At 41.8% G+C, this 72089-nt stretch overlaps 1 protein-coding gene across 1 annotated transcript; it reads right to left on the reverse strand.

Moving 5' to 3' along the window:
- Positions 1-30472: 30472 nt before the first annotated feature.
- Positions 30473-55033, reverse strand: LOC124612488 (putative uncharacterized protein DDB_G0287191). Its single transcript, XM_047140723.1, has 4 exons — positions 55001-55033; positions 43732-43799; positions 39356-39539; positions 30473-30495 (listed from the first exon to the last, which is right to left on the reverse strand). Exons 1-3 carry the CDS (start codon positions 55019-55021, stop codon positions 39368-39370), a joined length of 261 nt encoding a protein of 86 aa, XP_046996679.1. The 5' UTR covers positions 55022-55033; the 3' UTR covers positions 30473-30495; positions 39356-39367.
- Positions 55034-72089: the final 17056 nt, after the last annotated feature.

A 72089-nucleotide genomic window follows, 5' to 3' on the forward strand; every position in this document is an offset into this window, starting at 1 on the left:
ATCTCCGGCACTGCGTCTTACTCTCTTGAATTCTGGGAGGCTCTACAAGACATAGCGAAGGCTGCAGAAGAATAAATATTTAACTGCTAAAAGCAGTCGAATCGTAATGTTATCGTCAAAAAGTTGGTTCTTCTATGGTTAATATGGATTAGGTATTCAGATCTGTTTGAGACAGTGTAAAGTCGCTATTTAGATTACATTCGACTGGGAGAGACAAATGATCGGTGATCTGGCTGAGATGGTGAGAGCTAATTTGTTGGAAAAATCGTAGATGAGCTGGTTTGATTTGAGAAATTAAGATGATGTTGGGGATTTTGATCATTTAGTCGGTGTGATCGGTTACTGAATACGAGTTCTGCATTGTGCCTGCCTATAATAGATTTCGTTCTGTAAAAGAGAATTAGGGTGCGTTGAGGGCAGTCAGTATTAAATTTTCTGGTCGTAAATCTTTGAAAAGTTGAGGTACCACGTTGTATATGGTAGATGTGATAGTTGCCGCTATAAAGACGTGAATATTAATAGTTAGTGGTCACGGAAGCAATAAGTTACGGGCTATCTTGCTCAGCAAAAGTTGACACACGAGTTGTAGAAGCTTTGTTATATATTCCAAAAAGCTAAATGTTTAGAGGAGCTGTAGTCTGTCACAGAACTGGACTGTTAGTTACGATTCGTAGTTAACCTGGCGCGCGCAAGACATCATTTGCACGAAAAATTGCAACTATATGGAACGAGTCATTCTACATTGACATCTATTTTTTTGTAAATACGCCTTCATGCTGATGACTTATTTTAGTCAGTAATTCCTACCCATCACCATTTACACATTACAGTAATAGATAATCGTCTGCGGAATAGGAGGAGTTATCAAAGAGAAAAGTTTTCAGTTTCAAATTTTAGTTTTCTGTGCGTGAGGCATTTTATATCAGTGAGTGAGTGATCAAAACCTTTAATTGCAGCATTGTGAACCCCTGTTTGTGCTACACATTTCCTTAATGTTGCTCAATGAATGTCATTTTTTTTCCTTCTGGTATGGTAATTATGTACATCATGGGTCTTGTTGAAGTGCAGTTGACTATTTACAACATACTTCACGCAGGAGTAACTATACTTTGAAATGTATGGATAATTACTCACACGCCGAGCACAACGCAGGCACGACGAAAAGTGTGTTCTCATAAATTTTCAGCAAAAGCCTTCTTTAGATGGGAAGCAAAGCACGCATACACATTCATACAATCATATCCACAAAACTCACGCACACGAGACCTCTGTGACCGGCCTTTCTAGCCATTTTTTTTTTAAATGGGCAGGAAATGTGAACAATGAACAATAAACATCGGCGAGAGGAATGTAGGGCATCAGATACTGCCCCTACAGTCAGCGCGGACGAGACTGTAGATACAGCGCGACTCGGATGTCGGAGCGTTTGCGACTTGGAAGGCAATGAAGATCACAGGAAAGAAGAGGAAGAACGGACACAGTGTAACGTAAGGCAAATTTAAAGTCAAATGACAATGATAAAGCCATTACAATAAACGGAAACAGCGCACCCATAATTCATGTACACAAAAGAAAATATTGCTTGAATGGCCCCATTTAAGAATGAAATGTGGCTCCTCTAAACCTTTGACTACGATCAGATTGATTACGTATACAGCGGCAAACAACACCCACTCTGGATTCAAAACAAAATACATCGTAAGTCTTTAGCGTCATCTCGCTTCTTTTTTATCCTCCATGGTTATCTGTCGTAATTATATTCCATTTTCAAAAAAAGTCAGTTTAATAGTGGAGAAGGTTTTAATACGAATTTCAATTGAGCGATATCAAAAATTGATAACTTCTTATTTCAAAGGTTTAAAGACAAAGTTATAAAAATATAAAAGAGATCAGAGGTGAGAGGAGTAAATATTATCTCAGAGGTAGCGACGCTCTATTGTTGGTCCATAGTAAAATTATAATTCTGACTGCATCGATAGGAATTCACTTCCTAATACAAAAGTTTTGGAACTGAAATTATTTAAACAGAAACAACCGTAAGTAAAATTAGCAGCAACTACGATCAATATTTATTCTGTTAATATGTATCGAATTCTGAAGTAATTTGACACGCTCCGTTGTAGAGTATCACAACGATCGATTGAAATTATTTGTGACAAAAGACTAGTCCTAGCCGAAGTTATCTCTCACAGTGAAGTTAAGAAATATCTTAACGTATTGGAAATTTCATTTGTCATATTTGGTAGCCCATAGTTTGCATAATATTGCGTGAAAACAATGCCATTACGATTTTTTGATATGACGATTACCATAGCAACATTATCTATAAACAAATTAAGAATTCCTGGTTGACACTCATTTAACAGGTGCCAGCGGCACAAGGTGTATTTAAGTCATAATTGTTATCAGAGAATATACTAGTTCCGACTCGTAATACCTGTTTACAACTTCAAACGTGCCTTAATTTTACTAAGAGGAACAGTTAATTGAGTTCATATCTGTGGTGTGCATACTGTAAGACCTTCGGTACACACACCATCAGATTGTTTGACATGTCGCTCTAACGAAGTAGACGAGTGTCAGCAATATGTCTCGTGGTCTTATCGTGACGAGTTTATGTTCTGCCGTTAGGTCAGACGATAGAAATGCCACTTGCACCCTTAGAGTAGCAGATTGATGGTGACCAAATTTAAATAGAACTTCATTAATTTTCACACGCATTTATTAAAATAATAAAAAGCATAGACATTACTTAACTTGATTCTGGATGCTGTTTACAATTGACAATCTGAAGTTCCTTTGGTCTTGGTACGTTAATCTTATTCTCACATATCTCTGATGCTGTACATTTCTCTTCATGGCTATGTATAGGAATATGATAATCTTATTAGGCGCAGACTGAAACTTGACTATAGACTGGTACAGACTAATCTAGACTGGTACAGACTGGTGCAGACAAATGCAGACTGAGTAATCGAAGGTCCGTATACTCGTTATAATACCTCGTGCATTCAGGTATCACTGCGCGAGTGTGATCCGCAAGGAGAAAAGGTTCTACGTTAGCAGCAATCTCATTGGCTGCATTACATATTAATACGCGGATTGGTGAAAGCAGAATTTGGTCCGTCTCTAAGGCAGCGCCATCTCGTAGTGCGGAGACGGACGAGCGCTGTTGTGCTTAGTGGGGCGCGCTCTAGTGGGAAAGTTGTGTATGCGCTGACTATGCGGAACTATGTACACAACAATATCTGTTTGACGTTTTGTGCACGTAATAGTGGCTCACGCTCGTGCACTTTTTTTTTTCTACTGCTACAGCAGCTGTGTTAACTAAGATCAGCCACGAGGATGTAAATGTAATAAACAATCCTGGAGCTAACCTCCTATACGTACCGGGGACAAGATTTTGGTAGGACTGGAGTCTTGTTGACAAGACACAGTACAATTCCCACAGATTTTCGGTCGAAAACGACAGCTCCTTATGCGATGTGCAATGGAATGACATTCTCAACAATCTTTGGCACTGCTGACACTACCCAAGCGATTCTACTGTTGCGCGATCACAATTTTTGCTGTTATACAAGGTGGAACTTCTAGGGACTGTTCAAGACCATTCTACGAAACCTGGATGTGATCCGAAGCAGCAACTGATGCTTACGCCTGTTTAGCTCCTCTGTTTCCCGTCCTCCTGTGGCGTAATCACAGAGCAGTGGGTGACGGGAGAGGGTGCGACATTGAACTGTGTGTGAATACAACGACAAAGGGTCACTCTGAGACGCCCCATTTCAGCAGCATCCTCGGTGCTAGTACAGGTGGACCTTTGTTGAATAGTGTAGAAGTGTACTTCTACCGAGACAGAGAGTCACTTTTCACTATGTGCTGGCATGACAGGCATCCCTTACGACACTCCTTAGATTTCACATGCTGCCAGCAGGTACTACTTCAGCGACATAGTGCCACTCATCTCAGCGGTGTAGCAATGGTGCCAGTCACTCCGGCACTTAGTAATCACTCACTGGCTGTCTGTGGACAGGGTCATTTCTAGTGAGTTCAACGTAGGTGCGAAGTGTCATCAAGCGTGTGCTGAACTCAGAGGCACCATTTGCCGTTTTATTCGCGCGTGTGTCGCAACCCTTCTGCCTTCCTCCCCCCTTCCCCTAGATCACGCCATAGGAGGGCGCGAACCGGGAGGGTTGAAAAATCAAAAAGCATAAACACGCTTTACTCCGTCATTCAACTTTCGTCGAACGATTTTGAAGGATCGCTGGTGTCTTCACCCTGTGTACTAGAGAGAAATCTGTTTTTGCATTATATACAATAGGGAGCGATCACGTTGTTTTAACAACACACAGAATAGGATATAAGAGCACATAACTAGTAATATTTCGTAAATATACAACTTGCGAAATGTCGTAGCTAAACAAATTTCTTATTTGGCTCAGGGCACCTGCAGTATCAAATTTTCTGTCGATGTTATAGCAATGTACCGACTCGTGGTTACAAATGTGTGTTATGCTAAGTGCAGATGAGTGAAAACCTGAAACGTGTATTGCCTTAAATAAAAAATAAAAATTTGGTGGTTGCTGTATTTCCTAAACTAACATCTGTGGGATTATCAACAGACGGGAGATTAATCTCATTGCCTGCGCTGCGATCGTCGGAAGGTGATAGATCAATAATCAGCAAAAAAACTATGAGCAAAGTTCATCACAAGGGCCGTTGATAATAGCAGTTAAGTCGAAAGTGGTATAGCCACATATTTATTTAGCGAACTGATAATCTACAATATGCTGAACAGTAAAAAAACATAAAAATTCAGGAAGAAAAGAAAGATTTTGTACCACGTAAAACAGTGAAAGGTGGTCATGTCATTTTCATTTTTGTGTGTTATCGATGTGCACGTCAGCAAAAGAGCAAGTTACGTTACTGTTAAACCGTCTTTGGTCTTGTCGTGACACAATCATTGCCTCTGATCAGTCGGATACATCCTTAGCTGAAGTGTGGTAGGTGATGGACGTAAGTAGTAGTGCTATCGACAGTACACAAATACACTGAAAACAGAAGTCTAAAGAACTCAAGCGCCTTAATAGAAAAAATGAGAAATGAAAACATACCAAACACAGCAACACTGATTTTATTTGATATGATTTCCATCTACACACACATCCCAACAGACGAAACCATCAACATCATAGAAAGAAACCTCCAACCACAAGGAAAAATACTGGCAACAAACATACAAGAAAGATCAACCATCCTTAGGCTCACCACAGAGCAAAACTACTTCCCACTCAGCAACAGATTTTACTCTCAACAAGGTGGACTACCTATGGGATCCCGTTAGTGGCCTCCTAGCTGACATTTTCCTCAATCAGATAGAAAAACAAATCATTGACAAAATAGCAATATCAAAACAGTACAAAATAATATATTTGTACAGATATGTAGATGACATAATTTGCTTAATAGATGAACCACAGCCTTGCATAAAGAACTTCATGACAACATACCTTCCATCCACCCACAAATACAGTTCACCATTGAAACACAAACACATGAAAAAATTTCTTAGATCTCACCATAAACAAAAGAAACAACAAACATGAATTCACAATCTACAGAAAACCCACAACCAGCAGCACCATTATTTATAACCAGTCCAATCACCCCATAACTCACAAAGAATCCAGCTTCAGATATTTACTACACAGACTGAACAAAAGACCTATGAACAAACACAATTATACACAAGGACTGTACACCATAAAACAAATTGCACAGGAGAATGGATATGGTACAAAGAGAGTAGACAAAATAAACCACAAAATACTAAAACAAACAACACATAACCATGAAACACACACACAAACATAACACAACACACAACAAATCAGCAGACAGTAAGCAACAAATAACACATAATGACTTACAGCAACAAAGTCACACACAGGGTGGGTAATATACTAAAGAAACAAGCACTCAACAAAGCATACAGAATCAACAACACAATAAACGCAGACTTGGAAGAAATACCACCAACACTGACAAATACAGGCAGTCCAGTATATATCAACTTACTTGTAACTGTTATCCATCTGTATATGTGGGCCAAAGGGCCAAACATGCAGAAATTTCAGAACCTGGTACACAGATCACCTCAGACCATTGAAAAACCATAGCCCACACTCAACATTTGCAGACGACCTGATAGCACACAGTCACCACATAACAAACATTGAAACTGAATTATACAGTAGCAGCTTATACCAAAAATTAACTGTAGAAGAAAACTATCACATCCAAAAATCAATAGCCCAAGGAAAGAAAGTACTCAATGAATACACATCACTGTGCAGTAAAACCCTCTTCGCCACAATAGAAGATCTATACAAATACCACCCACACGAAAACTACTGATGAGAAAAAAAATTCTTCCTCTCTCCCACTCTCTCTCTCCCTCTCTCTCTCTCTCTCTCTCTCTCTCTCTCTCTCTCTCTCTACTTCAGTCCTGAACACACATACAAACACACACACATACACAAACACGCGAGCACACACTCAAACAAACCAAAACAAACACCACAGATACCAAATACACTTTAAACTCGCACGCTTCACCCATCAAAACGCACTACGAAACAAATGAATACTACACAGCCACAACAACGCGTAATGACGGCGAAATCTCTGCCTGTGTTTTGAAAGTCGGAGAAAGTGAAGTGCCAAGCAACTATAGGTCACGAATCGGCCTATTTTCTTCGGCAACAACATATGAGAAAGCACCACAAGATCAAAACCGTAAGTTACACACGAAAGACGGGATATATACTCATTTCCGTCTGTAAATGCATAATAAACAGAAAAATAAAAATTATGTTTTGCTGTTTGCAGATGAGAAGTTGCAGATTATGTAGCAGAATAGCTACCAAAATAAATATCCAATAGTATCATGTAAGATATGTAAACTAATGCATACATCTACCCCTATTGCCAATTAGCTATAAATAGAACTTTGACATGTGTGAACTGTGAACAAATGATGTATAATATTTCACAACAATTATTCAGTCATTGTAAATATTATGAATCAAAAGTTTCGCAAAAAGTTTATATGTAATAACAATTTTACATTTAGAAAATAAAAAATAACCTACTGAAGATACCACAGAAGTGCTGAAACAATATCTGGGAGAAACAAAACAGAAAAAAAGATGTCTTGCATGAGGTGGATGTCCTCTTCTCATTTTGTAGCAGTCACAGACATAACAAGAAGACCTGCAACACAACAAGATGATTGAAATGACATATGTCAGACCAGTTATGGAATGACGCCTCTAATCACACCCAACACTCAACAAAAATTTGTGCAGGTGTGGTTACACTAAAGGCTTATGTTGTAACACCAGCAATCCAATTCTGTTCTTTTTTTTTTTTTTTTTTTGTATGGCAGGTAGGAACACAATATCACTTGAAGGGGTAAGGTTGTCAGTGACACGGGAAGAAATGTTACTTTCCCTACATTTGAACAAAAAATTCATTCCACTGTAGTTACCAAAACCAGAAAACTCATTCATTGCTGGTGTAGATGCTGGAGGCTTTTATTAAAAGTGTTATTTATAATTGACACAAGTAAAATTCTTTTTAAGGAACATATCCAGTTCATAAATCCTACTCATTCTAAAATCATAATCTTTTTTTACAAATATCATTAGGTTTAATCCAATTCATTTTCTTATGTATTTAAATTTCTTTTATATATCTTTCTGACTCACTCACCCACTCATTTGGTCTACTGATGGTTCCCCAGATCTACTCACTCACTACACACATCAATAATTAACAGAGAAACACTCTCATTCTTAGTTAATACTAATTCTGATCAATTATTTCTGGCAAACATAAACTTTTGTAGTCCTCTCAGTCTATCCACGTTCATTCTCTCTTACCACAAAAAGTACAAGTTATTTTAGCAACACTTTAGTGATAAACACACAAAAATTAATGTATACATAATATAATTAATTATTAAGAATAATTGCAATAAAACATGGCTGTCAATGTGTAATAGGGTGACATATGAAAAATATTACTTGATATTAATTTTTGTACTTAATACATACAATAACATAAAAAGTTATTAAGTTTTACTTCTAATTATAGAATGAAATACGTAGGTCTACACTTCATTTATGTCAATTTATTATTACAAAAGTGTCTCATCACTGCATGGCAATCGTTCATGAATTCAGATGTACACACACATAGTCCACATCACATTTTACCGAACAAAATAAATGAAAGATAGTGTTTCTGAAAGAATGCAACCTAAGCGTCTATAACACAAAAGGATGAATGAAATTTACATGAACAGAAAAAGTAACATACGGAATTACTTGAACGTCTTGTCCTTTGTGGAGAGATCAGCTGAAAACAGAACAAAATATACAATAAACATTGACATCGAATCTTCCACTTTTACCTATCGTTGTGCCAACATAAGAGAAACTGTCTCACGACGAAATTGCACTAACAAGAGATCAAGAGATATACACATGCACTGGCCACACGAATGGAAGAACGACGTAGATCTGTTCAACGACGGAGAAAGATTGACCATTGTCGTCAGCTACTGGCACTTACACGTAGCATATCAGGCGAGCAGGTCTCCTTCGTTCATATGAAACGTTGTTCAGGCAAGCCTAACATAGCGACCACTTGATTAGGTCTGAAAGTAAGAATTAACTTGGAGGCAAGAAAAAGCATGAGCTGCCAACATCATGTGGATCACCACTGTTTCGTTGCTACTCAGTAAGGGAAGAAAAATTTGTTTGTACCGGCTCGACTTGGTGTGATAGACCGCACACAGAGAGATGCTAGTGTTACTCACAGAGTGCAATGGAAGGAATAGTTTCCAGAATAACACCGTCAGACATAGCACTGCCATCTGCAGGTATTCGTTAACTCTGGATTGCTTTTCACACCCGTTGGGTCGGGGCTGATAGCTTAAGGGTTTCTCAAGAAGAGAAAGAAAACGAATAATGCATGGCAAACTGGACAATATCGTCATCATCATAAAAGCAATGCATTGAGCTCTGACACTACACTGTTTACCTCGCCAACTGTCACGAGATGCTTTTAAAGCCTATTCTCTATTGTTGAAGAACCAGACGGAAACCAAATTTAATGCCACTGTAAAATCTCTGAGTACACAGTGTCGCCACAACAGGAATGACCCTTCTATATACTGTCTTGACACCTGTTAGCACAGCTGAGGTACTGTCATGTTCTCCCCTCCAGCAGAGAGGCATGTTACCAGCCTTACCTCGAGGTCTATAGGGTAAGCCGCTTAACAGAAGTGAAAGGGAAAGGGGCTTAGCTCTCACGGTGGTCCTTGATCGGTCTTGTCTGCCTGTCTTGTACCGCCTCAGCATGTCTGCTTGTCGCTCACAGCTGACCTACCTGGAATGGCATCTTGTTCCGCAGTGGTGCCACTCTTCCTTCCCACAGCCATCCAACCGGTGTCTGTTACTATCATTCGCGTCATATCTGCAGAGTACCCAAATGGTAAAATTGCTTTCTTGCCCTAAGTTATTGTTTAAATGTTATTTATAAAACATAAAGGAAAATTACTCCATCAAGATCTCTGTCTACTGGATCACACATTTACAATTATGTTAACTCTTCCAGAAAATTACTCTTCATTGATTACTGATTTATCCATGATATTTAATTCACTTATTGTACCGCTTCTCTTTCGTCGATATCTCATTTTCTTTTTATTATTTCCAAACAGAAATAAAGCTCTCGTCATGCCATCAAAATGTTATAATCAAAAGATAAGCTTAACTCCCGTGAGAGACACTGTTAGATTAATCAGAAGGTCTAGTTATATAAACACTGCTACACTCAGCTAATTGGTCGACCTTCTCTCCAACTCTCCTACGGTTCCGTTCATTTCTTTTTTCGCCCCCTCATCGTCTCTCACCCTCTTTAGTTATAACTCATTTTCTCCCATCATTTCTCATGTTTTTTTCATTCCGTGGGCGGTCATTACTGTCATGTGGCTAGGCACTTACTTCTAATTACCCAAGAGAACGAAGCAGACAACACACTTTTGACCAATAAGTTGTAAAAATTAGAGAAGTCGTAGCACAACATCCGCCTCCATCGATACATGGGACCATAGTACAAAGAACAACAAACCTTCATATAATTAATCATTTACTTATTGTTTCTATTATGCGTATGCCTGTGTGGTAGCGTCAATAGAAATCTTTTTTGTCATATTTTATCCTTGTCAGTTACTTCCATCCGATTATAGTATTTCCTCCTGAACGTGTTCGTGGTGTTCTCGTGATTCTCTTCCTTCCTTGTGTCATTCCAGTCACCACTGGTTTCTATTTCAATTACTTAAAGAGAGTAAACAATTGTTATCATATTTGCTCTCACGTCATTTAACGTCTCTACTAAAGCTCATTTGTAGATTGTTGTATATTTCTAGCTTTGCGTAACGCATTATCGCTGCTCCTCATCCCTTCTAATCTGCATAATGCGAGTAACTTGCTTACAAAAAATATGCTATTCTCGCACAACCTGCGCTCCAAAACAAAAATTAAAAATAAAAAGTGTTCCCAACTATCTACAACATGAGGTCACAAATACACCAGTAACTCTATCAGTTTCTCTTCTTTCTTCCCTCTCAACGTGGTCCAGATGGTCATTCGACGTTGACAGTAACACTCACGATCTCACCACCCAACTCTTCCTTCCAAATAAGGACAATTAAAAATTAAGGATACTTAGAGACCCGACTCTATGTTGAATACAGAAAACGTTCCTCGCTTTTCCAATACCACTATCAAAAAAGTGTATCCTATTTTCCCACCTAACTCTTGATTTACAACAATCATTTTTGGACTGTCAATATTATTATGAACACCACCTGATAACTACACATTGGCACTCATTTTGCCACAACAACATCACACACATTTTTTCTTATTTCGGTCGTCTCTTTTCTCTCTACACCCTTACATTATCTTCACAAAATATCACAGGAGAACACACTTCACTAAGATCTCAGTATTGAACAGGGGATAGGCAAAATAATGTGAACAGTGGCAGTAATGGGGTGGTTGTGTTTGACGGTCAACAACGCAGGTAAGGCACGTGTTGGGCTGGACTGTGTGTGTTCAGTACGGAGAAGGCACCAATGCAGGTTGTTTCCGAGTAGTGCACACGTCGTATTTGCATTCAGAGGCTGAGGTCAACGTGCAATGAAAGACCTAACAGGGTTCCAAAGGGGGCATATTGTGGGGGCCCGATTAGCTGGAGCATCGGTAACCAAGACAGCCAACTTACTGAATGTTTTAAGATCAACTGTTTCAAAAGTCATGACAGCCTACATAAAACATAGAAAGACATTATCGTGTAAATGTAATACTGGGGACAAATCAACACTAAATGACAGAGATGGTGGTACGCTAACACAAATTGTGTCAAAACAACACAATAGTAAGGAGGCTAAAGTGACTGCCAAGTCAACAGCCATCTTCAAGACCTTGTATCTATCGACACCGTCTGCCGAGAGCTCCATGAAGCGAATATTCATGGACGAGCTGATATACCGAAACCATTAGTGACGACAACCAAAGCCAAGAAGGTTAAAACATGATGTCAGGAGCATAAAACCTGGACGACTGATCCGTGAAAACACATCAAGGGTCCGGTGAGTCAACGTTCTCGTTATTTCCAACATCGGGCCTGGTTTACATCTGGAGAACTCCAAAAGAAACCTGCAGTCCTGACTGTTTGATTCCAACGGTTAAGCATGGAGGTGGAAGTGTGATTGTGTGGACAGCCATATCATGGTATTCTGCTGGTCTCTAATGCACCCATTCACACAGCCATGACAGTACAATCGTGGTATGAGGAGCATGCAACTGAACTGCAGTGTTTTCCCTTGCCAGCACAGTCTCCGGACTTGAACATTGCCGAACCCTTGTGGGCGGTATTGGAATGCAGACTCCGGAGCAGATTTCCGCCTCGCTCGTCACTGCAAGAGTTGGGTTCTGATTGAAGAGTGACATAACATTCCAGTGGAGACTACACGATCATTATATGCCAGTATTCCAAGAAGAATCGCAGCTGTATTACAAGCAAATTGGGGACCAACCCCTTATTAATAAACCATTCCACACTAAGTATAGGTGTTCGCATTGTTTTGCCTATCCCCTGTAAATCTATCAAGAATCCTACCTGTATTTCTTCTTATCTACTACTAGTAAACAGAACCCAAACTCTCCCTCCTGGCATCTATGCGAAAGAAGGTTACAACATATGAGTATCAGAGTAGACAAGTATCTTCCCAGGAATAGCGAATAACAAAAAACGTAGAAAAGTCATGGTCATGACAAACACAGAAAAAAAGAAATACAATTAGACAACATCCACAGAGAACTATCTGTATCAATGAACGTAAAAAATTCCCAAGATCTCGAATACAGCTATAATAGCGTATTGCCCTTTAGATTTCTTGTACAATACTACGTACAACGTTTCACCTCACAGTAGGACATACACAGGATTTCACTCTTTATATCCTTCATTACTCATATTCGTCTCATCGTTTTCCATTTGTTTCTCATCATCATGGAGACACCACTTTCATTTTTCCCCTGCAGACATCCGAGACATTTCCTCTACGTCTAGTTTCTCATCCCTGGTATATAGACAGTCGACCGCAGCCACACCTCCAATGTCGTCATTAAGCCATACTGACAGAAAGATAGTGTTATCCTTGTGATCACCCCCTCCTTCTCGTTTGTGACTCGAGTGCCATAGTTTATGCAGCAACTCCCGAAATTCCTGCAGCTCCTCGTTACCGCGAGCAGCGAGACCTAATTTATAGCTGGTGGGTAAATTCTGATAACATGTTCTTATGATCTAAGAACGTCTAAACGGAGCGTAAAGATACTGATTTTTATGTGTATCTCTTCCAAAATCTTTATCGGGTTACCATTGTGATCTTCCTCAAAACTATCGCTGAGCAACATCTCTTGTTTAGTCCTTCCTTGTTTCTCTCGGCACCAATAACTAGCCAAAAGCTCTCCCTTAACTCGTTATGTGATTTAGAAAGTAACATCACCATCGTCATTTTCATTGCTGCAGCACGGCAAGGTAGTCACACAATTATATCCAACTTTGTCTCAGTGATCAAGGTGAAGCCAATTATGTGAAGTGCCAACAAAGGTATGAACGGGACCCTTGTGGCTGCTATAAGGATCTGTATCACCTGGGCTGCTCAGTGGCAGATCGCTCCCCAATGAAATGGCTCTGAACACTATGGGACTTAACACCTGTGGTCATGAGTCCCCTACAACTTAGAACTACTTAAACCTAACTAACCCAAGGACATCACACACATCCATGCCCGAGGCAGGATTCGAACCTGCGACCCGTAGCAATCGCGCGGCTCCGGACTGAGCGCCTAGAACCGCGAGACCACCGCGGCCGGCACTCCCCAATGAACTCAGATACTTCATTTAGAACTGTCAGCAAATGATTTCACGATATTAAATTTGCGTAGATCTGTAGTTAAGCTGACTAGGTCGTATAGAAAGCCATACATCAGGTGAAGAACAACATTATTGGTCGCAAAGTATGCATAACGCGTTTCTGAGTTGAAATTTATGTACATAACATGAGATCTTGGCAAAGTTTACGGTAATGGATTTGAGGTTCAGAAATGATTATCATTCTAACAAGATAATCACATGACACATAGCCACGAGTAAACATACGTTTCTTGTAGGATCATGGCAATTGGAGAAGAGAAAACAACATGCAGCTACCCGTGTTTGCTTGGTCAGGGAGGAGTCAGCAAGACATTATGTTCCCAAAACGCCTAACTTCGCTCCGTCCTAACCATCCAATGCCGTCACATAATCTCGCCACAATCGTTGTGGAGGAATGCAAACTGCGTGCAATGGAGCTGGCTGCCATTGACACTCGTCAGGCGACGTCCAGCCCACCTCTCCGTACAGAGGTTCCGTTCTCTATCGTCGCCGAGGTCTGAGGCCTTTGGTCTTAACCCTGGTGGGTGCATTGCCTCACGTCTCCTACCAGAGTCTCTCTTTCCTTCGCTTTCCTGTCCATGCTGTGAGCAGAGGCAGCGCCATAGAAATAATCCTCCAATGAAAAACGGTTTGCCGAACTCTGGCCAATGAGGAAGTTGTTATGACACTGTCTGTTAGCCCACCAAAGAACCAGCGTGCATAGTTCACCTGTCAGCTACCTACTCGCCAACGGTGTTTCTAGAACACTGTATGTCACTCTAGTCCAACGATTCATGGTCTTCCTAATTACAAAATTTTGAGAACGTTCCGCGTAGTATTTGTTTAAGAAAATCCATTGAGAACAACTCCCATCTTTTGGTGGAAGAATTCCTCAGGACACCGGAGCTGGCACAACATTAAACCAACGCACTTTCACCGGTAGGCAGAAAACTCAGTAGACAAAGCTGAATACCGTCGCTCCCTTCGGTTGTGCAAGAGATAGGCGTGATTTGACCGAATTGGATATGGTTGTATAATGACCATTTATGTACTCTGGTGAGTCTCTGCCACGACTGATTATTCTTAACGTCTTTACTGTACCTGAGCTGCATGCACTACCCGCCTAAGACTTCTGTCCCCTACCCCTCCCTGTAATTGCTGATTCAAATTATTTAAATTCTGTCTCTGTCGACTTTCAGGACACAGACTTCGTCCTTCGTAACAGCACACTGGACAGGCACGGTGGAAAGTTCTGAAATGTTGATTGATAAAAATAGTTGGAATTTAGCTGGTAAAATTCTACTTAGTTAGTTTTCGTGGTTCACGTCAAGGTGTCTTCTTGCTAGCTTTCCTGTAGAATATCGACAAAGTATTTGGATTTGCAGAAGTTAACGGTCTTGATCGTGTTGTGTCAGTTCTAATCAAAACAATGAACACGTTTCAGTTTTCACTTTGTTGATATATTCTGGAAATCATTCCACAAAATGTAAATAACACTCTTTCTTTGAGGTTCACAATTATAAAAAGGCCCTTTTCAGTATTGTCATTTAGACATTATGGGAAACAATCACCCGACTTCGACCACATGTGCCCATACGCAACTTTTCTCGGGAAACTAACTTACTTTATCCGCTGATAGTCCATAGGTTGTTAAATGCAAAGAAAACAACACATTGGTCAAAGATTATTACATTTCTCCATGATTACATATATCCCTGACATTTACATTCATTAAAATGATCTAGACCATTTTTTATAAGAACTATTTACAAAATTTCTGACAATCAAAAGAAAGGTATCGCAAAATTCACGAGAAAACGTCTTGTGTCGGAAATCACACTTGGGACATAGAACAGGATGTACTCACACCAGTTTCATTACAGGCTCCTGGTAAAATTGTGCTGGGTCACCAGAACAACGCCCATCAGGACAGTGATAGTTTGGTGGTCAGAGCCACTACCTCTTCTCCTTCCGGCAGCTTACGGAGGAGTCAGCCCCTGTCCTTCAAAAAGTCTCTCAGCAGGGATCTCGGCCCACAGCACCAGCTGTGACATGCACTGGCTGCCCAGACGGAGGCTCACAAGCGAAGTTAACTAACCCACATGCAAAAATTCCCAATCAGAATAGAGACGGTTAATATATAGGAGCCGGCCGCTGTTGGCGAGCCGTTCATCGCGCTTCAGGATGACTAAAGCCGGCCGTGGTGGCCGAGTGGCTCTAGGCGCTTCAGTCCGGAACCGCTCGACTGCTACGGTGGCAGGTTCGAATACTGCCTTGGGCATGGATGTGTGTGATGTCCTTAGGTTAGTTAGGTTTAAGCAGTTCTAAGTCTAGGTGACTTTAAAATTTATTTACGAGACAGAGCAGCAAAATGTCACATATGATTACTTGGTTCGATCGCTAAAGGATCATCATCTGATCTGATTAGTCACCAGTTGTGGAAAGTCAAAAATTTTAAATATCTTTCTTTCTTTCTCATTTCTATTCTTCTTTCTATTCCCTCTCTCTCACAATTTATTGTTAGCAGTTCTTAGTAGTTATTATTAGTTTTTTCTGTAATGTTTGCTGGAGAGTAATTTCAAAGAGTAGTTCTAATGGATAAATTATGAATGGCAACCTTATAGACGAAACAAGTCCAGAGCAACACACTGCCACAATGGACGTCCTCTGGCAAGCAATGAAGTAACTAGTATTTATAGTATTAAGTACCCTAAGAAACAAGAACAATTTATGTGTGTTTTTTTTTAAACCTGATTTAAAACATAATGTGTAAGAAACGGCTGCCTTGGTTAACTAGGTGACTGAGCATCTATAAAGGTTGATGTTGTTGTTGTCTTTAGTCCTGAGACTGGTTTGATGCAGCTATCCATGCTACTCTATCCTGTGCAAGCTTCTTCATCTCCCAGTACTTACTGCAACCTACATCCTTCTGAATCTGCTTAGTGTATTCATCTCTTGGTCTCCCGCTACGATTTTTACCCTCCACGCTGCCCTCCAATGCTAAATTTGTGATCCCTTGATGCCTCAGAACATGTCCTACCAACCGGTCCCTACTTCTTGTCAAGTTGTGCCACAAACTCCTCTTCTCCCCAATTCTATTCAGTACCTCCTCATTAGTTAAGTGATCTACCCATCTAATCTTCAGCATTCTTCTGTAGCACCACATTTCAAAAGATTCTATTCTCTTCTTGTCTAAACTATTTATCGTCCATGTTTAACTTCAATACATGGCTACACTCCATACAAATACTTTCAGAATCGACTTCCTGACACTTAAATCTATACTCGGTGTTAACAAATTTCTCTTCTTCAGAAACGCTTTCCTTGCCATTGCCAGTCTACGTTTTATATCCTTTCTACTTCGACCATCATCAGTTATTTTGCTCCCCAAATAGCAAAACTCCTTTACTACTTTAAGTACGTAAATGTAATGTACGGAAAACTACAAATTTCTCCCGGAAAATAGGGGTAATTTAACGAAAAACCACTCTGTGAAAAAACCGTTGCTTTATTCACATGATACATTGGAAATACACCGACGAAAACGGACAGCGCTACACCATGAATTAGCAGTCCAATATTATCCAACTTTTGTGTAGATGTTTATCACACAACAAGGGTATTAAGTGATTCAACTTTTAAGGCCGTCTACTTTGGCGTGAAACACCTTTCACTCACGGTAGTTACTTGTCTGCCTCAAAGACCTGAAGTAAGCCATTTGTCTGCCAAAGCAGTACACATCTGGGTGGAAACAGTAGGGTTTGTCTTGACATGTCATGCAATCTTTGACTGGTGCCGTTCGACAGATTTGCGAGGTGGCAAAATTTGTTTTTGGGAGAGTCTTGGTCGCTCACAAAGGTAGTCTGCTCTCCTTCTAACTGCCGTGTTGACAGGACATGCCGAAATGCCTCGTTGTTAGATACTTCGTTCTAGTAATAGTGAAATAGGTACACTCATCCAAATTCGTCCTCGGTTAGGGTCAGATTCTTGCTGGCTTTGGGACTTTGCACTGTATTTAGTTGCTTGTAAATTATGTGACTTCTCATATCAGGGAGAATTAGATTTCTCTCTGTGATAAATCTTGCAGTTCTGTTTAACATGGGAATATTAGGTCTTTGCTTGCGCCTTCTCCTTCTTTGGAACAAGTGCAGATCAATAACTTTTCACTCAGTCATCCGAGGTCGGACGTGACTTATCTCCACGTTCTCCCAATCGTAAAGCAATATTCAGAAATGACTCATAATAAACTGTGATTTCGTTTTGGGTGTAGTATCCAATGGCATGTAAAAGCAAATTGTCTATTGCGTTGTATTTATGTAAGGGTCGGTCAAATTTAAAACGGGACGGATTGAAGAAATGTAAGTAAACTGTTTATTTCAAAAGTAATCGGCAAAACTGTTAATATATTTATGTCACTTTGAGACAAGACTGCCAGTTCCTTCATGGAAAAATGTTTGCGGTTCCTGCGGAACCATGATTATACCCAGGTGTGCTCCTCTCCTTCCGAAGAAAATCGACGGCCACGAATGTATTTCGTCAGTTCTACAAAAATACGGAAATCACGTCGGGAGAGATCGGTACAGTATTGGTAAGGGTTTTCCAGCGAAACATCTCCGATTTTGTTTGCTTCTGTGGAGTGTGCGTTCCTGCCCATTGCACCTGACACCAGGCTGCAGGACAGTGCAGGCAACCCTTGCCCTGCGCGTTACAGCAGAAACCGTGACGCCGTTACTATTCTTTAAAGTCTAATATTTCAGGCTGTATTAGGTTTAGAACAATGCAGCCAAGTCTGCCATCACTAATTCTACCTCTAGTTTTTATTATCGTAGGAAAACACGTATATGTATCATTAAAGAAACTAATTTTGTGTTTAAAACGGTGTTCGTTGATATTTAAGGATTATGCTTTCCTGCCCAATGTATAAGCGCCTGACATAGGTGCATCCATTGTCAACTGCATTTTTCAGTTTTGTTTCATTTCGGAAATACATGAAATAGGAGAGTTAGGTAGGACACCCTGTATACAGGTAGTTCTTTATATTATTACTTAGCAAATGCTTGAGGTTTAAGGTGAGGATGGGAATTTCAGTCTAGCCTCTGTTGACTTTGATTACTCCCCCCCCCCCCCTCCTTTTTTCTTATCCTATTGCGCTTTTCGAAAGTACTTGCTTCTTTGAAACTTCAATAATTTCTAAGAGATTGCGTTTGTTTACGTACGGTTCAGACGTGATGCAAAGGTTTAACACCTCAAGCTATACTCTCTCATAAGCCTCAGGTCAAAGTAAAAGGAGTACAGAATTTAAATTGTGTTTCTTTTGCAGTTGTTGTCCATCAGTAACATTAGCATCAAGTATGATCCCAACATTCACAAATTAACTCTACTATTCTTCGTGGTATGGAAGCAGACTGCATCGGAATGTCACTTTTAGACACTTTCGCCCATTTCTAAAACACATGCGGTGTCAGTTGATGAAGATTGCTCGCTGGAGGTGTTGTATGAAAGTACTGTGTATCGCATCGTAGACATACTCTGTGACTGACAGATCAGAGGACTGGGCAGGCCAATCAAGGACCCGTACATTACTCAAGGCGTTTTTGATGCGAAATTCAGTGTGTGATTTTTCTTTATTCTACGGAAACATGTCATTTGGAAGCTTTGTCATCAAGGGTACGATAACAGCGTTTATCTTGCTTGCCACATACTGGCAAGCATTCAACTTCCGTTCAGTAATTGTAAAATCAGTACTGTTGCCACACCCAACAGCTCTACACAGACCATGAATGTAGTTGGAGGACTGTGAGTCTCGAAAATCCCTGCTACTTGTGACCTTCCAGCACTTCGTCCACAGACAGGAGCGAGACTTTTCATCTAACACCGCAAAATGCCACTCAGTGTCCCATTTGGCTAGGGACTACACCATGCCAGTCTCTCTTGTTTGCACCCAACGTCCATTAAACTGTTCCTTATAGCTAGTGACGACAGTCTGCTTGTAGCCTCTGCCGGAATCCGAGCTGTTGTCAAGTTTCTTTTCGTTAGGTCCAATCGAAAAATCATAAGATCTACTCTGGGTGTAGTCTATTTGAAGAATCTGGCCTGCTCTCCTTGTCATCCTTTTAGTACCGAGTCCTCCTTGCGACCACTTGTTCTGCAACCATTTCACTACTGCCAGCTGTCTACGCTATCTTTCGGTATGATGCTCCTACGTCCTTCATGTCACTGGTTGTATTTTTCTCAAAGTTCGAAAGGAGGTGATAAACTGCACTGGCACGTTCTATGAGCATGATGAGTAACGATATCTACCTTAGTAACGTTAGAGATACCCCAGTAGTCACCATGTATACCCAACAATCTTCATCCATAGGAATGTTTTTTTTTCTCTTTAACGAAAATAATGAAAATAAGCTCACATGGACGAAGAAATTTTAATAAACATATTGCACATGGACTAAAATACTGGAATATGAGTTTGATAGTGTTCAATAAAAGTGTTCATGGTGTAACATTATTCATTTCCATCGGTGCAGTACATGTCGATGACCAGCTAGATTCCAAGTTCGTTGACTGTGGAAAGGAGCTCGACACTGTACGTGACTGTTGATTAATAAGCAAGATATGATTGTATGGAGAATCTTTCAGATGTGTGGTTGGTTCGCAGAAAGTTTGAGTAGCATAACCGAGTACTTCATAACGGTTGGTAAAAGTTCAACAGAAAAGAATATACCATACGGAGTGACCCATGGATGAGTATAAGAGCGGCAACGTTCTAAACATACATTACCAATTTAACAGAGTATTAGTTAACAATGCAGTTATCTACGAAAAGTATCATCGTTGTACATCCATAAGGATGTAGATAGTGATGGACAGAAATTCCAACTGATGTCGTGTATAGCAGTACTCTTGAAATGTGAATAGACGCAAGTTAAGGCCCATAATAATGAGAAAGAATCAGACGTGCTTCGTTACAAGATCAATGGTAATTTCTGGAGCTTGTAACTCTTTAGCTATTTAGGAGTAATAGTAAGATGCGATAGCAATGTGAAATTGGAAAACATAAAATCAATTACAAGGAAGGTGAACGAAAGATTTACACTCGTTGGAAAAGGCCAGTGTACCTACAAAGGAAATTGTACACAAGGCTAGTACGATCAGTTACAGAGAGATACTGCAACGTTTGGTATCCTTATCGCGTGTACTCAGCAACAGGCAGCGAAAGAATTTAGAGACTCGCTGCTGTGATAATTATAGATCTGTACATCCCGCACAAAAGATCAGCTGAGACCCAGAGAATAGGGGCCGCTTATCTCGTCAAACCCTGGTGGGTAAATATAGATGTCACAGGTCTGCCGCCTCTGTGATGTGACTTGCGTAAGGGATATGTGGATAAAGGAGAGAGAGCCTCTTCATCTCAGAATAACTACCGCAACCTATGGCCTTCTAAATCTACTTGTTTGGTGCAATGTACAGCAGCTCTCCTGAAATGTGGATAAACGCAAGATAAGGCCAATAATAATGCCCCCTCTACGATTTCCCCCCCCCCCCCCCACACACACACACACAAATACACAGTTCCCACCAATACTGATCTATGCATCTAATCTTCGGCATTCTTCTGTAGCACCATATTTCAAACGCTTCTATTCTCTTCTTGTCTAAACTGTTCTTCGTCCACGTTTCCCTTCAATATGGCTACACTCCATACAAATACTTCCATAAAACCTAACACTTAAATCTATAGTCGATGTTATGAAATTTCTTTTTTTTTCAGAAAGGTCTACATTTTATATCCTCTCTGCTTCGACCATCCTCAGTTATTTCGTTGCCCAGATAGCAAAAATCACCAACTACATGAAGGGTTTCGTTTCCTAAGCTGATTCCTTCAGCATCGCCTGATTTAATTCGACTACAGTCAGTTATACTTTTTTTATGTTCATATTATATCCTTCTCTCACGACACTGACCATTCTGATCAGCTGCTCTTCCAAATCCTTTGCTGTCTCTGACAGTGTTACTATGTCATCTCCCTCAACTTTAGTTAGTACTCAAAATTTTTGTTTTGTTTCCTTTACTGCTTGCTCAATGTACAGATTGAATAATATCTGGGATGAAATATAGAACCCTGTTTCACTACCTTCTCTGTCACTGCTTTCCTCTCACGCCCCTTGACACTTGTAACTGCCGTCTGGTTTCTTGGCAAGTTGTAAATAGCCTTTCAGTCCTTGTATTTTACACCCGTTTCCTTTAGAATTTCCAAGAGAGTGTTCCAGTCAACATTGTCACAAGCTTTCTCTAAGCTTACAAACGCAATAAACGTAACTGCACCCTTCCTTTAGGTGTCTTGTGAGACAAGTCGTACATTAGATGGCGTAAAGAGGCACGTAAAGAAATATTTTTGTCTCGCTCAATATGGATCGATGAGCTCTCTTTTTGATTCCATCGATCAGACTTATTCATCCTCGCTCAAAATGCGAATGGAATAAGATAGATAATCACTGTTAGGGGGAAGACGTAACCAATGCGACGCAAGGAGCAGTGGCTTGCCGAGTACGTAGAAATACCAAAGTAGTTGTTCTGTTTTTCTCTTCACCTGCGAATTACAGAAGACGTGGAAAGAACAGCACTGGTATTTAGCAGTCGCAATCACACTTTGGGTGGAGATAACATGGGAAGTAAATTAATCGCGTAAATTATTTTCTAAAATATTAATTACATGTCGTCAAGTGACGGCAGGCTTCCAAGAGAATATTTGCCTCCACTGTCTCATTAATCTCCGTTCACTTCTTTGAACTAAGTCACTTCCCAATAAATATGTATTTCTTTTTTCCTTTTAAGGACTTTCAGATTTCAAGAAATAATGGTCTGGTTCTATTGCATACTGTTTTAACCCCACGTCCAACTTGCACAGTATCCTCCGTAAGTTTTCTTCAGTTACACAACTACGAGCTAATGCAATTATTCAGTCAGGATGAGCAGGAAATGTTTTCTGTAATGTAATAATGGAAAAATTGCTAATTTCTTTCAAGCAGAGTCACGTATTAATCTTGTTTGCGGGAAATCTTCACGTACATCGTTCTTAGTTGCCTCGTCTGACTGTTTAATGAGACTCATTTCAACGTGTAGTACCAACGATTAAAAAAAGAAAAAGATTACAGTGATCGGTTGCGACATTTTGCTCGAGGTAGACCAACCGAGTTATGAGGAAATATCTTTGAAGTAGTGCGGTAAGCGTTCTCCTAAAGAATAAGAACCAAAAGAGTTTGGAGGTTTTGGCTAGAATAAGACAGTTTTCCCATAACAAATTATTCGACATGGGACAGGTCCTCATAATTCTGAAGACATTTTACTTGGAGTTTTCTATTATAACTTTTATTTATGCTGATACGGTATTATATGATTAAATGAATATGCTTACATGTTGAAAGTGTCCCTGAGACTGCTCTTTATATAGCACCTTCAAGACTACATTTGTTAGAAACATCGTCGTACACAACTTGTGAGTTACTATATGCTGTGCAGACAAGGGTACGTGTCATTGAAGTGTAATAGTTTTTCTCGTTTCTTTTACGCAAGGAACACGAGGAGAATGACTGTTACTACATATCTGTGCTAGCTGTTGTTAGTCTAATTTCATCTTAACTGTCTCTGCGAGTCGGGTAAGTTAATGCCTGAAGATTATTCGTAGTTTCTGCCCGAGAACTGGTTTTTGAAATTTCTGAGCCGCGAACCACGAGTTCTACAGCGTCTTCCCCCCAGCCCAGTTACTTAAGAGTTTTCAGTCTACAATTGAATGAGCTGTGGTGTCGGCCAGAGTTAGCAGCAAAATCCTTCCAACTGACCACAAAAATACGCAATAAAGTATCTGAAAAAATAATAAAACTACTAGAACCATTAGAAGTAGGTATCAAGCAGACTACATTAGTATTACACCGGATACGTGAAAATTCTGGACGATATTACTGTTTCATTACGCTCTAGGACTGACCCCAGCATAAGACAGCTAAGTCTTCTTGTGCGGAAATGACACAAAAATAACTTTGTCACAGCAACTAAAATTGATAACTATGTTATTTGGCATAGTGCCGAGAGAGATAAAGAACTGTACGAAGGTCGTTTGGAAACTACGAGGGCTATTCGGAAAGTAAGCAAACCATAGTGAAAAACACAAATGTTCTATAAGCAGCAGTTTGATACACCTTCCAGCTACTTCTGTACATGGCCGCCGCTCTGACCTACAAGGAACCGCTTGAGTGTGATATCATAAGGTCAGTCTTTAGTAAAGCTCATTTGAACGTATTGTGTTAACAATTATGCCAGGAAAAATATTTTCCGCTAGTGGCTCTCAACGTGCATCAGGACGGCGGCAAAATACGAGTGTCTGGAAGGCGTAGAGATCAGCATTCTATCGGATGTACGTATTACACTTCACAAAATGGACGTCGTCAACAGTGAAGAAATTAACTTACACCATGGACACGGTATGAAAAATGGAGTGCCACAGTGGTCACAAACGTTCGCACCATTAAGATCGAAGGATAAATTGTCACAAGTTAGAAACCGTACCGGACGTTCAGCCAGTCATCTAATCTTAAACAGTGCATGTAGAACCATGATGGTGTAACGGGCGACGAGATCTGGTGGAATGTGACAGCGCGCAACCGAATGGGACATAGTCTTTCGCGGAACTTATCGTGAAAGTGGCTACCCTTTAAGGCATAGCTGCAGATAGTGCGATAATATGTTTTATAGGCACGGAAGAAACAAACATCCAGAGCTTGAATTTATTCAGGGGTTCCAGGTGGTATTAACTGCAATGTCAAACACTTTTCGGGAGGGATAGTTTTCTCTGAAGGACCATGACTTTTATATTCAGACCAGGAATCAAACAAAAGCAAGTTTTTTTGACCAGACATTGGCCAAAATCAATGCTCATACCATAGTTATAGTTCTCTTACGTCCATTTTCCCACTATTGCTTGCTGTGACGTAAATATTCCCTACTGCTCTTCCAAATTCACGCATACGAGAAAGATTCGGAACAGATCACCTCCAACTTCTCGCAGCACAATAAATAACTTTCCAGAAAATTCACAACACAGAGTAAAAGTACGCGTAATTGTATACGAATGCATTAAGTCAATGATCTTAGCTGATCTTGATCCAACTCTCTTGGTACCTCGAATTTTCAGTTCCTTTTTTTTTTTTTTTTTTTTTTTTTTTTCATGTGCATCTGGTCTTGAAATCGCGATTGGTCAGAGATGGAAACAAATTCCTTACTGAACGGTGGGATAACTTTGTTTAGCTTATCTATAAATTTTCGGGCCGATTCCGCAGGTAGCTGTGCATTATCGAGTTGACGCTTCGTTTGAAATTTCGTTACCTTACGTCTTCTAATTCTGTAGAACTATTTCAAGTTACGCAGCCATTCCCTGCTTCTCTTGAAATCACGTAATCTATGTCGCGTGCAAAGAGGCGACGTAGTAGGTCACATACTCTGTACTGTATCGAGCATCCATGAAACACCCAAACGTTAGTTTTGTAACAAGTGCCCTCTGTTCTACCTTGAATATCCGTAATTTTTCTGGTGCACTACACGGTCATATTGCTGCAGACTGATTAGAAATATGGTCTTTTTTTTTTTACTATGCTGCGGATGATCTTCTGTGTACGTAATTATGCTTAAAATGGTTGAAATGGCTCTGAAATTTCGTAATCATGCTTAAAATGGTTCAAATGGCTATGAAATTTCGTAATTATGCTTATGATTAAAATGGTTCAAATGGCCCTGAAATTTCGTTACCTTACGTCTTCTAATTCTGTAGAACTATTTCAAGTTATGCAGCCATTCCCTGCTTCTCTTGAAATCACGTAATCTATGTCGCGTGCAAAGAGGCGACGTAGTAGGTCACATACTCTGTACTGTATCGAGCATCCATGAAACACCCAAACGTTAGTTTTGTAACAAGTGCCCTCTGTTCTACCTTGAATATCCGTAATTTCTCTGCTGCACTACACGGTCATATTGCTGCAGACTTATGCATAATTAAGCAAATGGGACTTAACAGCTATGGTCATCAGTCCCCTAGAACATAGAACTACTTAAACCTAACTAACCTAAGGACATCACGCAACACCCAGTCATCACGAGGCAGAGAAAATCACCCCGCCGGGAATCGAACCCGGGAACCCGGGCGTGGGAAGCGAGAACGCTACCGCACGATAATTATGCTTAAAACCCGCTAGTTCGGCAACGACTGTCCTTCACTAAATTTCACTGGAACTGGGCGTTCTGGCTCACTGTCCGACAAGTATGATGAACTACATGGCTCGACTCCTCTTTAAAAATCACTTTCACTTGTTAAGGACGTATCATCATCATTCTGCTCCTCGTGTGAGTTATGCGCACAGCCGGGCGCATACGAGAGCACACATTACACTGATTTATCTTGCAGAAACTCTAATATTTGTTCTGTCACTTTGCGAAATTTCTTGGGCTCCTTTCTGACGAAAAGTCGACTTCGGAAACTGTTATTGTACATATATAATGCAACGTCCCGTATTCTCATGCTGTCCTCATCACTGGACATCTCCAGTCCCGCCCCCTGTGGCCACTAGCAGCCCATATTGTGGGAGCATGGTCGCCAATGTGTGGCGTGAATGTCCTAAACATCTTCGGTCTTTTGCGACCTCGCACTGAAACTTAAAAGGGTTCCTTGTTAGATATTTGTCGTAGTGTTGTACCAACTTTCCAATACCTTCGTCATAGAAGGCAATCATATGTGTTTTCCGTCACTTCTCTACGGTGGTCTGCAGTTAGTTGTCTGTGTAAAGATGTTGTCTTCAAATGCAACGCTTCATGTGAGCAGAGATGAGCATCGGCGGGAGCCAGGTCCGGGTTGTATGAGTGGATGATCAAGGCTGCATTCTAGTTTAAATTTAGTAACTTATATGACCAAGTAAAACTCCCAAAGTAAACTCATGTAGAAGCAGTAGCACGTAAAACAGACGGCCTAGGAGAGAAGTATATGAAGCAGAATACTTATAACACTGGATATAATGATCAACGGAAGATATTTTACTGAAATAAGCTACAATCACTAAGCGAGCTTCTGCGCTATGGAACACCTTAATTATGATGCTGTTAGTTCGTAATCCAGTGCTCTTTACTTCACCACAGGAAAGAGAGCGATAAAACGTGTGAATAACATTTTTATCAAATAAATATAAATTGCAGTTGTGGGGAAACAACTGCAGGACATAAAATACCGCGGCCAAAGTTTGTAGATTATAGAGGTGTAGTTCTCAACTGGACTGCACTCGTGAATTCACATATGCAGTATATTAATGAACACACAATTTTTGAACTGCCAACGAATGATGAAGACGCGACACGAGTAAAACATTTTATTTTTCTCTAAAGACGTTGAAATGCTAAATTTTTAACGAGTTTCTCCGACCCTTGTGATCTACTCGCGTACCTATGAAAAACAAGAAGTCTATTATATGTATAAAGAACGAGAGAAATACACAGTTGCAATTACTTTCCTCGCTCAGCATGATTAGCTTACGCTGCAACACTACTGCACAAAAGGCGACCATCGCGACTTCGGTTTACTCCACTTAAAACAACGAATACCGAATTGCGCACTTTCTGCTATCCTTTTTGTTTGATGCGACTAACCACAGTTGTATGATGATGGATAGCGGTGTAGTGAAAGCAATCTTTTTGTTATCGTAATAGCCGGCTTTGAATAACGCTCGAGCACAAACCAAAGACTTTCATACAAATCTCTGGTCATTCCAGAAGATCTTGAGTTTCCCTTTCTTTTTAGTCCCTCACTACCTCTGATGATCTAGAGCCGCAGGGAATCCTAGTCCTAATAATATTTTTTTGCTCAAGTTTACTGATTATTCACCTGTCACAAATGAAACGCAATTCGTTACTATTATTACGTGATTGAACGAATGGACCATCCTAGTGGGAATCAATCTGACATTTCTCACATTCTAACTACAGATTGCAATCAGGTAAATAGCAAGCTTAGTGAAATATTGCTTGTACCCATGTGTTTTATTCACTGTTAGGTCCTCTGCTGTCTACTGAAGGCCAGTTGCAGAGAGCTCTGTAAAATGGTAGGTGATGTTCAGGGATATACGGCTCCAATTTCTTGTCAGCTATTTTCTTCTCACTTAGTGGTACACATTTTTCGTATGCTGCAGCCGTCGGTAGAGTTACTGTTTTTAAATCAAGAAGTAAACGAAACGTGTGCGTCACCAGGCTTCCAATGTATGGTTTTGCAATGTCGTTCCCATTACACTCACTGTTGTATTCAAATTCCATGGATTCTGAAACGGTGAAGGATTGTTTCTCATTCCGTGTGAGCACTTTGCTGTTCGTTGTTTCCAAAGACAAGGCATTGCGTTTGTAAAACTTAGGCCACCATTGTTTGAAAGCCAGTACAAACTCTGTTGAAACAACTTTAACCTGGTATTTGTTAAAGATACTTGCAGCAACAATAAGTTCTACAAACTGCATGATGCTATAAATCCTCTCGACAGCTCGAATTTTCCTCTTAATCTCTCCAAAGTCCCTGTCACAAGGTAAGAATGAATGGCCTCTGACCGGGAGATAATGATAAATTCTGAGTAAACGTTGAGATGCTGCAACTGCCATGAGGAACCTGACTGTGTTATTATTCTTATTCTGCCCTGGGCAGCCATCTGAAAATATATGCAGGTATTTTATGTTTGCTGGCAACTCGTTTCGTATGTAGTCCAGCAGAAACGTGCAGACTTCATCGGGACCCTTCTTTGCTACACCTTCGTGATAAATGTAGAATGCTGCATATCCTGTCTTCAGGTTGTGGATATTGAATACATTAACATTGAGTTGCCGAAGGTAAAAAACTTCCTGAACTGGAATGGTAGGAAGGGACAGATTTTGCATAAAATCTATGGCAATACCTGCAACATCCTCATCTTTTTGACACAATACTTTTACTTCACGAATACGAGCAGAAAACGTTGGAGCCCTGCGTTTATGAACCATCATTTCTGCAGCGGCAACCCTCTTAGCCTTTTCATTCAGCGTTTTGTTTCGTAATTTATTTTGAAGCGCTTCACAAATACCACATGTGTCAACTTGTGGTCGACCAAATGTAAGTGAAAAACGTTCTTTGAATATTTTTAAATAAAATTCGTACTTAATATTACTTGCTTGGGGATGTCATAATCTGAACTGCTCATGCATGATTTTGACATTAAGTTGGCTATTTAAAGAACGCTTTTCTCTTGTGCCATAGTGAGTAATTTTTTGGGGATAGGAATTTATGTGATCAATTATCGAACTTATTTCTGCACCACCCATTTGATTTCCCGATGTATTTTTACCCCTCTGATCACTAGGCGAGTTTCCACAAGCCAGCAGATTGCTTATCCTCCTTACCCTTTGGTTTGAGACACCGTGGATGGTTAAGAAAGCTTTCTTGAATACCTCTGATCGTCCAGTGCTGGAATTAATAAAATACTGAAAATTGTTGCATCTTGGTTTGCAGTTGCCTCCTTCTGGTTCTCTTCTTCGTCTTCTGGAAATATTACCTATAGTAATCAGCCCTTGGAGAAAAGAATCTTGTGCGTCCTTTGATGCAGAAAACTGAAAATACTTCATTTCTTTCCTCTTCAGGAATTCTTCCAAAGCAGTTTCTACGACATCTACAAAATTACACAGATATTTCAGTCACGCAATAAATCGTTAGTTTACTATTTTACTGACGTATAACCTCCCGCATTAGAACATTACTTACTTGCAGTCCACATCAATGCTTTTCTTTGAAACTAACTTTCCACTGTAGTTTCTGTACTCTAAACCTTTAATTCGCGACCTTTTTATGATTTCACGCTGATACTCAACATTCTTTACATCTTTTTTCCTCTTTCTACTTTCACCACCATCATGTACATCCATATCTTCCCTGTTCAACATTGCTGTGCTTCACAAAGAAAAACCGTGCGAACACAGAGGTAATATTACACAACAGGCTAGCCAGCGTTGGCTGCAGAAATAGCACTAGTCCTGGACAAGTGTTCTTTCTCCTCTCACTCATAAGGTGGGGATCTTGTTTGTCCCATTAAGAATGATGGACAAATGCTGTTTCTGCATTCATTCGACAGAGGGAGCGCCATAACATGGAAATCAGCTCTTAACTCAATTTAACCAAAAAGTGGACAAGTGTTGTTTCTGAAATCAGCGATTCAGTTGTTTTAGAGAAGCAGCTTTTGTGTAGTTCGCATGTTTTCTGCTTGTCTGCAAAAATAACCAAGCTATGCCACATTTTACCCCGTAAGACAAAATGCACAAGTTAAACTAAAATCATGGGCTCTGCAAGACATTGTCTTCGACACTAAAAGTACATATTAAAAAGAAAGCAGTTGCTCAGATAACTTCAAGAGAGGACAACCAGCTCAATTAGCTACTTAGTAGTTCATAGTGATACAGCGTACTTTTAAGGTAAACTTCCTCTCTCTCAAAGTGTGAAATGTATTTCATCACTTTCAATCGTTCATCTGGTTCTGTAGTTTGTACCTACATCTCAAGAATTAGAAAAAAATTATGAAGACATTAATTTTCATTTAGATCAAGTGTCTCATTGTAATAGTCTTTCGACCAGTGTCCTGAGATATATTCTGTAGTTGAAACATCAGGTGACAGTATCAATTGGAATCGACTTCTGCTTAATCTGAGTAATTCGTTCAGGGAGACCTCCTACCTAAACATCACTTGTTTCAATTTTACATCATGAAGGCGCCTCTTCTGTGAGTGCATATTAATCGCATCAAGTAAGTAACATAAATTCCTTTATTTACAAATTATATACATATAGCATACATAAAATACTGTAAATATAACGGAATGAGTAGACTAGATGAGGGGCCAAGTTTCTCGCCACCTGAAACAGTAAGAAAATTCAGTACGTTATTTTCAGTAAAGACTTACTCTAATTAATATGTTTGATTATTGGTAATGTACGAGGGAGTATTTACAATATACAATAATGATTAATTTTGAGAACATTTCTCGGGAGGAAAACAGTAGTCTGGTTCAAATGGTTCAAATGGCTCTGAGCACAGTAGTCTGGTTAAAGTACTGAACTAACAACAGTCTTGAAGGCAATAAAATATTTATTTGCAATTGTTACCAGTTTCGGTCAGGATGTGACCATCTTCAGACCGTTTATACCATGAGGGTAAGCGGTGGCGATGAACGGTGCATATGTGAGTTCAGGAACGTCAAGTGCTTGGGTTAAGTTCACCGCCACCGCCTGTTGTCATGGTATAATGGTCTGAAGATAACCACATTAGGACCAAAACCAGTAACATTTGCAAATAAATATTTTATTGCGGTCAAGACTGTTTTAATTCATTATTAAACAGTAATGAATATTTTTCTAATTTCATTCTGATGTGTGGTTCTGTTAATATTTGAGGAGCGTTTACGTTCACGGAATTTGTACGATACAGGGAAAGTAGTTGGCAGAATTAGAAGTTTTATTAGCAATCTCTCACCCTAACGTCTTCTCCGTTCCCAAGATTATTCCATAAACGTAACGTCAAAGCTGACTTCGATTAAACTTAAAGAGCCCAGTATTGCCGCTGATGGTAACACCTGCAGTTTTAAAACTGAATAAATTACTGTTTCAAAAATGAAAGCAGGTTTTTTTTAATATTTAGCCCGTTCATTTGCTTAGAATCTTTTTATACCACAGGGAACATTGAAAGCAGTTAGAAAATAATAAACATAAGATATCATCGTTGTATTCGAAACACAGCAACAATGCTTATTAAATAAACTAAATGAAACTGAATCCATTATTTATCTTTCAGACACAGTTGCGGAAACACTGTACATGGAGTAGTGCAATCAGTGACCGACTAACGTGGCTCGATAACCATATTACAAGATGAGTCAATGGAAGTTACAAGTCTGAGCATTACAATCAATGATGGTCATGTTAAATGAAATACCTATGTTAAACAACTTGGTATGCCAATATTCAGAAATATTTACTGTGCAAAGGTAAAGGTTGCAAATCGGCTTCAAAATACAGCTCATCGACAGTCAAAACAGAAATTATGTACGATATTGCACAGTACTTTTTATTGCTGTATTTTTGTATGTCTTTGTGTGTGCAATTCATGATCTTTAACACTATGTACTTCGGTTTATATTCACTCCTTACTGTTGTTTTGCGGCATATCTGATGACGGCGCTAACCCGAAATGAGTAGTGTTTGGTGACTCATCAAAACATAATTTTGCCGATCAAGACAAAAAGACCTGGTACTCATGTGAGGCAGCTGCATATAAGCACATTACATGTTATCCTATGAGACCAAGACACTGCTGTGTTCGAATATATTGTTTATTACAGTAGCCTTATTTCGGCACGATTGCCATCTTCAAGTTATATCAGGTGGTCTCCATCATGACATCAGTGTCTCAGTTGCTGTCACACTACTGTATAAATTTGCTTCTTTGATGTTGATGGAGCTATAGCATGTTTTAAACTTTTGCTGAAGCAGTTATTTATGAAGTTATCTAATTATAAAAATTTATTTTGTAATGACATTACTTGACATCTGTACCGACAGTTGAGTCTGCGGTGCTATGTCGCATTATATAACAACAATCTGCTCCAGCAAACATCTATCACCGGCCATAGCTCCACGACGGAGCAAACTCATACAGTAGTGTAACACCGACTGAGACGTCGATGTCATGTGGAGATCAGGACCCCTGATATGGCCTGAAGATGCCAATCACGCCGAAGTAAGCCTATTGTAACAAATAATATAATGGAACACACTAGCGTCTTGGCCTCATAACATAATATGAAATACAAAAAAACGGTTAAATGTTCAAATGTGCGCGAAATCTTATGGGACTTAACTGATAAGTTCATCAGTCCCTAAGCTTACACACTACTTAACCAAATTATCCTAAGGACAAACACACACACCCATGTCCGAGGGAGGACTCGAACCTCCGCCGGGACCAGCCGCACAAAAAAATGGTTCAAATGGCTCTGAGCACTATGGGACTTAATATCTGAGGTCATGAGTTCCCTAGAACTTAGAACTACTTAAAGCTAACTAAGCTAAGGACATCACACACACCAATGCCCGAGGCAGGATTCGAACCTGCGACAGTAGCGGTCGCACGTTTCCAGACTGTAGCGCCTAGAACCGCTCGGCCACCCCGGCCGGCTTATAAAAGACAAAAGGAATTTACCAACAGTGCAGTAAAATGGACTCAGATCTCTCAAAACGCTGTACATTCAAAGTGATTAACCACTGTGCCTCAGTGATTGGCAGTTCTGCCAATACAAAGAAACTGCTAATTAATGATGCTGATTGGATAAAGAAGTCTTACGTAACCGCATTTCGAGTCAGTCAAATACAAGCATTGAGATGATAGGCTCTCCGCAGAAACTGCGCGCGCACCGCCTTTGTTTGGGCGAGACGCCTGCACGTGGGCGGCAGGTGGCCGCGTGGCTTCTTCGTTCACCTTGCCCGCGTGCAGTCGCCCTTGACAGCAGCAAGGGCAGCGCGAGAAAGTGCGGCCTCTCCGTGAACTCTCACTGCTCTGCGACGCGTGGCCGGCCAGCCGGTGTGTCTCTGGACGCACCAGGTTTCTCCTGCAACTCTCGGCGCTGGACCCCCTGATCCAGATGACCAGCACTCTAGCGACGTGCTACTTTTTATCCCTTAACATGGTTCACCGAGCGATTCACATTCTTTGAGTCTCGGGACGATCTTTTCTTCAATGCCGTTATGTTCTATGGCAATCCAAGGGTTAGCCTCGTCAGGTCTGAAATATACCTCAATGTACGACGGGCGTTCAATAGTAATGGAACACATTTTTTTTTCTCGGCAAATTTCGGGTGGAAAAATTCGTTGTGGGACATTGTGGAATATTCTCGCTTCAGCCCCTATACTTTGATGAAGTTCCAACAGTTGGCGGTGCTATACGTAGCCTTCAAAATGTCGTTTGTAACGGATGTGAGTTTAGTTTGGCGGAAAACGAAAGCATAGCAGATATTCGCTAGCGCTTGCAGAGTGTCTACGGAGAACTGGCAGTGAAAAAAAGCACGATGAACAGTCTGTCGTCATGACAATAAGGTCGAGCAGACCTGTCCGATATTTCGTGCGCCGGCCGGCCGTGCACAGCTGTGACTCCTGCTACGTTGGGACGTGCGGAACCTCTCATTCGCGGTAATCGACGAATCGCAATCAAACACCTCTCTGCAGAACCGTACGTCTCTGCCGATAGTGCTGACACGCTCGTCCACCAGTTGGCATACTCAGAGGTGTGTGCACGCAGGGTTCCTCGCCGCTTAACAGAAGACCATAAAGAGCAACGAAGGATCATCTGCACTGAATGGCTTGAATGTTACGAGGCAGACTGTGTCAATTTTTTCTCAAACATCGTCACGGACGATGAAACATGGGTTCATTACTTAGAACGCGGAACAAAATGGCAAACATGGAGTGGCTCCACGCAACCATTCCTCCGAAGAAAACGTTCAAAGCCGCGCCCTCACCGGTAAAGTCATGCGGATGGTATTCTGGGACTCTGAAAGAGTTGTTCTGTTTGATGTCTCCCTCATGGTGCAACCACCAATTCTTCAAAAATGGTTCAAATGACTATAAGCACTCTGGGACTTAACATCTGAGGTCATCAGTCCCCTAGAACTTAGAACTACTTAAACCTAACTAACCTAAGGACATCACACACATCCATGCCCGAGGCAGGATTCGAACCTGCGACCGTAGCAGCAGCGCGGTTCCGGACGGAAGCGCCTAGAACCGCTCGGCCACAGCGGCCAGCCCACCAATTCTGAAGTGTATTGTGCTACCCTCAGGAAACTAAGGAAACGGTTTCAGCGTGTTAGTCGCCGGAAAAATGTAAACCAACTTCCCTTTATCTATAACTATGCAAGGCCTCACAAAACTCTGCGAAACCGAGAGGAGCTCATAAAACTCCATGGGACCGTTCTTCCTCATCCATCCTGCAGCCGAGATCTTGCACCTTCCGACTTCCATCTGTTTGACCCAGTGAAGGGAGCTCTCATCGGAAAGTAGTAGGTGGATGATGGGAAGGTTATTGGTGCAGCAAGACGTTGTTGGCTCCGACGTCGACCAGTAGAGTGGTACCACGCGGGCATACACGCCTTCCCAGTTACATTGTGTAAGGTCGTCGCGTTAGACGGAGATAATGTTGAAAAATAGACATTTGTAGCCAAAAGAGTGGGAATTATTATGGCATGTTGGAAACCTGAATGAAGCCAACCCGATTCCAGAAATAAATTTGTAGCATTGCTTACTGAACTTCGCTCGTATCTTCATCTTCGTCAATAGGTTTGGTGTTTCTACTGCTTTACCGAACCTCTATGCATGTGGAGATAGTGCTATAGTATCTGATCAGAAGTTTCAGGACACCCGAGTCACCCGGAAGTTTTCCCCGCTCAGGGACTGGGTGTTGTGTTGTCGTAGTCATCATCATTTCATCTCCATCGACTCGCAAGTCGCCGAAGTGGCGCCAATTCGAAAGATTTGCACCCGGCGAACGGTCTACCCGACGGGAGGCCCTAGTCACACGACATTTACATTTACATCCCATCTCGGAGGAGGATGGCTGCGCCTGTGTGTTCCATAGCCACCAGGGCGGCGTGCGTGTCGTATCCATAACACCTGTAGCAAGTTGGTGTCCTCAGTTCTTTTAGCAGGGCGATGTCGATGTCCGTTGCTCTTAGCGTGTCGCGGAGCAGTTGAATTTTAACGTTGGAGCCAGTGTTATTGGTGTTGATGGTAGCTATTCGGTATGCCTGATGGGGGATCCGTGCTGTCGATAGGTTCGTAACTGATGATGATTGACGTGGTGGATTCTGGATGTCCGTAGTAATCGCAGGAGACGTTGTAGAAACATCCCCCATTTTAGTGTTGGTCTAACGGAGGAACAGATCTCATTTCCGCATTGGGTGGAGGTGGTAAATCCGGGTGCATTTTTACCACAGTGTAATGCGGAATTGGCAACTAGATATTTCTAGCGGTGGACCCGACAGTATAAATGGAGGCGTTTAGTACTGTAATGTCCGTACAGGAAAGGTGACAGCGGAATAGGTCGGAGAGCTCAGTGACTTCGAATGTGGATTGGCCTTTGGTTGTTACCCGCGCTCCAAAATCTGCCCAGAGCGCCTGTTGGTACTGTGGAGTGAAAACGCGAAGGAACCAGCACAGCTAAACCAAGATCAGGCAGATCTCATGTACTTACGGACAGGGATGGTCGAGCATTGCGTAGTGTGGTTGTACAAAATCTCATAAGGTCGGCGAAAGTAACTACTCGTGAGTACCAAAGTGCTGCCAGCAGTCCAACCAGCGCAATGACTGTCCGTATGAAGTCAAATGGGTACGATGGTAGAGCAGCGTCTGTAGTCTATATCAGTGATGAGTTACACTTCAGATGATGTAAAGACTTACGTCACTGGACAGTTGATGAATGAAAACGAGTGATTTCGTGTGATAAATTAATGCTGTATCCTGTGGTAATCGAATGGAAGGGTTGCGATTTGGGCAAATGCCTGGAGAAAGTTATCTGACATCATGTGTAGTGTCCACAATGAAGAAGTAGAGAGGTGTTATGGTACGGGTGTATTTTTCGTGGTTATGGTTTGGTCCCCTACTGCGCTTAAGGAAACACTATACATGGGAGGCTATGAACTCATTTTTCAGCACTGCGTAATTAGTATGGCAGAGGTACAATTCGGAGACGACAATTGTTTGTATCAGCGTGGAAAAATATCCTGTCTGAACGCAGGATCTGTCAGCTAATGGTTTGTGGGCAATAACAATCGTGGAATGGACTGTGCAGCCCAGACTCCTGACCTGAACTCAGTAGAACGTCTTTGGCATGTAAAAATGTCGACTTCGTTCCAGACGCCAGCGCCCAACATCACTACCTTCTCTGGTTTCGGGTCTCGAGGAAGAAATCTACATCAGAGAAGATTCAATGTTAAGGCACTGCACTTCGTTTCAGAGAAAGCGGATTTTAAATCATCTGCTATACATCAGTTTTTGATTTCTCCGTCCTTTCCTTAAATCACTTCATCCAATAACTCAGTTCTTTTATACAGCATCAGCAACACTGATCACTTACACTGTGCACTTTCAACTCAGGTAATTTTCTTCTCTACTGAGTACATTACCCACTCAACAGCCGCCGCTGTGACCGAGCGGTTCTAGGCGCTTCAGTCTGGAACCGCGCTGCTGCTACGGTCGCAGGTTCGAGTCCTGCCTCGGGCATGGAAGTGTGTGATGTCCTTAGGTTAGTTAGGTTCAAGTAGTTCTAAGTCTAGGGGACTCATGACCTCAGACGTTAAGTCCCATAGTGCTTAGAGCCATTTGAACAATTTTTTGAACCGACTCATCAATATGCTCTAATCTTTAAGTTTTTCTTTTTTAATCACTTTGTTTAACTCCTATTCCTTCAAACGACAATTTGTGGGTGTATATATAGGTTCACTAACAATTATCAATGTATAATCGCTACTGAAGCCCCTAAGCTTAAATCAACACAGTTTCTGAAATTTTGTAAGTGAGCATAAACACAGATTCTTGCTAGATAAAAGTTATCGTTTATAGTTAGCTTTCGGCATTATTTCATTTTGATTAAAAATGGCCACGCCTTGATTTGTTAATATGTACAGAGGGTGGACAAAAATATGGAAGCAACGAGAACACAACTCGTTACCATGCCTAATTCGGTATAAGTTGGCATTAAAAACAGCTTCCAATCGTTTCTGGATGGATAAATACAGGTCGTTTATGGTTTTTAAGAGTATCTTGCACCATTATTCCAGCAAAATGGAAGCAAGTTCAGGTGATGCTGACAGAGATTGATACCTATCACGCGCGCTTCTCTACAAAGTAGACCACAAAGACTCAATAACATCGAGCTCTGATGCTGTGGTGATCAGGGGAGATACGACAATTCATCCTAGTGCTCACAAAAGCAGACCTGGATGATGCGAGCTGTATGAACAGGGGCCGTGTCGTCTTGGTGCACAGCACCATCACTGAGGAACAAACATTATACCATGGCACGGACCTGATAGTGAAATGCGATCTTCCACAACAGTCATGTGGCCCATGGAATATCCCGACATGGCTTCTTAAACCGTCACCGAACCCCCGCCACTTTCACTCTTGGGACATATCTCGGCCAGATATTCGAGACAGTTCAAGCAAGACTCGCCCGACCAATTGACTTTCTTCTAATGCTCCATAGTTCAAGGTTTATGGCTTCGGCGCCACGTTTTTCCTGTTACGGGCATTTGCATCACTGATTCCATCTCGTCCTGCAGTTGCTTGCTTATGAAATTCCCTTCCATGTTGTTTTGATGATGACAGGGATCGTGCTGTGACATTCAAGTCTGCAGTGACTTTTGCAGCTGTTGTCCTCTTATTTTTCGACCCAGTCCTCTTCCATGACCGTCTGTCACGGTCACCCAACACATACTTTCATCCGCATTGTGACTTAGCGGTTATTGTTTTTCCGCTGTCCCTGCATGCGATATTAATCTTCGATGGTGTCTCTTGAACCACCAAACATTTCGACTGTCTTAGTTACGGAAACACCCACCACACGAGCACTAACAGTTTGCACAAGTTCGAATTCACTTAGCTCCAACATAACGCAACCACAATTACACACAACGCTGTTCTAACCGCGACTGGTACTCGCAACGTTCCGAGGTAATTACACAGGCGCCGTTCGTGCTCAAATACAACAGCGCAACCTGCAGGCCTGGCTAGGGCATGCATTTATGTTCAAGCATGCTTTTTCTTGTTCGGTTTCCATAGTTTCCAAGCTCTTTAAGTGTATAATGCTGCACTATATGTTCAGAAGTATCCGTACGCACCTGTGGAATGCGGAGTTGGTCTACAGGTGTCACGTTAAACGGATCTACCAGCGTAATAGAAGGCAGGGAGCACTGTGTTGTCAGTAGAGATGCAGTAACAGCAGAATGGGTTGGCCAGGACAGCACAGTGGCTACGAGCTAGGTCACTGCGCGTCACCCGAATAACGTATCCATCAAGGACATTTCAGCCGTTCTAAAGCTGCCCAAATCGACTGTTGCTGATGTGATTATGGAATGGAAGCGCCAAGGAACTACCGCAGCTAAAACAGGAACACGCAGACCTTATGTACTCGCGGAAAGACGATGTTCTGTGGACAATAAGATTCCTGAAATGGAGTGACCTGCCCTAAATCCCGATCTGAACCCAACAGAATACCTTTGGGATGAGTTAGGACGCTCTGGAGACCAGTTGGTTACGGCTCTTCAGTCAGAATGCGATGCCATTTTTCCACGGACATTCCGGACATCACACGGAAAATTTCCGTAGCAGAGTTGAAGCCGTCATAAAAGCAAACAATGGCTACCCCCAATTAATGTCCATTTATAGGTGTCCAGGTACATTCGATCAGGAAGCTTAATTAATGTTGCAGTATCGCGGCAGACAGATGTCTTTAAACAAAGGTTTCCACTATTTTCTTTTTTCTAGAGCCTTCCAGTAAAATGACTTTAGGGTGTTCCTCCAATGAGGACATGCATCGTTAGTCTCTTTCCATCATAAAATTCCTCTAAAGCCACTAGTTTTGCGGCTGAGATGAGAATTTGCAAAGCACTTCCTCACTGCTTGTCAGTTACTCTCCATTTTAACACAAAAGAGAATAACGAAGACGTACCTGTGGGGGCCATCAGTAGTGGACGAACTGATGCTCAACAAGCGCAGGCGGCGGCACTGGGACAGCCAGGGGGTGGACGTGGTGGTGGTGCAGCGCGTGGAAGTAGTGGTGCACGGGCACCTTGTGGATCTTGTGGTGATGCACCGTGTGGATCGGGTACGGCACGCGCACGATGAAGTGTTGGCTGCAACATTGGAGCACTGTCTTACATGAGGCGTTCATAAATAGCGCTTTATAGCGTCCCAACACGTAAATGAGTGTGACAGCATGGTAATATCGAAGGTGAAAGTCAAAGAAAACTGATCAAGGAGAAATGAATTACTGTAATTCATACGATGGTCAATACTGTGCAGCCAAGAAATCTGTTCGTAAACAAGAATAAATCATGCGGTCAGTGAGCACAAGTGAAGAAAGACTCAGAACTGACAGTGCACAAAGCACACGTTTGCCGCTCAAGTGATGGCTGCTGTGATTAATCGTACTTACGAGCTGAATTGAGACCGTTTCTTAGAGTATACTTCTTCTGATTTCCTTGTCCACCCAACTCACTCATTAACGAGCTACGAACCAAAAATTTAGAATTTAGAAAATATTTGACAAAATCTTTCGACCCTTGGCAAGATACCCAAATAAAATTAAATTTATTGAAAAGGAAGTAAACTACACAAATAAATAAACTAAAACAAATATCGTTTCAATGTGTCTATTCCCCGTTGTTTGCTTCCAAGAACTGCTAGAAGGTCTTCCCCTGCACTGATATAACATACATGTGTATCGATCCTCGAAGCCATCGGGCAATCTTTTTATTCTTTTTCTGCGAAATAGGAGGGAATTAAAACCTTCAGTTACCTAGACGTAAGTGAAAATGACTTACGCCTTCACCTTACTTTGCTAATGGACCACACATCTGGCTGCCTGTTCTTATTAACACAAAGTAGTCCTAACTGACATCTGGCTCATAACACAATATCCATTCATCTCTCCAGGTAGTTGAAGTAAATAGTCTGAACTTAAACTCTTACTTACGCCTGTTGATGTAATGGTAGAATTAAAACTGCTAGTATGTTTCCTATAATTCTGCAACACAGCTCTGTCCCACATGTAATTTCTCATAAGTTATGTAAGTTACTCATCGCAACCTCTTAGTCCCTATGTTCGTCAGATTAATGCAATAAATAGATCTTCAAAATTCCTACTAATGTAATTGATGCTTTGTGTTTTCTAACGCCTCACCATACGTATTATGTAACTCTTTACCCAGCTTCTATTACTCCCAAGGCACTTACCGAGTGTGATAAAACTATAGTTTTCATGTGCGAGGAGACTTCAAAAAGAAGTTTACACATTATTACGACAAGCAAACTAACTTTTATTCATTGCTGTATTAATCCTGTAGTGATACAGCTAAAAGGCACTACTTTTACCCATAGTCACCAAATCCTTTAAACAACGGTCGGAACTATCAGTTACTCGACGATGGAAATTCGCTCCTTGGTCGCAGAATTTTGCAAAAACAGACATAATGTCTGATGGGATAGCAGCAATCAGTGATTGTACAATGTTACTTATATCCCGTCTTGATTGCAAAATTTTTTAATTCATGTTACCGGTTTCGGTTCATCCAGAACCATCTTCAGATCTGATATTTCGGTTACTCCTGTTACCCCAGAAGATGGTTCTGGATGAACCGAAACTGGTCATATGAATAAAAAAAGTTGCAATCAAGACGGATTATAAGTAGCGCCGTTCGAGAAGATAAAAAAATCCTGCCAGAGAAACATCCGCAACTGAGAATTATATAAGAGGTTGACACCACTTCGGTAGTAACACGACCTGTTTCTGATTCTTACATGACTATCATCAGGTGTTATTACTTTGTGCTGTGGCCCAAAGCGCCGCGGTGGACGAGCACAGGACGCGATAAATCACCAGCGAGCGCAGAGGACTTACTCAGTGCTCTGCGCTCGAAATTCGTAAACTGTGCTACACAACGTTCTACTCAGTACAACAATGAGCAATAACTAACAGACATATAACAATGTAACTTCCGGTAGTTACAGTTTCAAAAAATAGCTGGAAATAAATAAAGCAACAGCGTTTCAGATTAAACGAATGATATTAGTGGAGTAACATTATACGGAGATTCTAAATCGTAAACACTTAACAAATGTCCAAAATGTCCTCCACGTCCGTTTACATATGCATAAAGTCGTCGAATCAAGGAGTGTCACAAACTTTCTAACACCCCTGGATGGGGTCGACTGCTTTCGCAGGCTTCCACGGTATATCGATGAATGGCCCCTGCATTATTTATGTTGCCTGTAAGAACCAGTTGCTGTTGCTGGTCTCACAGATAATTTAAAAGACTGAGGTCGGGGAACTGGTTCCTGTCTGCCAATCCATGCGGCTAACGTCATCTGAATGTATCTTGTGGCAGCCCCATCATGGATAAGCTGAATGATTCTTTTACAGGGGTACTTCCCGTAGCAAGCCTGGAAATGAGTGTTGAGTAAGATTTGTGTAGACAACATCTGTACGACACGCTAGGACAACATACAGACATGCCGAAAGCTCACCTACAAATTTAGTTCACACAATAACCTGTGATTGCTGCTGCTGCAGCCTGCACCAAGATTGTTTACATTACTCATATCTTTATTTTGTATGGGCGAGTGCTTATGTGGAAGCAAACAGAAAACATTGTGATAATTGGGAACTGCGTGACTGCTACGGTCGCAAGTTCTAATCCCGCCTCGGGCATGGATGTGTGAGATGTCCTTGGGTTAGTTACGTTTAAGTAGTTCTACGTTCTAAGAGACTGATGACCTCAGATGTTAAGGCCCATAGTGCTCAGAGCCATTTGAACCATTGTGACAATTATTTTGAGTGTTTCACTTAAGAAATTTGTGTAACCTTCTTTCATCAACAACTCAAAAACACATGAGCTTCGAATATTTGATCGGGACCCATTTTCATCTTTTGATTAGAAGAATGAGCCCCCAAAGTTTGTAAAAGTGTTACTGATACACACTGTATGTACCTTGCAGTAACTGATTTCCATGTTACCATTCCTTATCCATTACGTAGTCGTGGCACCCGAAGAAGTGCAAAAATGAAAGCCCAAATTGCTGTCGCTGCCAGAGTCTGACACTTCTCCACGAAGCAGCGACGCTTCCTGCAGACAACGGAAGCTGACTTCGGCTGTCTTTCGATTAGACTATTCTAACCTCTTTTAACTTCTACAATTTAGAAACAAGAATTAATCATAACTAGTCTTGTATTCTATAGATTCTTTTTTCTTTGATTCATCAGTTTTCTAACTGGTTTGATGCGGAACGCCATGAATTTCTCTCCTGTGCCTACCTCTTCATCTCACTCTAGCACTTGCAACCTACATCCCCAGTTTCCTGCTGGATGTATTCCAATTTCTGTCTCCCTCTACAGTTTTTGCCCTCTACAGTTTTTCCCCCTACAGCTCCCTCTAGTACCATGGAAGTTAGTCCCTGATGCCTTAACAGATGTCCCATCATCATATCCCGTCAGTGTTTTCCACAGATTTCTTTTCTCTTCAATTTTGCGCAGGACCTCCTCATTCCTTACCTTCTCAGTCCACCTAATTTTCAACATTCGTGTATAGCACCACTTCTCAAATGCTTCTGTTCTGCTTCAGTTTTCCCACAGTCCAAGTTTTATTACCATACAATGCTGTACTCAAGACGTACATTTTCAGAAATTTCTTCCTTAAATTGAGGCCAATGTGTGATACTAGTAGACTTCTCTTGTACAGGAATGCCATTTTTGCCAGTGCTAGTCTCCTTTTGATGTCGTCCTTGCTCCGTCCGTCATTGGTTATTTTGCTACCTAGATAACAGAATTCCTTGACTTCATCTACTTCGTGACCATCAACCCTGATGTTCAAGTTTCTCGCTCTTCTCATTTCTGCTACTTCTCATTACTTTTGTCTTTCTTTGATTTACTCTCAATCCATATTCTGTACTCGTTTCACTGTCCATCCTATTCAGCAGATCATGTAATTCTTCTTCAATTTCTACAGATTAGGGATGGAAAATTGTATTCGATTCACTGGCAGACCTCACATAGTTGGAAAGGAGAAAATTCATATCTATTCCGACTCGTAACGTAACGCATTCGAAGAAAAATGTCTGAAGAACGTAATTCCTCCTAAGAGCTCCACGGGAACATCACAAATTCTTACACACGGCCTCCCTGTGCGATTACTTTCTTGGTGTTATCCCCTACCTTAGCTATCTCTGAGTGACCATGCTTAACTTGATCTAGCAGAACAGCCATTTTGGGCATTTGTTATTCAGAGATGCTTTTGGTCTTGTAGTGCTCTGTTTAGAGACGTCACTTACTGGAGGGGTCCCGACGGCTCGGCCCAGACGGCAGCAAGCGCGGTCAGACCCAGCAGCAGCGTCAGCATCTGTAACAACAGACGATTATGTCAGGTACGGCGTCGTATTTTCTTTAGTCGTAGTGGAGAGGGGTGCAGGGAGGTGAGGCATCCAACACTGCCTTCGCTACTGCCGCCTGAAGGACGGTAGAGGAAGGGTTCGTTCGTCTCGGTAGCTGCGCGGTCAGCGTGGCGGATGGCAAAGCGAAAGGACCCGGGTTCGATCCCCAGCCGGCTCGGAGATTTTCTTCGCTCACGGACTGGGTGTTATGTGATCCTTACTTCTGTACCGTCATAACTGACTCTCCTATTGAGGTGGCTGAATGGCTCGAAAGCCAATAAAAAAAAAGGGCGTGGATCGAAGGTTTTACCGAACAGTTCTGCCAGTCTAGAATTAGAGCGTCCAGAGCTATACATGCAGTTAACAAACAGTATGAACGTCTCGTAACGACGTAAAGGCTTCTGAGTGCTACAGTGAAGCTTGGATACGATATACCGAAGTAGTGGTCTGTTTCCCAAATCTCGACCCCAGTTGTATTCCAAAATGACAGATGAAAAGATGGTAATGAAATAATGGAATTCAAACACGTAATCATGGCATAATTGGTTAAGCCAATGCGTATAACGCCTATAATAGACGTTTTCATTAAGCATCACTTCGTGCATGTACTTGGATAAAAGGTCGTTTCCTTCGGTGACATTTAAAAACAACATTCACGTATGGAAATCCATGTTCAGTAGCAGTCTGAGAGCTGAGCTGTGTGAGTAGATACTAGTAGATCATCACGTTACGCCCAGAGCAATCAATCGACTTCTGGACAAGTGATGGAACAGAATCGTTGACATTAAGGTCATGGTACTGTAGATAGAATACTACACAAAAAAGTAACAATTATCATTGCGCGGCCTATGTACAGGAGATTTATAACGGTCTATTTCCTCCCTTTTCCAATTAATGTTGAGTAGTCCTAACTCACTCACAATAGCCAGAAAATCAAATATTCTGCTGACAGCTTAGAGGCCTAGTTGACGAATGACAGTAATTCGCAATCTTATAGGCATAAGAACGTTTTCAGTCGGAGCACTTCTCGGCAAACAGCACAGGAAGTGATAAGTAATGTGGCCATCTCCCTTCCGGAATATTTGTTTGCTCTTTATTTATTCCGTCGAATCTCAGCTCTTGCAGAGTTGTTGAAGAACTGAATTCTACGTTAATGCAAATAAAACATGTCATACGACACAGTGCTATAACAGAAGTGTGCACTTTCTTGTAACGTTTGTGTATGATACAAATGAGAGACCGTTATGTTCTCATTCATTTCTCTTTTGTTCCCTTACACTTTCATTCCTACCTATAATTGGTTAGGTGGACTGGTTGAGACATTATTCCGGTAAAGATGTTGATTGTTTTCCCTGTTAGAACCCAGCGAAACGTGATTATTGCAAGAAATTTCCGAATTTGGAGTACTTAGAAGGGCGTATCAGGTTTCAGTGTTCGCAAAAAACTAAAGAAAACCTACACAAAACATTGGTCGGAACCGCGAAAATGTCCATACTCTTCATTTATTTGTAGGACACAGTTCAGTACAACTTCTTCCTGTTTTCATGCCTGACCTATGTTCAGATTTTGACGGACTATCCACTGCGCCACTTAACGTTAATTCTGAGGGGTTGTGATATGGAATTTTCCTTGCGAACAATCTGTTATAGGGTATTTGCAATGAGTATGAGATCTTGAGAACATATTGCCTAGGGCAAAAGTCGAGCACTCTCTGTATTGAAGTAGGGTGAGGAGTCACGTCAAAGGAATCCGAAACATTGACAGCCTTGCTGACAGTTCATGGTGCTCCAGAAGTCGTCGCAAGGATAATTATATTGCTGAAACCAGTCTAATTCCTGACTAAAGAAAATTTACGTAGCTGTATGAGCCTGCATTGACGATCGGAAGAAGTCTTTCCTCTTAAGCGTGTTGGGATGTTGAGATCTTGTATGACGTCGAGCATGGACCTCCGAAACCCATAGATTCCGTACTCGCATGGCAGTCGAGAGATACCAACCAATGCAAGCGGCAATACCACAGGAAGATAAACCGTACTCTCGTACTCTCGATAGAGAACTTCCTGCCGATGTGAAACTCTGACAAGTATTAGTCGACGTTTATCCTCCTTATATGTGGCATAACACACACATGAATAACCAACATCCAAGTGCACTTTTTGAATGCAAAATCCGTTGCGCAATTCATCCTCATGAAAACATTAACCTTTACATCAGGAAGATTCTAGAGACAGCGCTATTGTCATTCCTTCAGGTGGCCGCTCAGCGGGGCATTGTCCGGTTTATTTGAAAGGGCACGGCGTTCTCCCTCCCCACCCTTCTCCAATTTTAGATTTTTCTCAGTCTGCAATGTCTTAGTCGTCGACGGGACGTTAAACCCTAATCTTCCGCCTTTTAAATCAGTTGTTACATGACAGATCTCCATCGATTATCACTGATTGATTAGGGGACATAAATTATTTACTAACGAGGTAAGGTAGTCCCGAAAGCTTCTGGCTTAAGTCTAGGGTTCGACAAAAAGATCCAGCTATAAATTTTTACCCATACCAAAATCCTACCAATGTACGAAGGTGCTATGTTAACTTAACCTACAATTAAGCCTACTGGTCAGTCCATTTCATATCTCCACAAATCGATACACCCTGATACTTGAATCAGTTGACTGACTGCATTTGTGACTTATTGATACTACATTCAAGGAACACCGTGCACCGTTTTATACCTCCGAACGTTTTAAGCAAGTTTCCAATATAAGTACAACTTTGAAATCGTATGACGATCTTCATGAAGAGTTGCTCAAGCTTTTTGGTTGGTTGATTGATTTTGGGGCTGGGGTGGAGTGAGGTGGGGGGGGGGGGGGGGAGCCAAACAGTGAGGTCATGTGTCCTATCGAATTAGAGAAGGATAGGGAAGGGAGTTTTCTCAGATAGTGCCTCGTTATATACAACTACGTCATGTGCAAAATTTTTGAGCTTGCTATTAATAAAGCCTGCTAGACCATTGACATTAAGCATGAACAGCAAAGGTCCCAACACAATCAGCTTCTGGTAAGAGTCTTGTTTCGGGCACCTGATCCAGCGTTTCTACACAGACAGGAGACATTTCTGACCTCTCATCTCTGACTTCTTCTACTATGCACTGCCTATTTTAGTTAACAGTAAACCGTTATTAACCTTCCTGCGAACCTTCCGCTGTTTGTTTGTTTGACGTAGGATCGTAATTAAGAAGGTTTCAAATACTCATCCGACCAACTATAGTTTGGTTTTCTGTGATTTCCCAAAACAGAGTAAGGTGAATCCCGGGATAGTTTCTTCACCCTTTGTGTCCCTTCTCTCCAATGACCTCGACTAGCCACCAAAACCTAAACCTTCCTTTCTTTGCCCGGCCAGTGTGGCCCTGCGGTTCTAGGTGCTTCAGTCTGGAACCGCGTGATTGCTACGGTCGCAAGTTCGAATTGTGCCTCGGGCATGGATGTGTGTGATGTCCTTAGGTTAGTTAGGTTTAAGTAGTTCTAAGTTCTAGGGCACTGATGACCATAGATGTTAATTCCCATAGTGCTCAAAGCCATTTCCTTTCTTTTTGAGGGTTATCTATCAGTTTTGTTTATCCTTAACGTACAATCCGTTCTTAACTCTAGCAATTATTTAAAATTTTTTGTTGTCAGTTTAGTTAGAATTGGTGATAATTCATGTTGCTCTTCTGAAATTTTGGTTTACCTTGGTTCTTTGGCGTAGACCTACTAAAAGTGTAAATTACCGTAGCGAGAAACTGCAGCCCCTTTCTTTCTTAAAACAAAGATGCCTTTCCTTGACGTCTTTAGACTTCCAGCATACGCATTTGGCTTTTGTAGAAAAAAAAATGAAATGATCGTATGCATCTTTGGCTGCGAGACCCCGTCTGTGGTGGTTCAACTGCCTGGTTCAAGTCTTTCTATTTGACGCCATTTCGGCCATTTGCATGTCGATGAATGTGAAATGAAATGATTAGGACAACAAAAACACATGGTCACGGAGCGAAGAAACTCTGCCATCCAACCGGCAATCGAACGCAGCACCTGACTGTTGTCCTCCATATGGCCCAACAACATGGGGTGTCATTTCTGTTCATAGTAGGACCCGTTTGGTCTTTAACTGCGGTAGCCTCACAGCTCATAGATCCGTCGACGATATGCTACGCCTGGTTTTGTTGCTCTTCATGCAAGCCATCCTGGGCATCATTTCAGCAAGATAATCGCCGCCCACACACTGTGATCGTTTCTACTGCTTGTCTTCGTGCTTTCGAAACGCTAGCTTGGCCATCAGGGTCGCCAGATCCTTTCCTAGTCGAGAACGTTTGGAACATAATGAGCAGGGCCCTCCAACAAGACAGGAATTTTGACTATCTAACGTGAAAGTTGTACAGCATTTGGGCCCATATCCATCAGGAGGACGTCCAACAACTCTGTCAATCAATGCCAAGCCGAATAACTGCTTGCATAAGGGCGGAGTTTATGTTCAAATGTGTGTGAATTCCTAAGGGACCAAACTACTGAGGTCATCGGTCCCTAGACTTACACACTACTTAAATTATATTGTGCTAAGAACGACACACACACCCAAGCCCGATGGAGGACTCGAACCTCCTGTCTCGGGCATGGATGTAAGTGATGCCCTTAGGTTAGTTAGGTTTAAGTAGTTCTAAGTCTAGGGGACTGATGACCTCATGTGTTAATTCCATAGTGCTTAGAGCCATTTGAATTTTGAAACCGCGCGGCGGGCGGAGTTTAGTTTTCATATATATATCATTTAAGACTGATTATGCCTTTCAGCGTTCAGTCTGGTGCATAGTCCCCTCTCATAAAATTCCTCCATGATCCCCTATTCAGTGCTACCATTGGTGCCTCTTCTGATGTTAAACCCATTACTTCAAAATCATTCTTAACCGAATCCAGGTACCTTCTCCTTGGTCTACCCCGACTTCTCCTACCCTCTACTGCTTAACCCATGAGTCTCTTGGGTAACCTTGCTTCTCCCATGCGTCTAACATGACCCCACCAGCTAAGCCTGTTCGCCCTGAGTGCTACATCTTTAGAGTTCATTCCCAGTTTTTCTTTGACTTCCTCATTGTGGTCACCCTCTTGCCACTGTTCCCATCTACTAGTACCTGCAATCATCCTAGCTACTTTCATACCCGTAACCTCAACCTTATTGATAAGGTAACCTGAATCCACCCAGCTTTCGCTCCCATACAACAAAGTTGGTCGAACGATTGAACGGTGCACAGATAACTTAGTCTTGGTACTGACTTCCTTCTTGCAGAACAGAGTAGATCGTAGCTGAGCGCTCACTGCATTAGCTTTGCTACACCTCGCTTCCAGTTCTTTCACTATGTTGCCATCCTGTGAGAATATGCATCCTAAGTACTTGAAACCGTCCACCTGTTCTAACTTTGTTCCTCCTATTTGGCACTCAATCCGTTTATATCTCTTTCCCACTGACTACTTTCGTTTTGGAGATGCTAATCTTCATACCATAGTCCTTACATTTCTGATCTAGCTCTGAAATATTACTTTGCAAACTTTCAATCGAATCTGCCATCACAACTAAGTCATCCGCATATACGAGACTGCTTATTTTGTGTTCACATATCTAAATCTCACCCAGCCAGTCTAATGTTTTCAGCATATGATCCATAAACAATATGAACAACAGTGCAGACAGGTTGCAGCCTTGTCTTATCCCTGAAACTACTCTGAACCATGAACTCAATTTACCGTCAACTCTAACTGCTGCCTGACTATCTATGTAAAGACCTTTAATTGCTTGCAAAAGTTTGCCTCCTATTCCATAATCTCGTAGAATAGACAATAACTTTCTCCTAGGAACCCTTTTCTAGATCTATAAACCATAGATACATTTCCCTGTTCTACTAGTAACACTTCTCCATTATTTGCCGTAAGCTAAAGACCTGGTCCTGACAACCTCTAAGAGGCCTAAACCCACACTGATTTTCATCCAGTTGGTCCTCAACTAATTCTCGCACTTTCCTTTCAACATTACCTGAGAAGATTTTACCCACAACGCTGATTAAAGAGATACTTCTGTAGTTGTTACAATCTTTTCCGTTTCCATGTTTAAAGATTGGTGTGATTACTGCTTTCGTCCATTCTTATGGAAACTGTCCCGACTCCCATGCCATTTCAGTTATCCTGTGTAGCCATTTAAGACCTGACATTCCACTATATTTGATGAGTTCCGACTTAATTTCATCCACGCCAGCCGCTTTATTGCACTGCAGTCTATTGATCATTTTCTCCACTTCCTCAAATGTGACCCTATTTCCATCATCATTCCTATCCCATCCTACATCGAAATCTGACACATTACTGATCGTATTTTCACCTACATAGAGCAACTCTTCAAAACATTGCCTCCATCTGCCCAAGGCATCAACAGGATTCGCCAGCAGTTTTCCTGACCTGTCCAAAATACTTATCATTTCCTTCTTACCTCCCTTTCTAAGACTGCTAATTACACTCCAGAATGGTTTTCCAGCAGCTTGACCCAAAGTCTCTAACCTGTTTCCAAAGTCTTCCCAAGATTTCTTCTTGGATGCTGCAATTATCTGTTTGGCTTTGTTTCTTTCTTCAACATAACTTTCTCTGTCTACCTGTGTACGAGTATGTAGCCATTTTTGATACGCCTTCTTTTCCTTATACAGGCTGCCTTGACTGTGTCATTCCACCAAGCTGTTTGCTTCATCTCACCTTTAAACACTACTGTTCCAAGACATTCTTTAGCCACTTCTAGTACTGTGTCCCTGTACCTTGTCCATTCCTTTTCCAATGTCTATAATTGATTACATTCAACTAACTGGTACCTTTCTGAGATCACTGTTATGTACTTGTGCCCTATTTCCTTTTCCTGAAGTTCCTCCACTCTTATCCTCCTACATATGGACCTGACCTCCTGAACTTTCGGCCTCACAATACCAATTTCACTGCAGATTAAATAGTGATCAGTGTCATGAAAGAATCCCCTGAATACACATGTGTCCCTCACAGCCTTCCTGAATTCCTGATCTGTCATTATATAGTCAATGACAGATCTGGTTCCCCTGCCTTCCCAAGTATACCGGTGAATTTTCTTATGTTTAAAAAAGGAGTTTTTGATTATTAAGCCCATACTGGCACAAAAATCCAAGAGTTGTTTCCCATTCCTGTTGGCCTCCGTATCCTCTCCAAATTTACCCTTAACGTTTTCATACCCTTCTGTTCGATTTCCAATCCTGGCATTAAAATCATCCATGAGCAGAACACTGTCCTTGTCCTTTACTCTAACAACTACATCACTTAGTGCGTCATCAAAACTATTCATCTTATCTTGATCTGTCCCTTCACAATGCGAGTATACTGACACAATCCTAATTTTCTTGCTGGACACTGTCAAATCTATCCACATCAGTCGTTCGTTTACATACCTTATTGCAACTACGCTGGGTTCCATTTCTTTCCTGATGTAAAGCCCTACACCCCATTGTGCTATTCTTGCTTTGACTCCTGACAGGTAGACCTTTTATTCTCTCACTTCCTCTTCTTTCTCACCCCTTACCCGAATGTCACTAACAAAAAAAAAGAAATGGCTCTGAGTACTATGGGACTTAACAACTACGGTCATCAGTCCCCGAGAACTACTTAAAAATAACTAAGCTAAGGACATCACACAAAGTGTCACTAACAGCTAAAACGTCCAACTCCATCTTACTTGCAGCCTCTGCCAGCTGTACCTTCTTCCCAGAGTAGCCCCCATTGATATTAAAAGCTCCCCATCTCGTTACCATTCGTTTGCCGAGGCATATGTTAGGAGTCCCTGGTTTGTCAATTAGAGGTGGGACTCCGTCACCTCGAAAGGTCCGAGGCATTTTGCTCTGATTATTGCCAGCATCATATTTAAAGTACCAGGAAAGCAGGTTGCTTGCCTTACTTGCCCCGGTTCCCATTGGGTTTTACCCCTAACGGTTCAGGGACTAACCGGTGGAATTGGTAGTCTTTGCCGTCTGAGCGCAAAGGTGACCACGACTCAGAATATGTCCGAGATGCCCAGCCTTATTCCAAAGCAACTGGTATCCCGACTGTCAGAACCACTTAATTGGCCACTCGTACGTTGCCCGTGGTTTATGAACTAGGACATGACAACAGGAACCCACGCCATGAACCATATATATGGCTCTGAGCACCATGGGACTCAACATCTTAGGTCATAAGTCCCCTAGAACTTAGAACTACTTAAACCTAACTAACCTAAGGACATCACACACATCCATGCCCGAGGCAGGATTCGAACCTGCGACCGTAGCAGTCCCACGGTTCCGGACTGCGCGCCTAGAACCGCGAGACCACCGCGGCCGGCTGAACCATATATATATATATACAGGGTGAGTCACCTAACGTTACCGCTGGATATATTTCGTAAACCACATCAAATACTGACGAACCGATTCCACAGACCGAACGTGAGGAGAGGGGCTAGTGTAATTGTTTAATACAAACCATACAAAAATGCACGGAAGTATGTTTTTTAACACAAACCTACGTTTTTTTTAAATAGAACCACGTTAGTTTTGTTAGCACATCTGAACATATAAACAAATACGTAATCAGTGCTGTTTGTTGCTTTGTAAAATGTTAATTACATCCAGAGATATTGTAACCTAAAGTTGACGCTGGAAACCTCCGACGTTCAGTTGCGTGTTGTAACAAACACGGGCCACGGTCGGCGAGCAGCATCTGCAGGGACATGTTTACGATGACAACCGTGTTTACGAGTGTGGCTGTAGTGCACTGTTGTGGTTTGGTCTAGCTGTCGCAGTGTCCGCATGTAGCGCTTGCTGCTACTGTTATTCTGCATTCGTCTCCGGACGCAGACCAACTGCAGTACACCGTGTTACCAGACGTCTGTGATAGTGTAGTGTTGTAGGAACTGTGACCATGGTGTATTCGAACTCTGAAAAGGCGGAGATGATACTCATCTATGGCGAGTGTTGACGAAATGCAGCTGAAGCCTGCAGGGTGTATGCGGAACAGTACCCGGACAGAGAGCATCCAACGTGCCGCACATTGCAAAACATCTACCCCCAACTGTATGCAACAGGTATGGTCGTAGCACGCAAACGGATCCGTAACAGGCCCGTCACAGGAGAAGCGGGTGCAGTTGGTGTGTTAGCTGCAGTTGCCATCAACCCACACACGGGACACTGCGAGAGCCGGTGGACTGAGTCAAAGTAGTGTCATGCGCATACTGCATCGTCACAGCTTTCACCCGTTTCATGTGTCGCTACATCAGCAATTACATGGTGATGACTTTAATCATCGAGTGGAATTCTGTTAATGGGCATTAACAGAGAATGCGTTGCAGTTCTACCTGTTTACCGATGAAGCAGGTTTCACAAACCACGGGGCAGTGAATCCACGGAAAATGCGTTACTGGTCCGTGGACAATCCTCGCTGGCTCAGACAGGTAGAGCGACAGCGACCGTGGACTGTAAATGTATGGTGCGGAATCATTGGCGACCACCTCATTGGTCCTCACTTCATTGCAGGGGCCCAAACAGCTGCAACATACATCGCGTTTCTACAAAATGATCTGCCAACGTTGCTCGAAAATGTCCCACTGGAAACGCGTCGACGTATGTGGTATCAGCATGATGGTGCACCTGCATATTCCGCAATTAACACTAGGCTGACCCTTGACAGGATGTTCGACGGGCGTTTCATAGGACGTGAAGGACGCATAAATTGGCCAGCCCGTTCTCCTGATCTTACACCTCTGGACTTCTTTCTGTGGGGTACGTTAAAGGAGAATGTGTACCGTGATGTGCCTACAATCCCAGAGGATATGAAACAACATATTGTGGCAGCCTGCGGCGACATTACATCAGATGTACTGCGGCGTGTACGACATTCATTACGCCAGATATTGCAACTGTGTGCAGCAAATGATGGCCACCACATTGAACATCTATTGGCCTGACATGTCGGGACACACACTATTCCATTCAGTAATTGAAAACGGAAACCACGTGTGTACGTGTACCTCATCCCTCATGGTAATGTACATGTGCGTCAGTGAAAAAGACCAATAAAAAGGTGTTAGCATGTGGACGTAATGTGCTGTTCCAGTCTCTTCTGTACCTAAGGTCCATCACCGTTCCCTTTGGATCCCTGCGTAATTCGGTGCTCTCCGATACACACGATCGAACAGCGGAGGAGTGGTACTCAAGCGTCAACTTTAGGTTACAATATCTCCGGATGTAGTTAACATTTTACAGTGCAACAAACGGCACTGATTACGTATTTGTTTATATGTTCAGATGTGCTAACAAAACTAACGGGGTTCCATTTAAAAAAACGTAGGTTTGTGTTAAAAAACATACTTCCGTGCACTTTTTTTATGGTTTGTATTAACCAATTACACTGGCTCTGTGGAATCGATTCGTCAGTATTTGATGTGGTTTACGAAATATATCCAGCGGTAATGTTAGGTGACTCACCCTGTATATAAGGGGCCAGAGGTGTACCAACGCATTATTGACTTGCTCAGTTCGTGAAGCTCTTTCTCTTGAATAAATTTTTCTGCAGTTCTAAGAAATTGTTTGTCTTTACATACACAACACATCTACCAATTTCCGTCCCATTTGGACAACTGGCAATTGGACAATTCGTTCGTGATGTGTGATTTATTAATTTTTTTTATTTTATTAGAGCAGTGCTCCTGACTCTTCCTTTCTAATAGTGTGGTACAATAAACATACAGAAACTTTGTTTAACATGTGGCCTTCTGTTCAGGTGCATTGATACCACCACCGAAATTTTTATTAAATTATGAAATGCAAACATAACCGAAAGTTCCATGTTCATGCAAATTATTAATCGCAACACTCATGTCTGTTTCACGAGTTCACAAGTAACGTTCACTTCCCACATCAACGAAGGCACTGTCTTGTGTCACATTGGCGAAGAGAATACTAGCAGTTATCATTACCACGTCATTGTAGCTACAGAGCAAACACTCGTATTATCAGTTCCTTTCTTTCACATCGCCGTTCGTAAGAAGCACCGCTACGGCAAACACTGTACGATTTTAAACGTATTGCACTGCGAAGCGAAGGACACTGCGTGCGGAAGCGCGGCGACTCACCGCGGTCCTGGAGGGTGCCATGTCAGAGGAGTGACGTCGAGCTGTGCGTCTGCGACACGCGGGCTGCCTGCGGGCCGTCGCCCGGTGGCAGGCCTTTTGTAGCCTGGCGACGCCGACGCCGGCGCCGGCGTCCCCCTCTGGGCCGTCCATTTCCCGAAAAATATGCGGCAGCCGGCGGCGAGCCAGCAATGACGCCGTGGGGGGCTGATTTCTCCGGAACAATGGCGACAGCGGACGCCCTTGGCACTGGCTGCAGCGCCACGTGCGGACGCCACCGGCTGCATCCCAACGGAGGAAGGACGCGCCGACGCACCAGGCAAGGCGGCGGGGGCCGCCGGCGAATTAACACTCGATCCCAGCTGCAGCAGGACCGCTCTAACGGCCCTGACGCTCGGAAGGCGGAGTATCCAGATGCAGAGACCTGAAGCATTGCTTTGGACCTTAGGCCGGTATTACACTATCAAATTTCTTTGAGATTTGATCAAACATTTCATCAAATATTTCGTCAAATATATTTGACAAAGATCTTTAACGTAGAGCTAGAAGGGCTATTACACTGTCATCATATTTTTCGTCAGATTTCAACATGGATGACAACAACAACTTGTTATTAACCGCAGCAGTTGTATGTATCAGCTGTTCCCTAGGGAAGCGTCCTGGGACCACTGCTCTTCCTGATCTATACAAATGACCAGGGTGACAATCTGAGCAGTTCTCTTAGGTTCTTCGCAGATGATGCTGTAATTTACTGTCTAGTAAGGTCATCCGAAGACCAGAATCAGTTGCAAAGCGATTTAGAAAAGATTGCTGTATGGTGTGGCAGGTGGCAGTTGACGCTAAATAACGAAAAGTGTGAGGTGATCCACATGAGTTCCAAAACAAATCCGTTGGAATTCGATTACTCGATAAATAGTACAATTCTCAAGGCTGTCAATTCAACTAAGTACCTGGGTGTTAAAATTACGAACAACTTCAGTTGGAAAGACCACATAGATAATATTGTGGGGAAGGCGAGCCAAGGGTTGCGTTTCATTGGCAGGACACTTAGAAGATGCAACAAGTCCACTAAAGAGACAGCTTACACTACACTCGTTCGTCCTCTGTTAGAATATTGCTGCACGGTGTGGGATCCTTACCGGGTGGGATTGACGGACGACATCGAAAGGGTGCAAAAAAGGGCAGCTCGTTTTATATTATAACGTAATAGGGGAGAGAGTGTGGCAGATATGATACGCGAGTTGGGATGGAAGTCAATACAGCAAAGACGTTTTTCGTCGCGGCGAGATCTATTTACGAAATTTCAGTCACCAATTTTCTCTTCCGAATGCGAAAATATTTTGTTGAGCCCAACCTACATAGGTAGGAATGATCATCAATATAAAATATGAGAAATCAGAGCTCGAACAGAAAGGTTTAGGTGTTCGTTTCTCCCGCGCGCTGTTCGGGAGTGGAATGGTAGATAGATAGTGTGATTGTGGTTCGATGAACCCTCTGCCAAGCACTTAAATGTGAATTGCAGAGTAATCATGTAAATGTAGATGTAGATGTACCACAATTGCACTGTGTGCACATGCGGATGAGAAGTGGGGGGAAAAAAGGAAACATACCTGGGTGAAGCCGTGGGCTTTACTACGACACGATAAAAGCATTCAACAAGACTTGTTACGTGAGCTTATAGTGGAGGACGTCAAGTCGTACATCAACTACTTAAGAATGGATGAGCATACATTTCTGTATGTTCTCAGTGAAGTGTGTCCTCATAACACAGAGCACAATATTCATTTAAAAAGTGCTACATCTGCAGAAGACAGGCTCACTGTGACATTCCGATTCTTTGCTACAAGAGAGGGTTAGGTTAGGTCAGTTTAGGTTAGGTTAGGTCAGGTCGGGTCTCCAATCTTCTTAATCTATTTTTGTATTCAGGGTGCCTCACGTTCTTAAGCGCCTCATCAGCTTTATACATCTCTATTAACTTTGTAGTTGTCGGAATTGTATTTACCGGCAATGTTTATAAAAACACTACAGACGACAGAACGCTGCAGCGTTGCTAGCGCACCATGTGGTAACATGTCACATTGCAGTGAACAGAAGACAAGCGACTTCTTTGACTAAATCTACAGCGAGGCCCTAGATTTGATCAAATATTGGACGACATTTGACAAAGTTCCCTATTACACCATCAAATATCTTTCACAAAGATTTTTGACAAAGATATTTGACAAAGAAATTTCATAGTGTAATACCGGCCTTACGCATACTTCCACATAAGATGCACCGCATTTAAATTTAAACTCACTGCAGCCGTCGTGTAGCTTGTGGAGTGAATCGACGCTAATCGATTTACACAGAGTCAAAAGGGAGTCTAAAGACGCCGATAGAGAAGGGTTTGTCATCAGCTTGCGCTCTGCTTCTGCTCGTGTAATAAAGGGTTTTGGACCGAGTAGTTGTAACCGCTCTTTAGAGAGTGGTTATGCAGAAACGAGTATTAGATTAAATTCTGTAATACGAAATGGCCTGAGAGCCAAAAAACGGTAGTAGTATTTCGAAGTAATAGTTAGGGAGTGAGACAGGGTTGTAGCCTCTCCCCGATGTTATTCAACCTGTATATTGTGCAAGAAGTAAAGGAAACAAAAGAAAAATTCTGGGTAGGTATTAAATTCCATGGAAAAGAAATAAAAACTTTGAGGTTCGCCGATGACATTGTAATTCTGTCAGAGACAGCAAAGGACTTGGAAGAGCAGTTGAACGGAATGGACAATGTCTTGAAAGGAGGATACAAGATGAACATGAACAACAGCAAAACGAGGGTAATGGAATGTAGTCGAATTAAGTCGGGTGATGCAGAGGGAATTAGATTAGGAAATGAGACACTTAAAGTAGTACAGGAGTTTTGCTATTTGGGGAGCAAAATAACCGATGATGGTCGAAGTAGAAAGGATATAAAATGTAGTCTGGCAATTGCAAGGAAAGCGTTTCTGAAGAAGACAAATTTGTTAACATCGAGTATCGATTTGAGTGTCAGGAAGCCGTTTCTGAAAGTATTTGTATGGAGTGTAGCCATGTATGGAAGTAAAACGTGGACGATGAATAGTTTGGACAATAAGAGAATAGAAGCTTTCGAAATGTGGTGCTACAGAAGAATGCTGAAGATTAGATGGGTAGATCACATAACTAATGAGGAGGTATTAAATAGAATTGGTGAGGGGTTTGTGGCACAACTTGATTAGAAGAAGGGATCGGTTGATAGGACATGTTCTGCGGCATCAAGGGATCGTCAATTTAGTATTGGAGGGCAGCATGGAGGGTAAAAATCGTAGAGGGAGACCAAGAGATGAGTACACTAAGCAGATTCAGAAAGATGTAGGTTGCAGTAGGTACTGGGAGATGAAGAAGCTTGCACAGGATAGAGTAGCATGGAGAGCTGCATCAAACCAGTCTCAGGACTGAGAACCACAACAACAAGAACAACAGTAGGTTAAAATTTTACAAAAAGTAGATATTCGAAATAGAGTAACGCAAAGTACTACAAAGGGAATAAAAAGGAAGACATAACAGAGCTTCGTTTTTTTTAATGTAATATTTAAACCAATGCGCAGCATTGTTAGGTCTCTTGATTTTTTGTTTTCAGCGGTGGCGAGTGTGTTCGCAATTCTTCCGTGGTAGTCGGAATTTCATTATTAGAAGCATAATTAAATTGCATTCTTAGAACTGGATTAGACATTGGAGTGGTGGAGAATAGATTATTTTGTGATAAATGCAGAGACGGAGTCAATTAGAAGTGATTGGGTGTACGAACATTGATATTCAAGTGAATGGTGATTGTACGTGTTAAACAAAACGCTAAAATCATATATTTACGATTGTGAAGATATTTATTGACAATTCTGAAACTTTTATGTTGAATTAGGACTTTATTCGCTATATGAGAATTATTAATGAGTTTTGGGAGCGAAAATAGTTTGGACCCCTATCGCAGTAGTATCTTCGCCACTCGTTGTCATAGTGATTCCGCTAATAAACGACAAGTGAATAATAGTGCCCGTTAAGAGATTAAACTTGTGCTGAACAGACATGGAAATGATTCGTACTCATAATTAATACTGTGTCGTGAGAATTGAGAAGCTTGGACATTGTAAGGCCCAGAGACATTTTTATATTTTATCGGACATTAATGGCAAAGGACAGTTTCATGGGAAAGCATATCTTGGTGATAGGTACCGACTGACTGTTATCATACCGAAACAATACACACTAGGACCAACTCTCCTTTCATTGATCCCCCGGTGCCATCTGTCAGTAATTCAAGAACTTCATGGCGTCAACAAAACAGAAGTATACGGGACATTTCCAGTGTTTACTAAATTCCATAATCAGCGAGTACATAGACAATAATATCTGTGAACATTCAAGGTTTACTGAAGGAAACTGATAACCATTTTTACAAACAGATTTAATAGGATTCAACGAATGCACAGAGACTGCTAAAGTAACTAAATCAAATTACTCACGGAACCAAATTAGTAAAAATAGTCTGGAACTCAACTGATATCTTACTCCCGAGCAATGAAATAAACTGTCTTTGGATCCATCGTGCTTGAAACTGTATGAAATATCTAAAGAAAACGACATCAATTTTCAACTGCTAGTTCACACGACTAGATTCACAACGTGATTCAGAGATGTTTTATGCCCGACCCACAAGGCTAGAAATGGTTCTTAACTAGCCGGTACAATATACAGGGTGGTCCATTGATAGTGATCGGACCGAATATCTTACGAAATAAGCATCAAACGGAAAAACTACAAAGAACGAAACTCGTCTAGCTTGAAGGGGAAACTAGATGGCGCTATGGTTGGCCCGCTAGACGGTGCTGCAATAGGTCTGTTTGGTATATGGCATGGTTATTCCGATTCCCTTCAATTCTTCTTTCACTCCACCGATCCATTTTATTGTTTCTGCATTATGTTTAAGACGACATTCATAGAAATCCACACGCTGTCTAATTGATCACGTTAGTTCCAGTCTTTTAACATTACCACAAAATCGTTGTCTGCGTTTTTCTTCATATACAAATAAATGTTGATGCATTTTTGTCGTTCTTTAATTGCTCTTAGTCTATATGTTCCTCCTTCAGTATCATTACTTTTCATTCTCTCTTTTTAAATTTCTTCATTATCTATCTTCCTAATTCCGATAACTTTTACAGCTTTATAATGACAGTGTTTTGATAACCGAATTTCAGCATTTCATTCATTTCTATTTTTAGATGCATTTTTTTGTTGCAGTCTTGTGTTCTCTGAAGACTGTTTGCATTTTGTACGAACGAATTCCGTAACCAACCTTTCCCAGACGCTATAGATTTCCGTATCTAGTTTTCAGAATTTTGGGGGCCAGTGTTAGACATGTATCTTGTTTCATTAAATGGTATTTGAGGACCCACTCGTTCTGCTGTTTCTTTAAGAATTTATATTGGTTTTTGTGCTGTTTGTATGTCCTGACTTAGAAGCGCCACGTCGTTTGCAAAAGCTAAGCAGTCTATCCGTCTTAATACAATTTATTCGTCATTTTTAAGCTCCGATTTCTGTTTTTTATTATTATTTCTTCCAAGATGCACCTGAAAATGGAGACAGTCGAGAACCTTGTCTCACTCCTGTTTTAATTTCAAAATGTTCCGAAGTTCTTCTCCTCAGTTTTATTATAGATTTTGTACCCTTCAGCATTTCACTAATAACTGCAGTAGTTTTTTCATCCAGACCTTGTTCCTTCAGAGTTTAAAGGAACGGCGTTATTATGTTAACAATAACAATAATTATTATTAACATTATAGTAGTTATGTATACACACCAGCACTCAGCACATCACTCCGGCATAGGCGATAAACAATTCATTTCAGAAGAACACGACATTTTTAGAGCACCCATCTGATTTCTGACATTCCGTTGCGTGACGTACATGTTTACAAAAGAGTAAAACTTCAATGTCATTAATGTTAAATTAAAAAACTGATAACCTTCACCAAACACGTGACGTCCTTTGCAAATTTTAACAGATACCCGCTTCCTGATACAGGAATTTAAACAGACATGAACCAACATAAACCCTTCCTATGCTTGGTTACATAAACGTCTGTTAACCTAATAGTTGCCACCCGCTCGTATCATCCAGCCCACGAAGCAGTCACATTAACTTCACTTACTTGGCACAATCTCCTTACACAGGTACTGAACCGTGGCGGCTGGCGCTAGGGTGCTCCACGCGCATCGCTGATATCCTGCAATATTTGACTGCTCCCCTGACGGTTTCCCGGGTGAACGTCTGACGAGTGAGTCTCCGGTCGGCGTTCATCGAGCCAACTTGGGTTGGAAACCAGCCCGCTTCCCTAACCGTGGTGCATGGGCCTCGCCGTGCTCGCCGCCCTTGTCTTTCGGTGCGCGCCGGATGTACGGTGCCTATCACTGGGCGCCTTGAGGTGCAAAATTGTGGTGGGTTCGTCGTCTCTCGCTAACAGCTTCCCAGCTCGTAATTTGCAAGCTCCAAGTTACGTATGACTTTTATTCTGTGTTCAACTAAGAAGATTGTTGAAACTTATGGTGGCATGGGTAGCTGTCGGAGATGGTTCTATACTTGGTTCCACGGTGGCTATTTTTAAGGAGCCTTTTATGTTCCACATTCCGTTTCTGTTTATCAGTGGAGGTGTGTTTTAAGTGGTTTTCATGCAAATTTTAACTTGTTTTAGCGCATATTGCCAGCTTTGGGACAGGCTGCGGTTGTGTACGTGCCCGGGAGCCGTAGGGTTGATGGTTTTAATCATTTGTCACGGCAGCATTTGGTATGTTTATTTAATGTTGAAAGTGAATTAAGGCAACTGGAAGTGATCTCTACAGTTTCCCGCTAATTTACTGGGAGACGGGTTATGTGAGAGTATTGCTCCGTAAGAATTTGGAGGTGTGCTTATTATGTATTCCAGTGTGGCTGTGATTTGACCTTGTTTTCATTGCAGTCTATTTGTGCTGCAGGACATTTGTTAAGAGTGCTTGTTGCCGGGCGTCGGCGCGGTTATAGATTGTCAGGGCCGCTCATTGTGGTACCGGTCGGATTATATATAAATATATACCGCCTGCTATGTGACCCTGTGCACAAGCCGTGGGCAATGACCACTTGTATTGGCTACAGGCCGTAGCGTTATTGCTTCCAAACACTGCTACGGGCCTTGTCGCTGTTCTCTAAAGTTAAGTGCAATTTGGGAATCATTCTGAGCCATTATGTCCGTTAGGTAAGTGAGGCCACCCTATTATAATATTAGCGTTTCTGTAAGTTATTTTACTGGTTGAGTTATTGGTAGCCATTCTTATTTAACACCTATTTTAATCAGTTGTGTATCTTTAATGAACATGCATCTTATTATTTCTGTGTGCAAGTTTTGCGACCGTGGGTGGGCCACCTTGTATTTTTAGTATAAGCATGTTTCACTGTGGACCTTTATGTGGGAAGTTCAGTTTTATTAAGTTTTAAGATCTCTTGTTGTTTATGAAGTTGTGGTATTGTGTGGCTGTGTATGCTTGGGAGTGTATAGTGTTATTAGTCTTTTGAGATATGGTTAAACAAGAACGATTGTTTGTGATTGTTCAGCGTACCTACTATTAATGATTTTGAGTTGCGAATGCAAAATGATTCTTATTCGTGTTTATGTAATTCAATTAAAGTGAAGATTTGTATATTGCATCGGAGGGCAAATGTTCGAATTGAAGTTTATAATAAAATTTGTTTTGAGTCAAATTAAAATTGTAAAACAATCACAAGCTTGTCCATCACCAGCGATCCCGGGCTTCCTATTTCCTTTAAATAACTGTGGTGAGATTGTAATTTTGATTTTCTAAAGAACTGGGTAATACCACGGATCAGGTATCTTGCTTTCATGGACTCAGTTACTTTTGACAGAAGTACTTGCGCTTGATTATATGTATTTTTGGTGGTTGACAGACGACTGAGTGGTCGAACATATCAGTCTGAGCGCGGATTGCCGTATAAAAGCTCCGCTCACACTAGAGGGAGCACAATAATGTGGTTACGATCAGTGACGCGGCTCTTTAAACAGTGGGTAACTCAGTGTACTTCCAACGAGTTGTTATGACAAAAGTTCAAAATACGCAACGATATGTAATTAGGTTTTTGCGTTTACAGACGTCACAACTTGACATGATACGAAAAAGGCTCGCCAAGTAATCACTGCTGAAGAGAAGATCAAAAGTGGACGAGCGCGGAGAGCCCGACGGCCAACAAGCCGCGGAGCAGTGAAGAGTACAGAAAGCCCTGTCGCGCAATCCACCCCGCCCACGCGTAGCTAGACAAAGGAGCGGCGTCCGGTTTCACATGAAGGGGCGAAACCTGTTTTGCCTCTCTGGTGTCGAGACGTACACTGCGTGTGAATGACGTCTTTCTAACAACAGCCTATACTGCGATCTCATTCTAAGTGACCGCATACCACTGGGGCGATGAACTTGTGTTTCATACCGTATTTATCACAGTGATACTTAGGCGCGAGCCAAAGTTTTTCCTTATCTTCCTCCTATCTTGAGCTAGTTTCGGTGTACACCATCAGGCTTTTCGTACACAGCCAACATTTTCCTTCCGCTCCTAATATGACTATGTAAGTACTATCTACGTTTCCAAGGCATTCCATTGCAAGCAACGGTTTGTGCCCCTTGCATACAGGTGTCAGTGCGATGCTGCTTCATCCTGTTGAAAAATTAAATAACAAAACGCCTTTTGTTGCTTTGTGATTGCCAACTGGGTTTGACACACCAAGGTTATTTAATGAGCGAGTGAACAACCTAGCTACACCAGGACGACCACAATCTGCAGTATCGTGGACCGGCAACTTACAAGTGGGGCCAGAGTAAACTTCTAGTTTCGATCAGACGGAACTGTATGGTTCCAGAGACTTTTTCAAGTCTGAAACATCTATGATGTACGTACACAGACTGAAACGACGAATGAAAATTTGTGCTAAGGCCAGGATTCGTACCTGGATCTCCTGATCACTAGACAGCTGCGCTAACCACTACGCCACCCTCGCACAATGACTTTGCACTTTTCACTTGTCGCTTCAGTTTGCGTATAAAGTGTGGTCCATTGATCGTGAGCGGGCCAAATATCTCACGAAATAAGCGTCAAACAAAATAACTACAAAGAACGAAACTTGTCTAGCCTGAAGGGGGAAACCAGATGGAGCTATTGTTGGCCCGGTAGATGGCGTTGCCATAGGTCAAACGGATATCAACTGCGTTTTTTTTTTTTATAGGAACCCACATTTTTATTACATATTCGTGTAGTACGTAAAGAAATATGAATGTTTTACTTGGACCACTTTTTTCGCTTTGTGATATATGCCGCTGTAATAGTCACAAACGTATGGCTCACAATTTTAGACGAACAGTTGGTAACAGGTAAGTTTTCTAAATTAAAATACAGAACGTAGGTACGTTTGAACATTTTATTCGATTGTTCCAATGTGATACATGTACCTTTGTGAACTTATCATCTCTGAGAACGCATGTTGTTACAGCGTGATTACCTGTAAATACCACATTAATGCAATAAATGCTCAAAATGATGTCCGTCAACCTCAATGCATTTGGCAATACGTATAACGACATTCCTCTCAACAGCGAGTAGTTCGCCTTCCGTAATGTTCGCACATGCATTGACAATGCGCTGACGCATGTTGTCAGGCGTTGTCGATGGATCACGATAGCAAATATCCTTCAACTTTCCCCATAGAAAGAAATCCGGGGACGTCAGATCCGGTGAACGTGCTTCGACGACCAATCCACCTGTCATGAAATATGCTATTCCATACCGTTTCAAAAGCACGTGAGCTATGTGTCGGACATCCATCATGTTGGAAGTGCATCGCCATTGTCATGCAGTGAAACACCTTGTAGTAACATCGGTAGAACATTACTTAGGAAATCAGCATACATTGCACCATTTAGATTGCCATCGATAAAATGGGGGCCAATTATCCCTCCTCCCATAATGCCGCACCATACATTAACCCGCCAAGGTCGCTGATGTTCCACTTGTCGCAGCCATTGTGGATTTTGCGTTGCCCAATAGTACATATTAAGCCAGTTTACGTTACCGCTGTTGGTGAATGACGCTTCGGCGCTAAATAAAACGCGTGCAAAAAATCTGTCGTCGTCCCATAATTTCTCTTGTGCCCAGCGGCAGAACTGTACACGACGTCGCCATGCAATTCCTGGTTCATAGAAATATGGGTACGGGTGGAATAGAGCTGATGTAGCATTCTCAACACCGACGTTTTTGAGATTCCTGATTCTCGCACAGTTTGTCTGCTACTGATGTAGGGATTAGCCTCGACGGCAGCTAAAACAGCTACTTGGGCATCATCGTTTGTTGCTGGTCGTGGTTGACGTTTCACATGTGGCTGAACACTTCCTGTTTCCGTAAATAACGTAACTATCCGGCTAACGGTCCGGACACTTGGATGATGTCGTCCAGGATACCGAGCAGCATACATAGCACACCCCCGTTGGGCACTTTGGTCACAATAGCCATACATCATCACGATATCGACCTTTTACGCAATTGGTAAAGGGTCCATTTTAACACGGGTAATGTATCACGAAGCAAATACCTTCTGCACTGGCGGAATGTTACGTGATACCACGTACTTACACGTTTGTGACTATTACAGCGCCATCTATCACAAAGCAAAATAAAAGTGGTCCAACTAAACATTCATATTTTTTTACGTACTACACGAATATGTAATAAAAAATGGGGATTCCTATTTAAAAAAAACGCAGTTGATATCCGTTTGACCTGTGGCAGTGCCATCTAGCGGGCCAACCATAGCGCCATTTGGTTTCCCCCTTCAAGTTAGACGAGTTTCGTTCTTTGTAGTTCTTTCGTTTGATGCTTATTTCGTGAGATATTTGGCCCGGTCACTATCAATGGACCACCCTGTATACATCACAGATCTGTGAGACTTGAAAGTGGGTCTGGAACCTTGTAGTTACATTTGGTTTAAAGCGCCTGTGCCTGGACAGAGTTTCTCATTTCGTTCTGAGTTGAGGGCTATTACAATACAGTTGGAGATTCTCTGCAACGCTGTTTTAGTTTAGGGGGAATGCTATGCTAAGTGGGCTGAGGCATGAATGAGTATTTGAAATGAGGAGAGTGGCGTCCTAGGGCAGTCTGTACAGTTGTGCAAAGACAGTGTGTCAGTGTGGCGTAGTGGTTAGCATAGACCTAACTGTCTAGTAAGCAGAAGAGCCGAGTTTGAAACCCTGGCCCTGGTACAAATTTTCATTTGTCACTACGGTATGCATATATACGTTTTAGTTTCGATGTGTAAGTTAAAATTCACCTCAAGTTATCTGTCTTGATTCATGTACAAAATAGTCTTATGAAATGGGATGAATCTTTTTGAAACCCCATATTTTTTATTACATCAGTGACATCATTTAGGAGTGTATAACAAATTAAAGAAATAGGACTCCAGCTCATTATCGGCTGAGGTGGGTTATGTGCTCTGGTGCTACACATAACGTACAGGAAGAATAATTGCAAAAGTAATAGTAGTAAAAGTGTACAATAAATAACTTCTGGTAAACAGTGTCAAGCTACTTTAATGTTGAAATGTCAGCTTCCCTTTCTTGCACAGAACAGTTCTTCTCAACATATTAAGCTAACAGTAAGGACGCCTAGAGAATAACTTGGCACTGTCGGTTGCACAGTGCGTGTAACGAAGCGACAAATTAACTGATCTTCAGAGCGTCTCTACAGTTCACAATAATTGTATGTGTATGTAGTTGGAGCATTTCTCCCCACCGTTCAGAGATTAGCGGTGTTCTTTTCCTGTGTCACAGTTCATGTGTGGTGCACATTTCACTCACACGTCTCTTATTTCAGATTAACTATGTCACAATATCTCACACTTCGGGTACTAATCTGTGCCTGCAAATTGTTTGCGTTTCTTCCCGTCTCGCTAATAATTTGGAACTCCCTTTGCTTCAGATCTGTATTTAGTGACTGTACAGCTTTTGGTAAAAGGTGTTGGATGCTTTATAGCAAACGATTTAGGTGCTCCGTTAGAAACATTTACACTCTATATGTGAGCTCTCCGTATTTGGAATGGTGAATCTCCTAATCGGTAATGACCCACATCCAAATTAACTATGAAAAATTCAGATGTGCCGTTCAGTCACATATAAATGTGTGAACTATGATCTCTTAACACATGGTATTACACTACAACAAAGTGTATTCATATAAGAAACGGAGTCTCTTATAACGTTGATCTTGCACGTAAGGATTTCCTAGAAATGGACTTCAGTCGATCAAATGGCGAACGCTAGATATGATAAACATACGGTATAAGAACAGTTTCAGTTACTACACCGTAGACGACGTCGTTAGAAAGACAATAGCTGCGGCAATACTGTCCGAACAACACATCACACCGAGCGAGGTGGCGCAGTGGTTAGCACACTGGACTCGCATTCGGGAGGACGACGGTTCAATCCCGTCTCCGGCCATCCTGATTTAGGTTTTCCGTGATTTCCCTAAATCGTTTCAGGCGAATGCCGAGATGGTTCCTTTGAAAGGGCACGGCCGATTTCCTTCCCAATCCTTCCCTAACCCGAGCTTGCGCTCCGTCTCTAATGAGCTCGTTGTCGACGGGACGTTAAACACTAACCACCACCACCACATCACATCACTGCTGTAGTTACGACAATAGGCATACGTTGAATACTTCTGTGGTTGCTTGTTAAGGACTGAATTCAGGTCACTCATGTAAGAGTCCCACCGTCACTGGAGGCGACAGACTAAGAAAGTGCTGGACATTCTATTTCTGCGGCTTGGAAACTGCTTCAATCCAGTTAGCGGAGCGTACCGTGACTTTCGAGTTTGTTCAGTGAATCCTGATAAGAGCTCCAGTGTAACTTGGGTGAGTGTAAACTTTTTATACCGATGTAGGTGGCTGGTGTGTCTCGTTGTACATTTTAAGAGTATAGTGGGCTACAGTGTCACAATTTTGAGGGTGGTTCTCTTGGAGGTTTAGACAAACTTCCTTTATTTTTTCCTTCTTCTTTCTTTCTCTTACGTTTTGTTTTGAAATGTGGTGCTGCAGAAAAATGTTGAAGATTAGATGAGTAAATCAGGTAACCATTTCACAACAAGTGAATCGAACTGCAGAGAAAAAAACACTTATGGCACAATCGTCAAAATGGCACATCACTAAGGAATAGCAAATTTGGCAATGGAGAAAAGTGTACGGGGTAAAAACCGTAGGGTGATAAGAGAGTCTGAATGTGTCAAATGAGTGAAGGTTACAGTAGCTACGCAGAGATAAACTGGCTTACACACGATAGACTTGGGTGGAGAGCGGCATCAAACCAGCCTTCTGATGGAAGACCACATTATTGTAAATAATAATACAGTGATTACACAGTTATTACTTATTCCGTGTAACGTATTCTTACAGACTGCCTTAGTTGCTCAGGTGACAGACGTGATCTCTTTTTCAGCTGAACCATACGTCCACACAAATCTCAAAAGAAATGTACAGTTAGCACTTTGCCTCCATTAACATTTCTTTTGTGTGTAGGTAGCCTTACAAAACGCTTATTAAAGTTGCCTCTGGATATACAGCCACTGTAACGGAGTACAGTGAATACAAAAACTATCAGATTCTCTTTCACATGTAGGAATGTTAGCTGGAATTTATATGCGTTTCATATAAGCTACTATTTACGAAGCAATGTGCATATTCTCTCTGAGCCTTTCTAAATTGCCCAAATTCACACAAGGTGGAATTTTGCTGTAAACTATACTACTTCATCTCCAAGTTTGCATCTCATACTTTCGTGTACTGAGAGTAAGAATGGTCCCACCCCACTTTCAATAGCCACTCTGGAAGTTACCTCCACTTCTGATTCTCGCCAACGTCAGTAACGGTCTGTGCTGTGTGAGTCAAATGTTCTTTGAGCCTGTCACTTGTCAGGGAAGATACTCTGTCAGAGACGGTACCTTTGACAACAGTCGCCGGTGATGTACTGCGTCGAATGCTCTTTGGGAATGTAGGAATACCATATATACTAGATCACTGGCACCCATCTTTCACAAGATAATGATAGAGGCTGAAGAGATGAATTGGAATTTGTGCCAAGCTGGGACTTGAAGCCGGGTCTCCTTACTTACAAAGCAGGTGTGCTAGCCATTAGACCACCGTAGCAGTATAGGTAACACGGCTGCAAGGACTACGCTAGACCAATATTATCCCTGACAACAACCTACACCTGGGGTACAGGAAGGATTTCCCCACTATGCCCAATTCTGGGGTACTCTTCCAATACTGGACAACATCAGCAACAGTGATGATGTACGAAGGAGAATGAATGAATGAATGAATGAATGTGTGTGAAATCTTATGGGACTTAACTGCTAAGGTCATCAGTCCCTAAGCTTACACACTACTTAAATTATCCTAAGGACAAACACACACATCCATGCCGGAGGAAGGACTCGAACCTCCGTCGGGACCAGCCGCACAGTTCATGACTGCAGCGCCTAGGGCCGTGCGGTTAAAGGCGCTGCAGTCTGGAACCGCAAGACCGCTACGGTCGCAGGTTCGAATCCTGCCTCGGGCATGGATGTTTGTGATGTCCTTAGGTTAGTTAGGTTTAACTAGTTCTAAGTTCTAGGGGACTAATGACCTCAGCAGTTGAGTCCCGTAGTGCTCAGAGCCATTTGAACCATTTTTTTTTTTTGCAGCGCCTAGAACGTTCGGCTATCCCCGCGCGGCGATGTATGAAGGAGGAAATAAGCTGAAAACGTGAACTGAAGTTTGTTATGAAGGGAACGGGACTACGGTAGTCCATGGAGATTTGTTACATATACTCTTACGGTGATGTAATGTCTAGCCACCTGCTGGGTAAGCAAGGGGACATGGGTTCAAAATGGTTCAAATGGCTCTGAGCACTATGGGACTCAACTGCTGTGGTCATCAGTCCCCTAGAACTTAGAACTACATAAACCTAACTAACCTAAGGACGTCACACACACCCATGCCCGAGGCAGGATTCGAACCTGCGACCGTAGCAGCAGCGCGGCTCCGGACTGGAGCGCCTAGAACCGCACGGCCACCGTGGCCGGCAGGACATGGGTTCAAATCTCAGCAACGCCACGAATTTTAATTCATCTCTTCAGCATCTATCATTATCGATGATAAAGGTGAGATTCACATGTTTCGAGGAAAATTCCACACGAGTTATGCTTCTTACGGCGGTCCTCATATTTTTTTATTATATATCTTTCTCTTTCTAGCTGTCCACAGGCGTCCGCAAGAGGTGCAAAAGGGGCTCTTTCTCGCACCCCACCAGAGTCTCGAGTAAAAAGCTTTCATTGACCACAGAATTCTCACACAGCATGAGCAATCATCAATTCTTTGGGATAGAAAAGATCTTTTGTATCACCTATCAGATTTATTTTATAGTTGCTAGACACGTCTCGAAAGGGCCAACAGATTTATGTAAAAAATGGCAATTTCAGAGTCTTTCATCAGACCCCCTACATACATACACACACACACACATACATACACACACACACACACACACACACACACACACACACACACACACACACACACACACACACACACATGACTGTCATAAATGCCAGAAGTCAGGATTGTTAGAGAATCATGAAACACACAGCTGGCAAGGGTAACCAGTGCTTTTTCCATTAACTTGAGATGTTCACCATGTGAATAGTTTGGGATATATCTAAGCCAACTACGGAGTTAATTCTGCAGTGTACTCAGTCCAAACGTAACACGGTTTCAATCACGACCTGGCAACTTACTTGTTTTAAACAGTTTCTTTCGTCTGGCTAATGTCGTTTGATAGCGAAGTTGCAGAGTACAAGTACAAAAGTCTGGGGTTCAAACTGCTGCCATCCAGACGCTTTTCTCTGTCTCCGACCGTTTTTCACTTCTGACAATGATTTGTTAGGGTGAAAATTCCAAATGGCACTGCAGCTCAGAAACTGCTCTTCCTTCAGTACGCTGAAACTGAATCAAAAGCTTTCTCAAAAGTCGTAAATTTCAGACAGATTAACAGTTCATATACATTGTTCCCTTGTATAATTTCGCTCACGACTTCAAAATTACTGATTGAGCTAGTTGTTTTACCTCAGCAACGTTTACTCTGTATAGAGTCGGCAACTACGCGATGATGTGAGTGAGGTCAGGTACTGTTTTGACTAAGGTATTAAGCGTCTTATACAAAATCATAAATCTCCAGTGTTTCGTGCTAGCTAATTGGAGTTCAAATGAACGTTGATCGATACCAATTATAAGCGATGTGCTTAAAACTGCGGTCTACGATTGACACCCATGGAAAGCGTGGGTGGTAGACTTATGATGATAGTCTATCAAATCAGAAGAGTTGCCACAATGGCAAACTGTGGTCTCGTATACAGGAGGACGGCGATTCAAACACCTGTCTGACCTTCCAGACCTAGGTTTCCTGTGATATTGCCTATCAAATAAGGCAAATGTTGATATGGTTCTTCTGAAAGGCCACGGCCGACGTCCTTTCCCGTCCTGCCCCTTACTGAGCTTGTGCTCCGTTTCTAATGAAATCATCGTCGACGTGACCGAATCCAGTCGTAATAAAGTATGCCATCATACAACTGCGTGTCGTAAGTTTTTAAAACTACATAAGAGCTGTTGGGAATCACATTATTAAAATGTTGACTAGACTGTAACTCGAAGGCTTTTCTTTGAGATTTTTGAGGAGTGGAGAAGTGACGACTGCAGCCCTCTCCAGTCTCTTCACAAGGAGAGACTTGCTAATAAATAATATTTATATTATTATGCTGAAAACTGCAGTCTACGATTAACACACAGCGTGCGTGGTGACTTATGATGATGGTCTGTCAAATTAGTTGTCACAATGGCAAATTGTGGTCTCGTACACAGGAGGCGGATACGCGTTGCTCGTGTATTTACGAATCAAATGACATCAGTAACAGATTGATCCATTTATTATT

Source organism: Schistocerca americana, chromosome 4 (genome assembly GCF_021461395.2).
Source record: "Schistocerca americana isolate TAMUIC-IGC-003095 chromosome 4, iqSchAmer2.1, whole genome shotgun sequence".
Classification (NCBI taxonomy): Eukaryota; Metazoa; Arthropoda; class Insecta; order Orthoptera; family Acrididae; genus Schistocerca; species Schistocerca americana.

Coding starts and splice junctions, on each gene's coding strand:
- LOC124612488 (XM_047140723.1), bottom strand. CDS start 55,021: ATGGCACCCTCCAGGACCGCG. Junction 43,800..55,000: donor TGGCACCCTCCAGGACCGCG/GTGAGTCGCCGC, acceptor CTGTTGTTACAG/ATGCTGACGCTGCTGCTGGG. Junction 39,540..43,731: donor GAGCCGTCGGGACCCCTCCA/GTAAGTGACGTC, acceptor CCAATGTTGCAG/CCAACACTTCATCGTGCGCG.